Source organism: Nelumbo lutea, chromosome 1 (assembly GCF_056320005.1).
Source record: "Nelumbo lutea isolate HS-2025 chromosome 1, American lotus-T2T, whole genome shotgun sequence".
Lineage (NCBI taxonomy): Eukaryota > Viridiplantae > Streptophyta > Magnoliopsida > Proteales > Nelumbonaceae > Nelumbo > Nelumbo lutea.
The window spans coordinates 134,758,829-134,830,917 of record NC_142684.1 but is presented as its reverse complement, the minus strand read 5'-3'; the positions used below and the strand labels follow the sequence as shown (position 1 = coordinate 134,830,917).

Sequence of the window (72,089 nt, the reverse complement as noted above, 5' to 3'; positions counted from 1 at the left end):
ATGTTGTCAAAGGGGAAGTGTTTACCCCCTATGTCAATTCTAAAGACCAATTTGCAGACATCTTCACAAAAGGGTTACATCACTTGTGGCATCATGATTTATGTAACAAGTTGGGCATGATTGACATTTATGTCCCAACTTGAGGAGTGTAAAAGGTCTTTTAATATTTTAAGTTTATACCGTAGGGGTACTATTGTACTTTCTCCCTCTTTTATTTTGTTTTATGTAGCCCTAGTATAAATACAAAAAGCTGGCACGGCCAGTTTGATTTTTTGGCTCTCAATATCCTTTCTCTCCTCTCTCCTCTCTCCTCTCTCTTCTTTCTTCTTCTCTTCTGAAAATGTTCCAAATCCTATTTACATATCCTATTTTAAAAAATTACTAATTCTATTCATTCAATTGGCCTAGTTTCCTATTTTCAGACGGTTTAATGATGGGAGGAAGAAATTAAGGTTACTGGGCCTTAAGCAAACTCATATTAACAACTCTCTAACGGTGTAGGATCACGAAAGTTAAACAACAAAAGAGATGATCCATCGAATTAAATAAGAAATCAAGAAATGTTGAAAGAGAAACAAAGAGAAAAGGTTTTACCCTGGAGAGGTGACCTTTAGAAACGAGACGTTGAATTGAAGCAGTGATGGTTTTGGTAGCTCTGCTGAGAGCAACGGGGTCGGAGTCGTGAAGCCAAACATCGATGCCGCGGACCGCAGCCAACTGGGCGATCCCTGACCCCATCTGTCCGCTACCGATTACCCCGATCACCTTCGTCTCTGCCATAGCAAGTAATCAAGAACAAGCACCACCAGGTCCTCCACGGCCACCACCGTTGTTATGGGAGATTAAGCTTTTGGCTTTATTTTTTGTTTTTAGTAGCGTTGCAGGGACTGAGAAGTGAGAAGCCGTCTCGACCTAACTTCAACCAGGAAGAAAAATGTCCTACGCTTCTGCTTAAAATTACAATCGTGAAGGACATCAACCGTAAGCATTTTCGTCAGTTATTTGCACTTTGGAGCATGTGGCTATTGGAACATTTAAATTTTCAAAATTACCCTTTTCATTTATGATACCGTGTTACCCCCTTCTTTATTGAATCTCGAAAACCTTAGTCCTTAATCCTTTCATTCCCAGGGTTAAGTAATTTGTATTTTTATTTTTGAGTTCGACTTTAGCGCCGGAAATACATGATATTGAGAAAGTTTACAACCAATCAACAGCATTACAAAAGTAGTAATCAATTTGGTGAATTTTCAGCAAAATTTAGAGGAGTGTAATTGGTCAAAACTTTTCCCTTAATTATCTTTCCAGCATCATAAATTTTCTCTTTTCTTTGGCTTTTCTACAACAATTTAACTGAGCCACCATCATTTGGTAACAATTTGTGCATCAAACCAATGCAGAAAGGTTTATAAAAATATATGCTAATTTATAAATCAATCATGTTCATTTCTACCATTTTGCAATTTTGTTCTTAATTATTCAAATTCAAACATTAAACGGGCACTTTAGTAAATTTGCCATCCACCATAATGTCAGTTGAATGACTTAGGCAATGAAGAAGTGTCACTACCCCTCGTAATACTTTTCCTTGTTTTTAATGGATAAAGTATACGGTTCTCTAGTCTAGGTATCTTGGATAAGCAACACCGGCAAGTAAATAGTCTTCCAAGGAAAAGGCCAAGAGGAGGAAAGCTACATGCGACAAGTATATAAAATCGTTATATCAGTGATTGACATTAGGAATTGGGCCTGCTGGACATACACATACCGGGCTCTAGTAATCACTGATGGAACCATTGAGCTGAGATTCAAGATCCAATTCAATGGTTCTGCATGTGCTACAACAATTCAATACTACATTGACAATAGAGAATAAGGATAAAAGGAGTTAAACCGCGTAATGCATACACAAGTTTTTAATTGGACAGATAACATAAGCTATCTCTCTCTCTCAGATTAATCATCCTTTTTGAGCCTGATTGTATTTTGTAGGATATTCTATTCTCCTAACCCAAAACCCAATACATGACTGACGGCAGAAAAAATTACAATTCAGCAATATGCCAATTTTGCAGCCTTCCCTGCTGGAACATCAACTCACATTGACTTTTTACTACGGCTACGTTTGTTTGGGTGGAAAATCGAATAGGGGTAAACTTTACACCCCGATTCGATTTTACTGGCATTTGATAAACATGTAATTTTACATCGAAAAATTGGTGTAAAATTTCATTTTGTTTTATTTATATCAATAATCAATAAAATACGTACATCAAAATTATCGATGTAAAATTAACCGCTCTTTCTTCCTCTTCTCCTCTCTCGCTCTCTCTCTTCTCCTTCTCTCTTCTTCTTCACTCCTTTTTGTTTCTCTTTTCATCACCGCCACTGCAACTGGTTGCAGCGGCAGATCTGAACCCACCTCTGAAGGGAGAGCCGGAGAGGACCCAGAAGGAAGAAAAAGCGCTAATCAAGTTGGCCCCTCCGGCTGCAGCTGGCATTTTCAAAATCAACCGATTTTGATTTCCACCAATCACTAAATTGGTTCATTTTTTTTACACCTCAAACAAATGCAGCCTACAAAGGAAAAGGGGAGCAAAACAGCCTGAAAAAAAAAAAAAAAGACAACAAAACAAAAGCAGGAAAATTTACACTGTGGTATAACTCATACAAGGAATATAAGAATGAAACAGAGGAATAATTCGCAACCTGTGTAAGGGCTAAGAAGAACACAAGGAAGTTCTTTGCTTCACGAGTAATTGCTTTAGTTTCTTAATTAACTGAGGATTGGAACACATGTAATCCACAAATGACTCCCTCAAGTCTTGCAGCACCCTTCTATTGTCGTCACTCGAACTGTGATTGAGTAATTTAGTGAATAAGCTCCTCCAGAGATCAACGTTCCAGTACCTGAAAGCCAATCGTTTTAAGCAGGATGAAGAGATTAAAAAAAATAAAGTTAGCTAGTGAGCTACAAGACAAGGATGAAAGCACAGTACCGCCTCAAAGACGATTTGGGTTGATAGAGATATGTTCCATCTGGAGAGACCTTCTTTTCTATAGCCATGTATGTCCCATGTAGCATCATATGCACGATGACACAGAGGCCATAAGTGTCAACCTGATGAAAGAAAACAACTAAGAGTCAGACAAACGAAACTGAGATAGATGTGCTTTTATTAACAGAGATATACTAGAAAATGTGGTGACTGGCCTGAAATTTCCATGGCCTATTCTCTTGCATTTCAGCACATCTGAAGCCAGACGTCCGACAGTCTCCCTGGAACTCTGTACCTTCAGGAAAGAGGCTTAAGTCTATTCCTCTTCCCCAGTCTACAAGGCAAAGACCCTACATGAAATGCAATGACCTATCAGACATTCTTAAACAAGATATCAGTCTGTCAATCTCTAATGCAACAAGAATTGACCTGATTACGCCAGGAACCGGTTCGATTGCAGAACCCATCCTCTGTAAGATCATCACTATCAAAGAACAGAAGAATAAGATATCATATTAATTATTTATCGCAAGCAAATAACAGGATGACTGGGGAACTTGAGTATTTCCCCTTCAGGTGGTGTGTAACCAACTTTGTCTTTATTGGGAAGAACGACATAACTACTATTAAGGATGCCAAATTCCAAGAGACAGCATGATTAGAAAGAGTTTATGTTTGGACTTTGGAGTCTCAATATCAGAAGGAAATAGGGATATTTGATCATTAATAGTGGACTGAGGATGATTATACTAGAACTATTATTATTGTTATTTTTTATGAGCATTATATGAAAAGTACTGATGCTAAACTAGGAAAGCTGCGTTTGGAAACGATGCAAACAAGTGTGAATGCAAATATGTAGAGTGTAACACGGTCCATATAAATTGCAAAGTTGGGTTAGTTTTACACTGACAAATTTACCTTCTTACCAAACAGACTTTTAGCTGTAATGGATGCAAACAAAAATTCCAATAAAGCATATGCCTTTTTTTATCAAAACCCCACTTTAATGAAAATTTACTTCTTTTTTTATTGATGTACTTTTACATCTTATTATCAATGTAAATATTGCATTAGAAAATGTGTTTTCTGTCATTTGTCAGTGCATAAATGTAATGTTGCCAAACACAGGCAAAAGTGAACCAGAGTGCAAATTTACCCTGAACCAGGATTTACACTCCATTTGCATCGTTTCCAAACGCAGCCGAAGGGACAGCCACCTTATTACACTTCAAATTTCAATATTATAAAGCTAGGTAACTGATAAATACACTGGAATAAGCAAGAATAGGTAATGTTAATCATAATGAATAATTAAAGGACCCACCAATCTATCTTCTTAAGATTTTATACGGGACCAAGGCATTTGCTAGTAACCTGTAGTCTAGGTCAGTTGGCACCTCACCCGTATTGGGGCCAAAGCCACATTATAATAAATAATATAATATAGTAATAAATATAAGCATCAAGCAATTTGAGAACTAACTAGACCCACACAAGAGTTGACACCTGATACATGTCTAGCATCAGGGACAGTCAGGCTGCAAATTACACCAGCATTTGGTATATTCGAATGGAACACTTCTGTTCCACGAACAAAAATTCCAACTTTTTTTTCAGATTTCAGAACACAAACACTCCAAATGTTCTGTAATGTACAGAAGCACACAGGCACCAGTGCATTCTCGACAACCAGAGAGGTTTGGACCATATGCCAATGAGCTTTAAAAGGAGTAAATAAAGGAAGGCTAAACAGAAGTTAGCCCAAATGGATTAATTTTGAGATCCATTTTAGTTCAAACACATGTAATTTGCAATATATTGATTGTCATTTTTACTCTCTCAAACACAATGCTTTATTCCTCTTTTTTTCTGCTGCAATCAAACACACAACGCTAAACAGCCTAAGATGTTAGCATATGTAAATCAATTCAACAGTGCCAGGAGAACTACATGGTTATAGCATGTCATACAGAAAACTCAATATCAAGAAATAACAAAACAACCAACTGGTTAGGACTTGGGACCAAGGTGCAAAATATCAGAACATACCAGTGTGTATCATACAATACATATCGGTTTTTGAACCCACTGAAATGCAATTTAAAAGGATTGGGGGATCTAGGTTCAATCATTAGATCCTATCTTGCCTTACCTAATTCTGAAATGTTAGGATGAAAAAAGAGAAAAAAAAGAGTATTGAAGCTTTATAATGCACAAAATGCAATTTTTGCATTTCATGTATTGATACTTTGAAACTTGGTTGGGACAAACCAAATGGACACTGTTAAATTGCTTCAAATGAATTATTCAAATTCATACAAGTGGGTGATAGGATATATGCAGCCATACTGCTATAGAGTACTATAGCAGGTGAATGGCATTCTTTCCTGTTTTATTTCACACTATGAACAAATTTTACCCTGGTAAGATCTTCATTACCTGGAATAGCGCATAAGCAAATTATCCGGCTTGAAGTCACCATGAATAATATTGACACTGTGAAGAGTCTCCAGCATGTGAAGCATTTCTATGGTGTAATAAATGCATAACACTTCTTCCATATTCTGGCCAACCACCAGATATGAATTTATAGCATCCTGCACAAGATATTCATGCAAAGATGAGTTCAATTGCAAGATATAACTGATCAAATCAACAAATGTAAAATGGGATTCACCCACCTGAAGTGTTCCATGGGATAAATAGTCACAGACTAATATACTATAGTCAGAATAGATATGCACCTTGTGAGAAAAACCAAAGCTTAATCTCTGAAAAAAAAAATGAGAGGTCATAAATAAACAACATTTTCTAACAATCAAGGTCTTCATGATTAATGAGAATGTCAAAAATTAGGCAATTAGCATACTTCCTCATCAGTGATACGCTTGTCCAGTTGACGATACATGTAGAACTCCAAGGGGAAAGGAGGTTTTTGTATCTGCCACAATTCAAAAGATAATGACAGTTAAACCTGAATTACATGATATCTGGGTGACTGGGTGTAGCCAAGATAAAATGACCATAGAGATCACAATGACCTTCAAAGCAACAACTTCATCAGGATTACTGTTAACATATGCTTTGAATACTTGAGCAAATCCACCTTGACCTGCGCAGCCTTTGATCTGGTACTTCTTTCCACCTTGATCACAACAATGACAAATGAAAATTTGTAATTACACAAGATAAGTATACACATAGATGTGTATATCACTCTTTAGAGAATTAAACATTAAATAACCCAAAGCTCTTACTATTTCAACACAAAATAGAAGAGGAAATTGGGAGAAGTTGCTTGAAGCCTATGGATGTAAGGTGGATGATGTTAACAAAATAACATGAATTCAGTTATATGACTAAACATTGAAACAGGTTACTCCTTTCAATTGAAACAAAATTACAATGATTAGAGATAGTTTGAGGTAGTCAAACCTAAGCAGCTAATGGGAATTACATTAAAACCTTGAAAATCAACTCAAAACTAGAAGTGGACCCTATTCCATACATGGAGAAGAAGGAAACACTACAAGATTGATTCATGAAAATATCCCATACAGAAAGCAAGAGATATTAACACTGAACATTTGATCAGAAAGGTGTATAGTCGATAACTTCACAAAAATGAACTGTGAAAACAAAGAATTCTGCCTTATGCTTTGATCAAAACTGAGAAAAAAAATAGAGGAGAAAAAAGATGCAAAAAGAATTGAAACTAGGTAGACTATAATTAGTGTTGCCAGACTTGGACCTGACTGGGGCCTGACCAGGAACCTGCAGACAAAATGTTTTTTAGGTTGTCTAGTTCTTAGAAATGTTGACTTGATCAAACCTACGCTGAATACATGTGTTTATATCCATTATAACCTATAACTTATTGTTTTAATATTATTTTGATGTAAAATAGCTCTAAAATATAATGTAGGCCAATGTTCTTTTTTTTCTATTTCTTATTTCTAACATTTTCTATTTAAGTGAATCAAACAGTCCAAGTGGACAGTCAGCCAGTTCAACTCATGACATGGTGACCAAAATGGTTTTGTTTTTAGTCCAACTCATGCTCTGGGACAGTTCTAATCTATCTCTCTGTCACTCTCTCAAAGTCCCGGTCTTGTTCAACTTCTTGATGTTCTTCAAGCTTGCAGACAGCAGACTTGGTTGTTCTCTCTGGTTAGTTTTCTTCTAGTGAGGGGTCATTACTTGGTGTAATGGTAAAATCTCAGGTCTGACAAACGTGAGGATACAGATTCAACTCTGAGAGCGCATCCACTTTGTGTGGAAGAAAAAGTGCAAATGTTAGGACTATATCCAGTCTACCCCTCCCAAGACCCCAGATAGCTGGGACCAATATTGAATAATGGCCTTTATTTAGCTTTTAAAAGATATAAAATAATTAAATATTAAAGAATATAATTAGCAATCCAACTTCAGATTCAGCCATTTCCTAATAATGTTTCATCATCATCATCACACATACCTTATCCCAACCGTATGGGGTTGGCTACATGAATCCTGTTTTACCAATCCGTTCTATTCAAATCCATATCCACTGTTAAATTATTAGTGCTTAAATCATTTTTCCTAATAATATATGCTGATATGTATATATAATTAAGGGGGAAAGGGATGTACTGATTAAGAGGCCCTTATGCACATTACACTTACACATGATGAAGACATTCAAGTACCATGAATAGAATCACCCTTCCAAAAAGGAGTACATCACATGTGAATGAAAGAAGAAATGGAAAAAAAAAAGAGCAATACCTATCTCAATGATCTTATTCCTTGAGGAGTTTTGCAAAGAAGATAAGGGCACCTTTCCTGGATATGTTTTAGTACTTAAATGGTATCCCTGAAACAAGTATCAATCAAGGCTAAAAGAACATATAGAGTTATCAAAGTAAACCAACCACTACCATTAACCAAGGAGTCTCACATTGTACTTTGACATTTGAGGATTTATCTTCCTCACTAGATCTTTAATGGTGGAAATCAACCAAGGGTTTATAGAATCCTTTCCAAGCTCAACAGCTGCACTAAGATCACTCTACAAAAGAAAATGCATGACATCAATCATCTAACTCCCAAAAATATGAGCATCAACCAACCAATACTAGATCAAGATCACTCATCAAAAAAAAAAAAAAACGTAACTAATACTAGAAATACAATAAGAAGTTCAGAAAGGCATCAAATAAATTACAATGATTTTCTCGTTTGTATTTCAGCTTAAACCATATATTTCTTAGCTGACAACAAGTTAGGCTTCTCCAGCCAAATAGTTTTACACTATTAGTTCATATGTGTGCTTATGTGTGTGCAAAGGTTCATAAAAGGAGAGTAATAAGATAGTACCAGGATGGGTGACCTCCTGGGAAATCCTCATGTTGCACCCCAACTTTTTTATTTTAAGCATCAAAAAAATGAAAATAAATTAGAAGATGATGATTTGTGAAGTAACTCAACACATGTCTAGGTGTCTTATGTTTTCGAGAATTGGGACACATCTCTCAATGGTAGCAGGTACCAGCACCAATAGGTTTCTGTCTATCCGAGCACCCGGGTTTCTAGGTCCACCAACTTTGGACCTAACGATAATTAGATCCAACTTGGATCCTGTAAAGAGACTAGGCCGAATGGGCCCTAACAGCCTCGTTTGTAATATCTTTTATTTTATGTTGATGGGCCACACTTAATGGGCATGTTATTTATTCTTATTTATTTCCTTTATGTAACTACCAAGCTGGCCGCCCACTTAAGGGCATACTTGTCATCATTAATTTTTAGATCTTAATAAAATAGGGTTAGAGGAGAATGGAGAATTAATTCGACTCCTTCTCTTCACCATCTTCTTCTCTTATATAGTTATTCAGACCTGTTTTATTCTGCTAATCACTGAATTTAAACTTGATATTAGAGGACTGATTTACAACTTGGAATCAAAGCTGCCGTTGGATGGATAACTGTGTGTGTTTGAATGGAATCCGAGGGAGTCAATGTTGGTTCAACGATGGTGGGCCCTTTCCAATCATCACGAAAGAAAGCTGTTTTGGGGAAGAAAAACAGGGTGTCGTCATTGTTTGAAATCCAGCCGAAGATAGTCTTGAGCTGCTCTTAATGGAAGTTACGGGGATTCGATATATTGACACTCATTTGTCCGGTTGACATCTTGGATTCTCGTCAGTTAGAGAGATTGGCCAAGGATAGAGGAGCCGTGGAGTGGTGTGCTCTGTTTCGGTTGTTGCACTGGTGAATAGAGAGGGGAGGCTACACCGAACCGATTCTTGTACAGTGGAATGCTAGGGACGGCCGAAATGAGACGGTGGGAGCAATCTGGATCAGCCAGGGGGATTTTTTGGTGGATCTTCTTCAACCTCTTGATAGCGGCAACTCCCTCTCTCGCTCTCTCTCTCTCTCTCTCTCTTTCCGCCAACACGGGGTTTTCTATTGATCTTCTTCAACCTCTCAACACTCGACACTGAGGACTTAGCGGCGGCAAGCCTCTACACCTCCGTCCAACTTGGTCCCCCACTCTCTCTCTCATTTTCTCTCTTCCTCGTTCTCTGATGTGAGCTAGCAAAGCATTGTAGACATTCCTATTCAATTAGCAATAAAATATCACTTTCTCCTTTCCATATTGTTCACTCTGATGTGTGGGGGCCATATCACATGCCAACCATGGGGGATTACAGGTACTTTATCCTTTTTATTGATGATTATTCACATTACACTTGGATTTATCTCATGAAATCCAATGATGAAGTACCAGCTATTGTGAAAATTTTTCATGAACTCATCCTCACCCAGTTTAATACTCGTATCAAAATATTCCGCTCTAACAATGCTAAGGAGTATTTTGAGAGAACCCTCTCCACCTATCTTGAAACTTTTGGGGTTATTCATCAAAGTTCTTGTTCCTACACTCCACAACAAAATAGGGTGGCGGAAAGAAAGAACAAGCATGTGGTTGAGATTGCCAGGTCCCTCTTGTTTGCATCCCATGTTCCTGTAAAGTTTTGGGGAGATGTTGTTCTTACTGCTACCTTTCTGATCAACCGTATGCCCTCCCGGGTCCTTGGCTTTAAAACTCCTTTTAGTCTTCTCTTCCCGGATGAGGATCTATTTTCTCTTCTTCTCCGTGTGTTTGGGTGTACTTGCTATGTGCATATTCATAGTCACCAAAGGCACAAGTTTGAACCTAAGGCTCATAAGTGTGTGTTTTTTGGATATGCCTCCACACAGAAGGGTTATTGCTGTTTTGATCCAGTTTGTGGCACCCGCTTTGTATCTCGGGATGTCACCTTTGCCGAGTTGACTCCCTTTTTTAGTATTCCTCCTGAGGGGGAGAAATTTGATGAGCCCTTTGTTGTGTCTCCATCCGTTCCTCTTCCCATCCCTTGTGAGTTCGATCATGGGGTGTCCACCTCTTCAAATAGGCCTACATCTGATATCCCAACTCCTTCTCCTCCTTCTGCTCCTGCTCTCCAAAGGTGGTACCAAAGGCAGAGATCCAGACATGTGCAGGTTGTTTCCACTCCTTCAGAAGAGCGTCTTGCCATTTTCATCATTCCTGAGGAAACAGGTCAGCCCTCTACCGACCCATCTCTGACTGTCCCAGACCTTGACCTTCTTATTGCTCTTTGCAAGGGCAAGCGAAAGTGTACAACCCATTGTATCTCCAAACATTTATCTTACAGCCTTCTCTCCCCTTCCTACTACTCCTTTCTTGCCTCTGTGTCCTTCCATGTGATACCAAGGTCTGTACCGGAAGCATTATCTCAAGCTGAATGGAGGGATGCTATGATGACTGAACTTGATGCATTGCATAAGAACCATACCTAGGATATTGTGGACTTTCCAGAAGGGAAGGAACCAGTGGGTTGTAAATGGGTGTTTACCATTAAGTATCACTCTGATGGCTCTGTTGAGAGATTTAAGGCTCGGTTGGTTGCTAAGGGTTACACCCAAATATATGGCATTGACTATCTTGAGACATTTGCTCTTGTTGCTAAGATGACTTCAGTCAGGGTTTTACTTTCTCTAGCAGCTACTTTTGACTGGCTCCTACACCAGTTTGATGTTAAAAATGCCTTCCTAAATGGAGACTTATATGAAGAGGTCTATATGTCTCTACCTCCAGGAGTGTATGAGAAAGAAATGAAAGGCAAATTGTGTAAATTACACAGATCTATTTATGGTCTCAAACAATCTCCTCGGGCTTGGTTTGAGAGATTTCGGGTTGTTCTTGTCTCATTTGGCTACATTCAAACACAATCTGATCATACACTATTCTTGAAGAAAAATGACTCTCTGGTGACCTTCTTGATTGTTTATGTTGATGACATTGTGGTCACGGGTAATGACATTGAAGAGGCCAGCAAACTAAAAGGATTTCTCAACTTTGAATTTGAAATCAAAAACTTAGGAGATCTTCGGTATTTCTTGGGCATTGAAGTTGCTCGATCTAAGGATGGTATCTTCATATCTCAGCGCAAATATGTCCCTGATCTTCTTGTTGAAACTGGTAAACTTGGTGCTAAACCCATCTCCACTCCCATTGATCCTAATCATAAGCTTTCTGCCACAGATGGTGAACCTTTGCCTAATAAGGGAGTGTTTCAGAGACTGTTTGGGAAATTGTTATACCTTTGCATAACTCGGCCAGATATTTCCTATGCAGTAAGTGTTATTAGCCAGTTTATGCATTCTACCAGAGATACTCACCTAGCTGCTTCAGAAAGGGTTCTGTGCTACTTGAAAGGTACTCCAGGGAAAGGTATTCTGTTTGCTAAGCATGGTCACATGAAGCTGGAAGCCTTTACTAATGCAGATTGGGCAGGATGTATTGATGACAGAAGGTCCACCTCTAGTTATTGTGCTCTGGTTGCTGGGAATATTTGTCTTGGAGGAGTAAGAAACAATCAATAGTTGCTAGATCCTCAGCTGAAGCAGAATACAGGGCAATGGCTCATGGTGTGGCAGAATTACTATGGCTACAATCCCTTCTAGAGGAATTGGGGGTGGACTATGAGAAACCAATGATGCTCTATTGTGACAATCAAGTTGCTATCAACATTGCACATAATCCTGTTCAACATGACAGAACTAAGCACATTGAGGTTGATAGGCATTTCAAAAGAAAAAGAGTCTCTTCAGGAGAAGTTTGTTTACCATTCATCACATCAGAAGAGCAACTGGCTGATATCTTGACCAAGGGAGTTCCAAGGGGGAAATTGACACACTATATAAGCAAGTTGGGCATGATTGACATCTATGCTCAGCTTGAGGGAGAGTGTAAAGAGACTGGGCCGAATGGGCCCTAATAGCCTCTCTTGTAATATCTTTTATTTTATGTTGATGGGCCACACTTAATGGGTCTGTTATTTATTCTTTTTTATTTCCTTTATGTAACTGCCAAGCTGGTCGCCCACTTAAGGGCATACTTGTCATCATTAATTTTTAGATCTTAATAAAATAGGGTTAGAGGAGAATGGAGAATTAATTCGACTCCTTCTCTTACCTCTTCTCTTCGCCATCTTCTTCTCTTATACAGTTAGTTATTCAGACCTGTTTTATTCTGCTAATCATTGAATTTAAACTTGATATTAGAGGACTGATTTACATCTGATCCATTTAAATTAGACAAGATAAAAGGAAATAAAATAAATCTACATTTCCCCACTGCACATATTTGAATAATACAAACATGATAACAACACTTAAATGAGAGATGCTTATAAGGCTACAAGCAAGTTAGGATATTGCCCAATATACAACTACCATTCATATTTGTTTACTTATTTATCCTTCTATGGGTTATTGCAATTTGTGTAGATCTGAGGATATTGTCCATGAATTGTCTCTTTTCAAGATTTACAAGAAATGAGCTCATGATAAAAATCTCCCACCTTTTTGTTGTTTTCCTTATTCAAGTCCTGAAAGTACCATTAGTGAGTATTGAAGGTAGCACATTGATCCTTAGGAATACATCAAAATGGTTTTAATACTATTATTTAATTCAAGGTGTACATGTTGATCCTATCACAACAGTTTTATTGTGACTATAGATTAAAATGTTTAGGGAGAAGAAGGGAGATCTTCACATGGTATCTGTTGATCTAGAGAAAACATATTATAAAGTCACAAAAAAGATAATACGGTATGTTTTGGAAAAGGAGTACCGAATAGGTATTTGGACCTAATTAGGACATGTTGAAGCTGCAACAACCAACGTTAAAACACCTGTAAGAGGCATCAAACTTTCTAGTCATAATGGGGCTTCACCAACTCTCAGTACTTGGCCCTTATTTGTTTGTATTAGTTATGGATGAATTGACTAAGCATATTCAGAAGGTTCCATGCTGTATGTTGTTCGTTGATCCGAAGAGGGATTAATTGCAAAATTAGACTTATGCTCGTACAATAACCTAGCAACTATTAGCTTGAAAGTTTTCTGTAATGGCAATTCATTAAAGCAGGGAGGCAGGGAGCAGAAGATGTAGGAAGTGTTTATTTACAAAACCCTAATTCAAATGGTAAATCCTTACCTCTTACCTCTCAACCAATAAAAAGAAAAGAGAGAAAGAAAAACATGAGTTCGAGCATACCTCCTGAATCGAGCAGGTATTCACTATTTCAGACATTCGATTGAGGAATAACTTGTAGGCCTTCTTCAGGCGCTCGATCGGTTTAGCATTCCTAGCACCATAAACAACTTCCTAAGTTATAAAATTAAGGCAAAAAAAACACAAGTGAAAAGGAAAAACAGGGAATTTTGAAGGAAAATTAAAAAAAAAAAAAAAAAAAACCTCGAAATGCCCAGTTTATAAACACCATGCGCCTCTAGCAAGTTTCCCCTTGACTCTAGTAACAGAGCATAGGATTCATAGAGTAGGGAATGAGTGAGACAAATCCTGTATTCCTCCATTGTTCTGAAAACTCTCTCAAGGTCATCAACGGTATCCATCTGTGGCAGAAAAGCGAGTAAATTAACTCGTGATTGAGCACAATTACATGCAAGTTTCCACTAAGAAGTTATTTACGGAGGGAATTTACATATAGAAGCCATATCTTCAGAAATCGAATGTCATTCCGGTATCTATCATCATCCCTGAATTTCACAATGCAGTCCTTTAGAAGATTTTCAGTCTCTGTACCGGAGTTCAAACTATCAAGTCCCTTCTTAACCGACCTGGATCAAACAAACACCAGCTCCAATTAATCAAACAAATGTTAAAGAAAGAATTAAAAGCAGACAATCTCGACCGAGGCAGATTCACAGAGTGCGGAGAAGGAACCGCTACCAAAGCCATGGCAAGAGTGGATCATCGACAGAGGCATTGTCTTCCGAGTTCCTGAAAATGGCTACCATGTTCGTGATCGCTGATTCTGGAGACGCGATATCTACTCACAGTCAACAGAGACAAGCGAGAGCGGGAGGAAAGAGGAGAGAGAGGGGTTTGAATTGGGTGGAGAGGACGAGACGGGATCTCCTGAAAGCAAAAAATCGTGTACACACGTAGAGCACGGCATCCAATTGTACATGGAGAATATCTCCCCATGAATTTAAAATGCAGATATGAAGATATTCTCAATGTGCGGATAGATTCCGTTCTCTCAGGTGCTCGGACCGGACGAGTTGAGTTGCGGCTCGTTCGCTTATTCAAAATTTCAAATAAATGATAGTAAAATGACGAGAATAGCCTTCCGATTACACCATTCTGACATAAATATCGAATACATCGTTGGCTACCAAAGTATGTGGTTAAATGAGTTTCATTGGTGAGTTATTACCGTCGATCTTCTGGAACGGGATTCTGTTCAAACTTAAAGCATGAAAATCCAGCCGCATATTAAGAATATTTACCCATGGATTTAACATAAGGGCTGGATGCTATGCGACCAGAGTTTGAGTTGAGTTTTTATTTGCAGAGATTTAGGCTCCGATTTAGTTGGTTTAAAAGTTAAGGTGATCAGACGGTAGAAACGAAACGTTAGAATTGTCTTTACAAAACAACTAAATTTTTTTTTATGGATATGGACAGTTCCGAATTCCAATTAACATATGATTGATATCATCTAGATGCTTTCCTAGGTTAAGGATCTTATCCAAGACTCGTTGGTTTGTGTGTATTGTCAACTTGGGCCTAGACATGTTCATGGGCTGAGTAGCACGATGGCCTGGCTTGCACCCTGGTCGGGCATGGTCATGTAATTAGGCCCGCGGCCTAACTTCGGGCTTAACACAGTAAGTCTGACTGTGTTTCAGACCAGGCTCGAGATTTGTCAAAAAAACCCGGCCTGACTCAGCATTATATATTTTATATATTATATAAAATATATAAATAATATAATATTTATTGAAATATATATTTATAATTTAATATATACATTTTTTTATTATTTTCTTTATAATCTCTCTCTCTCTCTCTCTCTCTCTCTCTCTCTCTCTCTCTCTCTCTCTCTCTCTCTCTCTCTCTCTCTCTCTCTATTCAGCCGCTTCAATAGTAGTAATAATATGGGCTAAATTTTGGGGCCCGGGCTTCAGGCTTTTTATGAGGATCGGGCTCGGGCCCAAGTTGTAGGCCCGATGGCCGGGCTAGGCTCGGGCTCGTGCCTTAGAAAAATCTGTTAATACAAAGTGAAAGCCCAACCTGGCCCGGCCCATGAATAGGTCTAGGTGGGCCCAACCCAAAGACTTCGACCTCAGGCTCAAATAAGGCTTAAGATTGGTTAGTCATTTCTAGGGGTGATGAAGGGCCTGGCCGAGCTTTGCATCTCTTATAAGGGCTATAGCCTGGGCCGATTCTGAAACATAAGTCTGGGCCCAGGCCAGGCCTGATTACGGGCACATTTTGGCTACCAGCTCCCAAGTTAAATGGTCCAACCGTCCGGTTTGAACAGAAGGCCTATTCTGATTTAAAAAATAAAAAAATAATTAAAATAAAAATCGGCCCAAAACCGTTGTTTGGGTCGACGGTTCGACTGCCTAAGTCAGTGGGTTGTTGACCAAATCAATGGTTTTTGGCCCAAAAACGGTTTTAAGGTGAAACAGAACTAGTTACCTAACTTGTTTCTGGGTCAACCAGCCCAATCATCTGGTTTTCAATATACATATATACAAATACACTATAACATATTTAATTTTATATATTATAACATAAAATAACGTTTATATATTTATACATTACATATAATAAAATGTGCAGGTTGGGCCTGAACACAAAACTTAAGCCCAAGCCTGAAATTTTCAGGCCAGGCTGAAATGATCAACCCTACATATGTTCATTCAGGTTGATAGGGTTTGAAGGTTCTCTTTGTCCATACTTCGAACTACTACATTTCATTGAGATTTAATGATCCAGGTAAGAAATAGAACAAAAGAAATTTCCAATGTTCAGAGAACTGAACCGGGCATCAACTTGGTAAAAGTAGAGGTTCACGGCTCAGAGGTCTGACCGAGGTTAAACCAAATGTCAAACCATGCTGATATAATAATAATATATATAATAATAAATAAAATAAAATAAAAAATTACTGAATATGAATGACAATTAATCCAAAATAGAAATAAATACTTCAAACTTTTTAAGACAATATGTCCCATAATGAAAATAAATACATCAACAATCCAATAAAGTTCAAGACTCAATACTAATTATAACCACCACCATTACAGAGGCATTTCAAAAATTATAATGCATACATGATAAACCAAAATTGATTTCAATTTTCAGCTATTTCAGTATCACTATTCTAAATTTAGTTCCAATTTTCAGCTATTTTAATATCAATATCACCTAAAATTCAAAATATGAAATTAATTTAACTAAGTTTAAATTTCTATTTCAAGATTTCAAGAGGGTTTAAGCTAATCTTCAAGACCGAAAAACTAGTTGTGTATCTTGGCCGAATTTAATGGACTAAAAGCTTGAAGCAAAGATCAAATTCCAAGCCTGAAGCAAAAAATCAAACCCTAACAAAACTACTAGTGATTAATTAATTTCAAGTTCAAGAATTAAAAAAAATAAGTATTAAAAATAAATGACTAAATATTGCAGAAATCATATTCACACTTAAAGAAAAAGAAATCAGATTCAGGCGGTGGGAGGAGGAAGAGGAGAAGGAAAGAAAGAAGAAGACTAGGAGAGGGTGGTGAACAAAGCACCACCGCCGCTGCCAAAGAGAAGAAGAAGAGGACACCAGCCGCCAAAGCTGGAGGGACATACGTGGTGAATAGAATCCACCAACAGGAAGAAGAAGAAGGAAGACTGAGAGAGGAGGGGAGAGACTACCTAGTGTCAGCGGCGAGGTGGTGGTGGTGGTGGTTGGAGTCGCTGAACTTAGGTTAGATTTGAAGAGGAAGAAGAGAAACAAAGATCGATCGAAGAGGGTTTATTTTTGGTTGGGTTTGGGATTTTCTGATTGGACCTTAGGGGCTGTTTGGCCCAATTTTAAGCTTTTTTGTCTTTTTCTACTAAAAATAAGAATGTTAAAAAACTGGCTAGATATGCAAAACCAGGACCGGTTCTCTGGTTGAACAGACTTGGAAAATGGTTTTTTACGATTTTTTGAACATACCAGTTTTAGGGGTATGTTCGAACTCCAGACCGGATAGGGGCCAGTCACAGTTCAACCGGCCGGTCCAGTCCGGTTTTCAGAAGATTGGAAAATCCATAATGTATGTGTAATGTTTGTGTTTATATGTTTACCGCATGTTCACATGAATGTTGGCGTGAGCTGACTGATCACGTAAACATGCTCTAGAGCAATGGCAGTGTAAACATGCTATATATGTTTATGTATGTGTATATACAAACATTTTTTGGAGGTGTAAGTAATTTAGGCTCAGTTTGAAAAGAATATAAATATGAATATGTACAATATAAATACATATAAAATACAAGATTTTGCAATCTATATATTTGTATTTGTATTTGTACTTCTTCCAAACTGAGCTCAATGCAAAACCTTGTATTTGTATGTATTTGTACTATACATATTTGTATTTGTATTCTTTTGGAAGGAGTATAAATACAAATATGTAGAATAAAAAATCTTGTATTTTGCATTATTTTGTATGAATTTGTACTGTACATGTTTGTATTTGTACTCTTTTGCAAGGAGTGCAAATATAAATATGTAGAGTGCAAAACCTTATATTTTATATTATTTCGTATGTATTTGCACTGAATGTATTTGTATTTGTACTCTTTTCAAATTGATAAGGCTCCGTTTAGAAGAGTACAAATACAAATATATAGAGTGCAAAACCTTATATTTTGTATTATTTTATATGTATTTGCATTGTTCATATCTTTATTTGCACTTCAACCAAATGCAACCTTAATCACAAAATGTTGTATATGCAAAATTCAACTTATTATGACTTTTATGTATTTTGGAGTACAACTTATTTATTTTAGGGTAAAATATAAAAACCTCCCATAAGATTTCTGAAAATCTTAAAAACCTCCCTTATGCTTCATTTTAACAAAAACACCCCTATAGTTTTAAAAAATTTTACAGTTACCTCCCTTCCATCATTGTCCCATACAAAAACATTGGCCTAATTCATTGATTTTTTTTTTTTTGAAAATACCCATATTACTCTTATTTCTATCAATTCAGATGAAAACCAAGGTCATGTTTGGCTTCGTTTCATGGGAGTGTTACTCACATTCACAACGTTCTTACAAAAGGGAAACACATTTGGTGTTACATTTTAAGTGGGAACAGGTTCTTTTGGAGTGGGAATGACACATTTTAGAGTGACCATGGCGTTACTCTGCAAGAACGAAAAACTTGGGAACACACAATCCCCCACGTGTTGGTCGAGGCAAATTTGTGATTTTGCATATTTGGACATAAGAAAGCCCTAATTGAAACTGAGTGGGGTTTCTTCACTCTTCCTACCGTCGTAGACTCCCAAGTTTTCTCTCACAAAGGCTAATTCACCTAGATTTTTCTTGCAAACGTTCATTCAGGTTTTTCCACTGTTTTAATAATATTCATTCGATCGCAAGAAAAACCTTTCTTGCAATCATTTCTTCATGTTTAAATAATATTCATGTTATTATGAGCATTCATCAGTTCTCATAGTCATCAGCTTTGTGTGTTCTTAGTGATTGGTTTGAGTTAAAAACCCCATCACCACTATTTTTTTTTCATTTTGTTAAAAATCTACTAGAAACAAAAACAAAACCGTCATATTTGTACGGGTTTCTATCATATAAGGGCAATTTTTGTTCTACTCTCAAGGCTTAATCAGAAAATACAAATAACTGGAAGCTCAAAAGCACACATCTTGAATGAAAGATACTATGGCTTTATACAAGCCTTACAAAACAGAATTGCGAAAACAAAACTACCACGTTTACAAAGCCTAAAGACGTGATCAATCTGTTACAGGAATCTAAGCTAAAGTAAAATCCTTCAAACCATGAAATTATTCCTTAATCTGACCTGCAATTTGCAGTCAATTTACCTTTGGTGCCAAACATACTCCAAGCGGCTCTCTCAATCTTATGAACACCTCGTGACTCAAAGGCTTAGTCATAATATCTGCCAACTGATTCTTTGAACCACAATGCTCCAACTTAACAACCCCATCCTTTGTTAAATCACAAAGGAAATGAAGTCTAACATCAATGTGTTTTCTCCTACCATGCATAATCGGATTCTTTGATAATTTAATCGCAGAGCTATTGTCACAAAAAACATCAGTGCACTTACTTTGTTTATGGCCAAGCTTTTCAAGAATCCTATGCATCCACACGCTTTGGCATGCGCAAGAAGCAGCTGCTATGAATTCAAGTTCAGTGGTGGAGAGAGTGACCACTAGTTGTTTCTTTGAGGACCATGCTACTGCACCTGAACTGAGCAAGAACACTTACCATGAAGTACTCTTTCGGTCTTCAACATCTCCAACATAATCACTATTTGAGTAGGCCACCAGCTTCTCTTCTCCACCTCTTTTGTAGAAAATTCCCAACTCAGTAGTTCCCTTTAAGTAACGCAGAACCCTCTTCACAGCTTGTTGATGCAACTCAATTGGTCTCTCCATAAATCTGATGATTAAGCTCACCACATAAGCTAAGTCGGGTCTAGTGGCAGTCATGTACATGAGACTACCCACCATTTGTTTGTAAGCAGTTGCATCAACACCAGTGCCACCTTCATCCTTTACAATTTTAAAACCTGGAACAATTGGGTTTTTTACTGGATTACTATTTCCCATGCCAAATCTTTCGAGCACTTCATTAGCATATTTCTTTCGGTTGATAAAAATTCCTTCACTGTCTTGCACCACCTCCACACCGAGAAAGTAATTCATTTTTCCAAGATCAGACATGTCAAACTCTTGTTTCATAGAATTCTTGAACTTTTTGAACATTGTTTCATCATTCCCTATGAAGATAAGATCATCAACATACACACTTACTATAAACAATTTTCCTCCTTTTGCCTTTATAAATAAGGTATATTCATTTGGGCACCTTTCAAAACTTTCTTTCATGAAATAGGACTCAATTTTGCTATACCAAGCTCGAGGAGCTTGTTTGAGTCCATATAGGGCCTTCTTGAGTCTATAAACCTTGTCTTCTTCTCCCTTTACTTCATAGCCTTGAGGTTGCTCAATAAATACTGCTTCATTCAAGTCCCCATGCAAGAAAGCGCTCTTCACATCGAGCTGGTACACATTCCAACCTCTGCAAGTAGCAAGGGATAGAATCATTCGAATGGTATCCCAGCGAGTTACAAGTGCAAAAACTTTGGTATAATCTATCCCAAACTACTGTGAGTATCCCTTGGCCATGAGCCTTGCTTTATATTTATCTATTTCCCCATTCTCATTTAGCTTGGTCTTAAATACCCAATTTACTCCTTTTTTTTTTTTTGCTCCAACTAGAAGTGTGGTCAATTCCCAAGTTCCATTCTTCTCAATGGCTTTGATTTCCAAGTCTATTGCCTCTCTCCACTTCTAGCTGTTGACAGTGTCTTTGAAAGACATAGGATCACTAGAGGCAGTAAGCATTAAGAAATTATTTTCTTCTTCTTTAGATAATCCCTCACCGCTTACATAATCTTCCATCCACATTGGTGCCCTTCTAACCCTCCCTTGAACTAGACTTGAAGGGTTGTTTTTAGTTTCTTCACTTGATGAAGAACCAGACCCAGTAGTACCATCAACAACCTACTCTTCTTCTTCATGTACATGTTTTGCGTCATGCTCTTGTGACCCATCTTCATCTCCCCATTCAAGACCCGCATAGCTAGCTCCTTTAGTTGTTTTACTCCATTCCCACTTCTTGTCCTCTTCAAACACCACATCTCTGCTTATAACTATCTTCTTTGACACAGGATCATACATCCTATAGGCTTTAGATTCCTGGCTTAACCCTAAGAAGACACACTGGAGACTTTTATCATCAAGCTTCTGTCTATTGTTGTCGGGGATATGCACATGTCCAATGCATCCGAACACCTTAAAGTGCGCCACTGAAGGTTTGAAGCCAAACCATGCTTCCTCTGGTCTCTTATCTTTTACAGCAAGAGTAGGACCTCATTTGAGCAAGTGAACAGCCCAATTGATAGCTTTCGGCCATAATTCTTTAGGGACAAGCTTCTCCGTCAACATGCATCGTACCATGTTCATTATCGTCCGGTTCTTCCTCTCTGCGACCCCGTTTTGTTGTGGGGTGTAGGCTGCGGTGAGTTGTCTAGCAATACCATTTGAGCTGCAATACTCATTGAATTCAAGTGAGGTGAACTCTCCACCCCAGTCAGTTCAAAGACAACATATAACAATTCCAGTTTCTTTTTCTACTAGATTCTTGAATTTTTTGAATACAATAAATGCTTCTGACTTGAGATTCAAAAAATAAGTCCATAGTTTTTTGCTATAATAATCAATAAACGTGAGTATGTACCTTTTATGGCTATTTGATTCAGGTGTGATGGGACCACAAATGTCGGCATGTACAAGTTGTAGCTTCTCTGTAGCTCTCCACAAACTCCTTGTAGGAATGGTTTCTCGATGTTGCTTGCCTACCATACATACTGTGCATATTGTAGATGAACCATTGAGATGAGGCATGCCCTTCACCATCTGCTTGTAGGATAGGGTTCTTAAGCCCTTGAAATTTAAGTGCCCAAATCTACAGTGCCACAAGTCAGTTTGATCTTCAGATGTGATCTTAAAGCATGCAGGGACAGGAACTTGAGCTTGGTCTACTTGTGTTCCAATTTCAGCAAGAAGAATAAACATCCGATTAACAGACATTTGAGTCTGCATAATCAACCCTCATTCATGATGATAAATCTTACATTCTCCATGTTGTATTAAAATAGATAGATTGCGTTCCTGCAGCTAACCAATACTAAGAAGATTATTTTTAAGCTCAAGACAATAAAATACTTCAGTAATTACCTGACTTGTGCCATTGACTCGTAGCTTGATGCTTCCCTTTCCCATTACTACCATTTTGTTGTTATTGCCGAGTTTTACAACTTGCTTAAAAGACTTATCTAGATGGAGAAACCACTACCTATCTCCAGTCATATGGTTGCTGGAACCGGAGTCCTAGAACCACATCGTTCCTTTCTTAGAGTTGTGAAGATCCATTTGAACCATCAACAACATTTCTTCATCTAACTCGGCATAATGAGCTCCTTTTTCCCAATTAGGACATTCGTATTGGAAGTGTCCTAGGTTGTGGCACTTGTAGCACTCCACAAAAGCTTTATTAAATCCCTGTCTTCCTCAACCTCTTCCATGACCTCGAGATGCACTCCGACCACCTCTGCCTCTGCCTCTTCCTCCTTCATATGAGACATTCAAAGCTTGTTCATCACCTCTATTATGACTGTTCATTCTTTGTTCATGAACAAGTAAGCTACTTTGAAGCTCATCTATGGTAAGCTTGCTCAAATCATTAGACTCCTCCATCGAACATACCACATTATCAAATCTGGAAGTCATTGATCTCAAAAGCTTCTCAATGATTATGATCTGCTCCATCTTCTCTCCATGAACTTTCATCTTATTAACAGTAGTCAGTGTCCGAGCAAAGTACTCGTCCACCGTCTCCCCTTCTTTCATCTACAACACTTCAAATTCTCTTCTCAAAGCTTGCAATTGAGCTCTCTTGACTCGTGTTGACCCTTGGTATTTTTGTTTCATAGAGTCCCATATGCTCTTTGAACTCCCTTTGTCAAGGATTGTCTCCATGATAGTGCGATCAATAGCCTGAAAAAGATAAATTTTCACCTTTAGGTCCGGAATCGCAGCGTCTCCATTGTCTCTTTTTGTGCCTTTGTTTGCACAGCTCCATCTTCTACTGTGGGAATTCCTGATTCTATCAAGTGCCAATACTATTTGGATCAGAGAAGATTCTCCATGCGCATAGCTCAATGGTCGTAGTGACCATCAAACTGAGGAATAGCAGCTTGGACATATTTATCTATTGCCATCGCAAGGTGTTCCACTCGTTCTCACCAAGTGTTTCACTCTTCTCTCTTGTTAGGATACTGCAGTTCCTAACTTCTCTCAACCAGGCCTCTATGTGAGGCTCTGATACCAGATTGTTGTATTCTCAAGCTTTAATAAAAAAATACAAATAACTGGAAGCTCAAAAGCACACATCTTGAATGAAAGATAATGTGGCTTTATACAAGCCTTACAAAACAAAATTGTGAAAACAAAGATACCATGTTTACAAAGCCTAAAGACGTGGTCAATCTATTACATGAATCTAAGCTAAAGTAAAATCCTTCAAACCAAGAAATTATTAACAGAAGCAACAACTAAGATGGACTAAGTCAAATCTACTTTAGTCACCAAATATCCTAACAACTTTTGTGGTTTAATATCAATAAAAGTAATATAATTAAAAATTTTCAAAAATAGGTTAACTTTTTAAAAAGAATATCAATAAAGGGAAAAAACATTGTTCATCTTCTTCTTCTTGCCCCTTGTTCATCAGAGCCACTACCCACTACCACCCGCCACCACCGTCGTCCATCGCTGCCTCCGCCCACCTCTACCTCTGGCAACGTTACTGGAGGTGGCGGCGGCGGCGTTGGTGGTTTTTTTGTCCAACGCTACCACCTCCACCCACCTTCGCCTCCGCCTCTGGCAACATTGCTGGAGATGGGTGGAGATAGAGGTGACAACGGCGGTGGGTAGAGAAATGACCACCAGCGCTACCGCCACCACCTCCGACAACGTTGATGGAGGTGGACGGCGGCTCTGGTGAACAAATGGCAAGAAGAAGAAGATGAACAATGTTTTTGCCCTTTATTGATATTATTTTTAAAAAGTTAACCTATTTTAAATTATTTTTAAATATATTACTTTTATTGATATTAAACCCAAAAAATTTCCCTTATATGCTATTACCCCTATTTGGACTTAAACGTTGGTTTGAATTATTTATAAATGATATGAGGACTCACAATTTGAGAAAGGACATGGTCCTCTATCCTCAATAGAGTGGAATAGCGAATCAGGATCTATGTAGCCAACCATGTGTAGTTGGTATTTGCAGATGTTTTCGATCAGTAATAGAAGCAAAGATGATGTGGGGAACCATATTATTCTCACTGACCTAACAATAGAAGGTACATACATCAATATAGTAAGAGTAGCTGATATGGTCTGACCAATCCCACAAATAAAATTGAACCCTCCCAAATCCCTCTCTCAAAAGCTATTTAAAAGAGAAGTGGCAGGACTGAAAATTGAATTTGGTTGGTAACTTGGTATTACCAATTTATTTTGAACAAATAAAGACTTCTCTGACTTTTGTATTAGGTGGTCATAACTCAAATGGTTGCCAAATTCATGTATATTGCATGTTTGCATTGGAGGTGCTTTGAAGATGTTGCCTTCAATGAACTCATTTGAGATTTGGGATGGTTCGGTTGTATTGTTACCTATGATCAGTTGGCATATTCAGGCCTATAAGTAAGGAAAGATTTAATGGATGGGGTTAATCATTTTAGAGGGAGGAATTAATTTACACATTTTTGTTTTTAGAATTGAAAAAGCTGGTTTTAGGGTTAGTTTGGTCTCTTTGCTTTTATTTCTCAATTAATTCTAGTGTTAGATATTGGGCCTTTTGTCTCAATGAGCTTTCAACCCTATTTTCCAACTTCTCTTCTCCTTCTATCCTAATCCAAATGAGTCTTTCTAACTATTTAGGTCAATATTGGAGTTGCTTTTTTATTTGTTTAGTTGTGAAATGATTAATATAATGTTATTGGAGTTACTTTATGAATTAGAATCCTTTTGTGGTTGTTTCTTTGGGTTATGTATAAGGTTTTCTTATTTTGAAGCAATTAAAACTTAAAAGTTGTTTTTGAGGACTTGTAATAATGCTTTGTATGTGTATGGATTTGAAAAACTAATCTTAAGATTCAACAGTGTATCCAAACATTGTTTCTATTTCTTTAGAATAGAAATTTGCTCCCGAGGAACAAATTGTCAAACTCTATTGTTATTCCCCAAGAACCAAATGGGACCTAAAATACTCCAAAAAAACTTAATCTTTAACTAAAAAAAATTCCCAAGTTAGATTAAAAAGAGTAAAATAATTTCATTTTATAAACTCAGTATGATTAAGTGAAGTCTAAAAGGGCAAATTTGGCATTTTGATCATATTGAAAGATTCCTAATAAGTAATAAGGGCAATTGTGTAACTTCAAAGTCTCTATTATGGAGACAATAATGTTTTTTTATTGGTAATGAATTGAGACAAAAAAAATGGTAGGGAGGTAAGTGCAGGTTTTTTCAAAACTATAGGGGAGGTATTTGTTAAAATGGAATCTCAGGAGAGGTTTTATGATTGTTAGAACCCTCAAGGAGGTTTTTATATTTTATCCTTTATTTTATATCAATTTTATATATAATTTATATATTTTATTTTTATTACACATATGATATCTTTAATATGAATGTTATGTTATAGAATTTTATCTTGTATTCTGTTTTATGTTGATAACTTGTTCTTCCTAGATGAAACAATCTCTATACTTGATTTATATATATATATATTAAGGTTATTTTGGTTTTTCCCCTATACCGTTTTATTTATTAATAAAGAGATATTAAGAGAGATTTTTGAATATAGATTGTTTGGTTTTATTGGCAACTAACCAAATTCTTAAGTTCCCTTGAATTTTAGAAAGTACAATACATTTTTTTTTTCATTTTAGGGGATCTTCACCAATGCTTCTAAAACATAAACAACTTCCCTCTCAGCAAAAATACCACGCTTTACTGATATAGTAATTGTTTTTTACTGAGAAAACAAAATCATTCATATTGACAAACACCCCCTTAATGGGCTATTTATATGAACCATGCACCTCTCCTATTCACAGTAAAAGGTGATTAGGTGCATACTTTACTAAACTCGGGCTTAAGCCTCATACCCAAATTCAGTAAGGTTGCAATTTGGGTGGATTGATGTTGAGCATTTGTCAAATTTTGAATGGACTTGATGCATCTTCAACTTCAAATTGGGTATCCAACTTACACCTCAGCAATTTAGGGGGTGCTCGGTACTTTGGTTGTTCATTTCATTTGGTTACATTTTTTTTACATGGTGATACATTTTAGGCTGAGCTTTATTGGGTCTAAAAACTGAATATATCATTAAAATAATACTTCACTAAAATCAAATGTCATAAAACCCATCAGCCATCACACCCAGGAACACATACATAAAAACATTAGTTTAATTAGAATATTTATTTTTATAAAAATATGTAGTTCAAATTCCAAAGCCTTTGGTGTTCATTTCAAAATGACTACGATGGGGCCCAATTGCATGGAACATACTATGCTACGCATTTTGTGCCATAATACCAAATAAAGCCTTTATAAAGCAATTGAGTTTTTGTTAGACAATGTATGCCCTTAGCTCTAATCATAATGATGTACATTATGACATTTAATGTAAATGAATAAAGTACATATTTGATTCATGTTATTATGGTGTGTTTATGTGTAATACTCTTAAACTGGACACATATGAGACTTGTGTTAGTTTAAAATCTTTATAGCCGTTGGATAGATCTGGGGAGATTTATCCTAACAAGGCTGACACTGATGTGCCGCCAAGTTGGTTGGGGTGGCTTGTCTTAGTTGCCAGGGTGAGACCTGAGGTACATGCAGTGTGGGTTTTCTTGAAACCTTGAACCGGATTAGAATTCTAGTATTGCCTGAACCTTAGAGATAGATGGACAAAACTGGAATGTTACGCCTAACCCCTAGACTCGATTATGATACTATACTAGGTGTTGGATTGGATTGTCTTTGATATGTCAATCAGTGATATCCTTAGAAGGGGTCAAAACTTGGGTATGTTGGAACAGTCCAAGAATTCATCTGAGTGGTTGATCATAGTGACAAGATCACCTTTGTTGGACAAAGTGAATGATCGGGGGTGCACTCTCTCTGATGGAAACCTAAACTACCGACAGTTTTTAATTCTTGGGATCCATGTGAATAGAGAGTGCAATACTGTACCTTGCAACCGAGGGAGATGTCCTCTCTTGTTAGGCAGTGTTTAATCCTTATGGGCTGAGAGGTTAAGTGTAAGACCATTGAGGGTAATATCTGATGGGCTAATCTTGCATCTGCCCACAATCATTGGGTTTTTATAAGGTGGCTTGACTCAATGACCATTTAGTGTAAATGTTGGGCCCATTAAGAGCCCATGGTGATTAACTCAGGGGTTCACTGTCTCCTACACTGAATTTGGCTAGGCCTTGTAACAGAGGTTGGGCCAAACACATGTGGCTGATGTATAGATTAATGTTTGGGTCCCACGCTATACAAGGATATCCAACTAGGCAGTAGTTTGGAGGGTAAGTGAGCAGATAGACTTAATGGGCCTAAAGCCCAATTCGAACTAGCTTAATGAGATTAATTAAAAGAGGGCGGTTCTGGGATTTAGATCAGTAGATAGGATAAGGGATTATCCATATACACTCAAAGAGCCCAGATCCAAATAAAGATTTGGATCAGAAAACTTCTAATTAGATTAGGAGGGTTGATCTTTATCTACAGATAAGATAAGGGATTATCCTTATCTCTTAAAGAGAGTGCAAATCCAAATACAAGATTTGGATTAGGAAACTTTTAATGGGATTAGAAGAACTTCTTTTTAAGGATATAAATAGGAGAGCAGGGCAAAGTTTCAGAGTATAATAGAATTCATCTGACTGACTATTGAATTCCAGAGAAAGACAATACAGTTTGACTGCACTATCTCCTTCTCTCCTGCTCTTGCTACCAAATCAGTTCGATTTTCACCTATGGGAGGGATCAAGAAGGGTTTTTGATATTACCTTTTGGAAGAAAATGTAATCTGAAGTCGTGTTCACTTGCCCTCCATCAGATTATTGCTGAAGAATTTGGTTTTTGCTGAAGAACCACCCTATTGATTCTGCTTCATCCTACACCGTGCCATTTTCGGTGGAAACAGTCTTTGGATTTTTCCTTGGGTGTAAACACCTTCATTTGGAGGTTAATACTATTTCGTATCAGGTATATCCGTCATCTCCCTTTTGGTTTTAGATCTGGTCTGGTTTAGTTTCAAGATTGATAATTGAAAATGCAATTTTCTAAAATAGGGAATGTGATTCTCACATGGGAGAGAGAGAAATTTTTGAAATTTCGCCCAATCTTCCTATAGGGTTCGGCTATCCATATGATGAATTTCTCATCTCTTTAGTTTTGATAGCACCTTAGCAATTTGTAGAGCAAATAAGCCCCCCACAAGATTGTCCCACACAACGTCCCACAACACATTTAAGCCGTGTATTGGGAACATCTCCCCCGATGATGATATCAGAAATGATGATGTCATCATCGGGAAATGTTCACAATACACAGCAGGGATGTGCTGTGAAACGTTGTGGCGGACAATATGGTGGGGGACTGATTTGAACTCAGCAATTTGGGTTTTGAAATCAAGTTGAGTCCAAGGCTCCAAGCCATGGTCAATGTCTGGATTTAGTCTTGGGTTCTAACATCATTTATGGATTAATCGCTTACTACGAATATGGCAATGCTCTTAAAAAAGATTGCTTAACCACCTTAGCTAAGCACTCTATAACTGCTAATTGCTCTAAGGCCAGTCTTGGTTACCATAAGGGGAAGTCCTTACTCCTCTAGGTTAGTGGAGACCTCTGTTGGGCTTTGTCAAAGTTAACGTGGATGGGGCAGTCTCAGGAGACAGGATGGGTGTTGGGGTGATTGTATGCCCCAGGATTTCCTGAAATAAGAAACTTTGTGCATATAATATTTAGTGACACATTGGGAATATCTCTTCTACATCTATGTTATATTCACGGGGAGATGTTCCGAATGTGTATCTGAATTAATATGCTTTTAGAGTATGTGCAGAGTTTTTGTTTACAGGAAATCTCATCACTATTGTACGAGAAGACAGACAGAATTTTATATTTGTCTGTGTAATCCCTTCTCATCAATGCTTACCGGATGTAGCTGAAGCCTGTGCTTTTCTTGAGGGATTTAAGATGACAGAGAGACCTTGATCTTTCACACATGTTGCTGGAAGATGATGCTAAGAACATTGTGTACCTTCTATTGGTGGACACTAGTGACCCACCATGATGCATTGAGGACTACAGATGACTTACAAGCTTTCTCAACATTTGTGTGTTCAGTAAAAACCCAAGAAATTGTAATATTGCTGCTCACAAGTCGGCTAGATTCGCCACGTACCTCATGTACTAGACCAATTTCTTCCTCCTCCCTCCCTTCTTTCGTTGCAAATTCCTTGGGGTGAGGGTTGTAATTTTTTCAATTGATTTTGTTCATGATGTGCAATACCAAAGCCATTTTTAATTCATTTTATTAGTATTTTGATATTTTTTTAGTTAAGTTAATAACAACATTCAACATATGAGTACAATTCAAATATAAACAAAATCCAATTTAAATCGGATGGATGAGATTTGATTCAATTTGAATCTAAATATTAACAAATTAAATTTGGATGCAAGTATATTCGATTCACTGTGATCTTTTTATATCCAAATTTGAGTGTAAGGTTCTGTTTGATAACAGTTAAAGTTGCTGAACTCAAAGACTTATTCCTTGGTCTTTTAGTTATCAAAACAATGGAATTTTCAGTGATATAGTAGTTTCTCCAACTTCAGTTTCAGCCATTAAGGAGCCCAAAACCTCCTTGAAATTTTATTTGCTAAAAGGCAAAGTGGTAAATTTTTCAGTTCATTGTTATCAAATACCCCTAAACATGGTTTCCTCATCTAATCAAATAGGTAATCAACCAAACTAATTTAAAGATCATCATAAAGATCCCAAACAAGACAAAATAACTGTTAGAGACCAGCCTCACATTTACTATTTAGGTAACTAGGTTTGTTTTGTAATAAGTAACATTAGAAGGACTAGAGATCTGTTTTAAAGAATATTAGTCCGGGCTTGTGCAATGCATGGGTTTTATTAAACAAAATTAAGGAAGGAATTCTATGACATTTTCAATTAAGCAGTGCCCACCTTAGTCCAATTCAAGCAATATTTTTAGGTTATGTTTAGTTTATCTAATCATAATCTAAGTTGTGCTTTATTGAGAGTGGCCAATTTCCTATGCTCTAGATAAAATTATAAAAAAAGACCATCTTCTTATAACAATTCTATAAACCATTCTAAAAAAAATTCAAATACCTTCTTTCTATTAGATTTTCAATAATAAATGCATTGAAGTTACGAAAATACCCTTATTATTGTTAAGGCGTTATCATACACAATTTAAAGTTTCTTTACCCTCCACTAATTTATTTTGCTTGACAACTTTCAAAGCATAAATATCTTTACTCTTCTTAGATGAAGTAAGGTTAAAAGGCTGAAGTGAAGGAAATCTTTTTTTTTCCAAGGTATTTTGGTAAGTGTACATCTGAATGAAGTTTGTTAAGGCTAAAATTGGTATTTTAAAAAATTAATGCGTTACATCATCATTTTCTATTTGAAATGTCAACAAAGAAAGGTATTTGCACCTTTTTCCAGAACAATAGGGGAGGATTTTGTTAAGGTCAAAACACAAGGGAGATTCATAGGATTGTTAGAAAACCCAAGGAGGGTTTTATAATTTTCCTTATCTTTAAATTGAATTTAAATTAATTAAATTATATTTAAAATTAACACAAAATTATTATTTTTTGTTTTATTAAACCTTATTAAATTTAATTAATTATATTATGTTTTTAATTTTAGTGGAATTTAAGTTGGTTTTAAATTAGTAAAAATTAATTATAGAACTACTAATTTTTAGATAATTTTGTATTAATTCTAAATGGATGTTGGTTTTAAATTTATCTTAGTGCTTTTTATTAATTAATTTATTTTCATTATGTTAGCAACAATATTATTATCAATAATAGCAATTAATAATTATTTTTGCTTTACTTAAGTAATTTACTAAATTATTTTTGTTATGGTTAATTAATTCTAATTACTTTTAAATGGGACATAAATGGATTATAATTGTTATGATGTTTACATGTCATTGACTTGAACAATTGAATTGTTTAAACAGATGCTCAACCTTATTCCTAATTCTAGGTTTCCTAAAACCCTTTGTTTTGTCAAAAACCATTGATTTCATCAAAATTCGTTCGGCCTGAGCAATTGAACCATTATACCATTGACCCTTTGACCTAATCATTGGATTACATGTTACAATATGCAATGTATTGAAAACTTCTGCAAGACTTAACTTTGTGTTTGATTGTTCGATTAGGGTGATATTTGTTTGTTTGTTTTGTAACTTGTTGGCTGTTGTGACCTTTACAACCCACTGTACAGAAAAACAGTGGATTAATGGAGTGGAAATAGAATTAATGGCATGATTGAAGGAAATAATTAATTGCATAATTAATGAAGAGAGATAATTAAAAGAGTTATAAGAAAGAGTTTATGGTGACTTAATAAGGGGAGATAAAAGTTTTAAAGGCAATTGGCCACTCGATTTATTTTATTAAATTTAAAAATTAGAAAAATTTAAATTCGAAAACAACAGAAAACAGAAAAGCGCCAACTCAGCATATTCAATTTTAATATATAGATATAGATAGATATAAATATTAATTATTATTCTTGACAAGCTAGTGTTGCTAAAAAACTGGCTAAATTGAACAAGGGTGCAACTGGGGCGTTTGGGTTGAGTTTTTGTCAAAATTTGAAAGAACCCGTTGTCCAAAAACCCTAGATCGAATCAGTATAAAATTCTAACTCAGGCCATGTATTTTCTTGAAAAGCTATATATTTAATATGATATCATTATCTATAGTTTTTAGATTTTAGGGGACTGGTTTTGCTAATTTAATGGTCAATTTGGGACATGAAAACAGTTTTTTCATGCTTTAAATATCGAATGATTTGTTGGTGCAAAAGTGCTTTTGCTTTTCAGACAAGCTGAGCTGACCCAGAAAGCATCATTGCCAAACGTCCCAATAAGTGCTTGGAGAACACGGGTTCCATATACTTTTGGGAAGACCACTTTTAACAAAGAAGTTACAGTCTTACAGAAAGCCTAAGCCTTGGTAATCCTTCCTAGTGCTAATATAAACGTAGGAGTAATACAAAAAAAAAGGCAACTTTATTGCCTTCATTTAATCATCAAATAAAAGTATAAAACGTTAATTTTTCCTTAGAAATTAATACAATAACACCTGGTATAAATTTTGCAGTTCATTCAGCTTTGCATCAATTTGTTTGTGTATGATTAATTTGCACTTATCAAAAGTGCAAATTTTGCGTAAAATTTGCATCACCTTCCTTTTATCTTGATTCTCTCTCATAAAAGTGGGGGCTACATCATTTTGGTTGCTGACTTGTTCCAATCTCAAACAAATAACCTTCACCTTGCCTCCCATCTCTTTTATATAAAGTGGAGACCACATCATTTTATTTTCATACCTTTTTTTTTCCTCTCACAAATAAGACAAAGTCAATTATAAAGTAAATCAGAATTTGTACTCGGTTCATTTGCACTCCCCTGCACTTGCCTAATGCAAATGAAATTCGCACTAGAAACAAACTGAGCCAATTTTTTTTTGCAAATACAAGGAATTAAGAGGAGTTACATCTTGTCGTTTTGTGATTTAAGAGACACAACCGTGATTGTTTATTGAAACCCACAATTTTTTTTCTTTATTAGTGCCCTTTGACTTTCAACCATTCAACAATGGAAACTGCTAAGGAAATTCACCTAGAGGCTAGAGCTATTCACCAGAAAATAAAAATAAAAAAAAAAAGCTCACTTTGTGCCACTCATGTGGGCTTTTTGGTCACTTCACATGTAAAAGGACAAAAACACTTTAATAAAAAAATCATAGAATCTTGTCTTTTCCCTCAGTGGTCTTCCCTTAAAAAAAAAAGCTAGCATTTACATTGGGTTTGTTAATTTAGTTAATTGAATTTGTTTTTGTATCAACCATCTTCAACAGAGGCCCCATGACTATAAACTAAATATTTCAGACTAATAACTAAATGTATTGATGAAACAGCAAGAACCATGTTATGGTTCAGAGCCTAGATGATGCTTACACATTATAATATTACATAAAGCAAAGAAAGAGATCAGATCTCCATTCCCTAGAGTGGACTGGTGGTTCCTAATATACTATCTCTTTCAAAGCCCACCCAACTCTTGTGTCTATCTTAAATAGGTCCATTAATATTTAAACACTTATCTTACTATAAGTCAAAGCATTGCATCAAGAGTAGGAAAGTTTGGTTTGGATTCATGAACTAAACCATTATTTATTTATTTTTTAATCCTAGAAGGTTTATTTTATTTATTCAATAAAAAGAGGCACAGCTGGTGCCAAGCAACACATAACATGTCAATGAAGATGGGCTTCCCCTTTTTTGGATATGCCCACTTTACATGATTTAGTTGAATCCCTGAACCATCAATTTTCAATTAGCCAGCTCCTCATTTGGCCTACCTTGTCATCACCCATTAGTTGATAATGGCTGATTAGGCCCATAAGATGCCCAAATAAGCCATTGAATGGTTGTACTTGCAGTCAGCCCCCATTGAGCAGCACTCAATGGATGGGCCACTAACTAGGGCCCACAACCAGCACGCACCAAATGATGGTAACAAGTGGAAGTGGACTTTGTATGATTTCCTTGTTTTAAATTGAATGGCTTGCGACTCTCTTTACACCTTCAGAGCACTACTACTACTTGCACACGGCAACACAACAACAACATCCACTGCCCAAAAGAAGAAACTCAATCAAATGGTTATTATTGATTTCTTCATTTTTCTACTCTGTCATCAATTGATGGATGTGTGCACCATGCACTTATGCACTTATAGTCTGTTTGCAACTTTTGCAGTGAGCTTTTCAATATAGCTAAAAGGGTTATCTGAATTAGTCGATTAGCAAAACAACCCTAAAAATATACAAAATCGGGTAGGGATGGATGGGGGAGACCGGGAGATAATTGTTTTGTAGACTGAGAAGGTGACTTTGCTTAATTTAGTAGCACTTTTTTTGGTTGAAGGCTTTTGATTTAGTTGCATAGAGTCTATAGATAATTAGATATTGGGCTTATCACTGGACTCCATAGATTCTAGGGTGGTTATTTCAGCAAACCCATTATTCAAAAATAGAACCCTAGCTCTTTAGTCAAAGAGTGCTTCTCTAAACAAACTAGACCAACCCTGCCTGAAAGGGGCACTTATTAGGGGAAGGGTACATGGCCTCAACAGACACACAACCATCTAGGTGGAAGCTAAGGATGCCTCTTATCATTGTTTGTCTCCTTCTATTTCTCCTTTTTAGGCAACGGGTTCATCCACATTCCAAAGCATTCAATTAGTAGGGCTGAATGTAAACTAGGCCTGTCAGTCAGGTCATGGGTTTGGCTCAACACAAACCCCATTTTGAAGACACCCCCAACCTAAACACTTAACACTGAATTCCCATCCGACCCGAATACGACCCAAAAAATTGAACCTGATGGGGTCAGGTCAAGGAGGGTCTATTATTTGTCCTTACCCATCAACATTTCTAATTGGGTGTGAACCCTCAAACTTTTAGCAACCAAAGGGCCATTTGTTAATGTCAAGTGGCTGAACTGAATGAGCTTGTGGGTGCTTATTGGATTAATTCATGCTTATTTGAGTGTTTGGTTAAAAATCACTTCTTTTAAATGGGGTAATATAGGTATTTTGAAAATTATGCGGTAGGCCAAGACACATCAGCAACCTAACAAGCACTTTTTCAAAAAGTGATTAAAAAAGCCAAAATTTTTAGCTTATTCAAAAGAGGTTTATTTCCTGAAAAAAAAACACTTTATTCAGCCATATTTCCCTAAGGCAAATAAGTATATATACGTTTGGTTATGGGGTAAAATAAGTATCTATTCCAAGAAGTACTTAAAAGTAATCACTTCCAAGCGGGGTCTTAGTTAATAATCAATTAAGTAGATTGTGAAGACTTTATGGGTTGTTTACTGCAGCCTAAGTATTTTGTTATGTTACGGGACTATTTCACAAGCAATAAGTTATTCAGTTCGGCTACTTCAGTCATTTCTGACAAAGTTTTTCCACAAAAAGACGTTTCAGTTCAGAACTTCAGATTGGTGATTGGACCAAATTCTTACGCTGAAAATTGTGGGATGACAGAGATTATGAGGACCTCTGTGTAAAATTTTGCTGAATTTGATAAGGAAGGTGCGTACACTAGATACTGGAAGAATCGGATGGGAAAAGCAAAAGTGGGGTGGGTGGGATCACATTTCTGGTAATGACTTCACGTGTAAGCAAAGCAGAGTGGTTGACCCGAGAACTGAGGGGATCTCCGGCTTGGATCACCGGCAGAAGCCCGTGACGTCCGCCGACCGCCACTGGATCCTCCGGCTAAATCCGGTCAAATCTCATCCGTCCGATTGAAATGGAACTCCATAACGCTTTGACCTATCGGTGTTCCTTTTTTAGTCTCTATTTATTTATTGCTTTTTTAGACCAGACCCACCATGTCACCTTCATCAAAGCCCCGCAGACCAGACCAGGCCACGACCACGTCGCCCCACTACATTTATTTTAAAGAAAGAAAGCTAGTAAAGTGGAATCGACAAATGTGGGGTACCGGCAGGCAACCTGTGAAGAAGAAAACCAAAATCGTCAAAAGGTCAGCTCATCTGCCCATGTTGCAAATCACTAAGCAGTGTTTAGATGCTGCTAAGCAAAAAGTTACTAAGAAACAGATACTTTCTTTTTAGTTGATGTTGTATTAAATTATTAATGGGTTATGACTACTGTGCTTTGATTTGAAATACCATTCTTCTTCTTGTTCCTCTTTCCTGTCCTGGATTCTGTCCTATTTTGTCAAAAATAAAAGAAAAACCGAAGAAAAAATAAATGGGGTACTATTTTTAATGGAATATAAGGAGACCCATTTGCAGAAGAAAAAGCTGATTCATTCAGTAAGCGTTGATGTTGGGTTTACAGTCAGCGGTACTTATACTTGCGAGTGATGTGAATGCTGGTGAGGTTTTTGTTTGTGGCTTCTGAGGTGCTTTGGGATGTGGGTGGGAAGAAATTTCTTTCATATGGATTGCTTCAATCTCTTTTTCTGTTACCGTGTGTAGGACAATATTGCGTTCAATGGGTTTGTCGGTTTGTGGTCTAGGGATTTGATTTGAGGTTGGGATCTCATTCTTTTTGTTTATTTTCAGGTGACTGTTGCTTCATTTGCAAGTGTTTTCAGTTGGGTGCTTTGTGGTTGCTGAGGCGCTCTAGTAAGTGGATTTCAAGTTTCTCCTCTTGGGCTTCTTCTTTCTCTGAGGAGCATTGGATGTAGCATAGTTTCGGAGTGAAGCTTATGGAGTGGCTGTCTTTACTCTGAGGCAGGCTTTCTCTGGTTTCAGTAATGTCGATGTTGGAGTTTGATCCAATGGCTTTCCCGAAATTGATATTCATGGCCTGTTTTGTTTGCTTATCTTTGGTTCTTGGAACACTTAGTCTGACCTGTGATCCAAGCGATCTGCTGATGCTCAAGGAATTTGCGGGGAACCTCAAGAATGGGTCGATTATCTCGGCATGGGCAGATGAATCTATGTGCTGTCAATGGGACGGTGTTTTATGTGGAAATGCTAGTAACGGTTCATCCAGCAGGAGAGTGATTATGTTGATACTGCCAAGCAGAGGTCTGAAAGGGATGATACCAGGATCATTGGGTCATTTAGATCAACTAAAACGACTTGATCTTTCTCATAATCTGCTGGAAGGAGGCATACCCACAGAGCTCTCAAACTTGCACCAGTTGGAGTTGCTTGATCTCAGCTGCAACATGCTAACAGGTCCGATCTCAGAAGCATTGGGTGGTCTGAAATCAATCCAGACGATTAATATCTCTAGCAATTCATTTGATGGTAATATGCTTGAACTCGGGAGCTTTCAGTATCTTGCTGTCTTCAATGCAAGCAATAATTCTCTTACTGGTCAGGTTGGTAGTAAGATATGCAGTTCTTCTAGTTCCTTTCAGACTCTGGATTTATCAGCAAACCTTTTCTCGGGTAGCCTTTTGGAAGAAGGTTTGAACAATTGCAGTATATATCTCAAACAGTTACATGTCGATTCCAATTCATTCTCAGGTCATCTTCCAGACACACTGTTTTGGTTGTTTTCTTTGGAGCAGCTTTCCATCTCTGACAACAAAATCTCCGGTCAGTTGAGCAAGAGAATAAGTAAGCTTTATAGACTCAAAACCTTACTTATTTTTGGAAATCAATTTTCTGGTCCCCTTCCTGATGTTTTTGGAAACCTTACAGAACTAGAACAGTTTATTGCACATTCTAATAATTTCTCTGGGCCACTGCCTTCCACTCTGTCTCTATGCTCTAAGCTTCGTGTGCTAGACCTCAGGAACAATTCTCTGTCAGGGCATATTGATATTGATTTCGCTAGAATACCCCATTTAAATACACTTGATCTTGCCACCAATCATTTTGTGGGTCATCTTCCCTTTTCCCTGTCCAAATGTCGGGAGTTGAAAACCTTAAGTCTTGCTAAAAATGAACTATCTGGACAGATCCCCAAGGACTTTTCAAACCTCACATCCCTTTCATTTCTTTCCTTGTCGAACAATAGCTTTGATGATTTATCAGGTGCCCTTGGTATACTGCAGCAGTGCAAAAACCTTACCACACTTATCCTTACCAAGAATTTCCATGCAGAAGGGATTCCAAAAAGTGCTTTGGTTTTTGAGAACTTGATGATATTGGCAGTTGGAAACTGTGCCCTTAGAGGCCAAATCCCAATGTGGTTGCTGAGCTGCAGGAAATTACAGGTCCTTGATTTGTCATGGAATCGCTTGAGTGGTGGCATCCCTCCATGGATAGGTCAGATGGAGAGTCTATTTTACTTGGACATCTCAAACAATTCCCTGACTGGAGAAATCCCCAAAAGCTTGACAGAACTTAAGAGCCTAATCTTCACAAACAGTTCTCTACCAGGGCTTACTAGTTCTGTTAGCATCCCACTATATGTAAAGCGTAACCAGAGTGCTAATGGTTTGCAATATAACCAAGCCTCAAGTTTCCCTCCATCACTGTACTTGAGCAATAACAAAATTAACGGGACCATATGGCCTGAAATTGGGCGGCTTAAGATGCTCCATGTCTTGGATTTGAGCAGGAACAACATCACCGGGACCATCCCAAGCACCATTTCTGATATGGTGAACTTGGAAGTCTTGGATCTATCATGCAATGATCTTTATGGATCTATTCCTTGGTCATTTAACAAGCTAACTTTCCTATCAAAGTTCAGTGTTGCAAATAATCACTTGCATGGAGAGATTCCAACTGGAGGACAGTTCCTCAGCTTTCCCAGTGCAAGTTTTGAAGGAAATCCAGGATTATGTGGCGAGGTAGGTCCTCACTGTGATCTACTTAATACTAATGATAGGCAGGAGCCTGAAATGCAACATATTAAAAACAATGGAATTGGTCGATCTAGCATCCTTGGAATAACAATTGGCATAGGAGTGGGGATCGCATTGCTTTTGGCCATTGTCCTGCTAAACATGTCAAGGAAGGATCTACGAGATGCAATTGATGATGTGGAGGAGGAAATCAGCAGGCAACACAGGTTGTCAGATGTACTTGTGTCTTCAAAGTTGGTGCTTCTCTTTTATAATTCAGATTGCAAGGAGCTTACCATTGGTGATCTGATGAAATCTACAAATAATTTTGACCAAGAAAATATAATTGGTTGTGGAGGATTTGGCCTAGTTTACAAAGCCAACCTCCCAAATGGAACAAAGGCTGCAATCAAAAGGCTCTCTGGGGACTGTGGACAGATGGAACGTGAGTTTCGTGCCGAAGTTGAAGCCCTCTCTAGAGCTCAACACAAGAACCTGGTCCCTCTACAAGGGTATTGCAGGCATGGGAATGACAGATTATTGATCTATTCTTACATGGAGAATGGAAGCTTGGATTATTGGCTGCATGAGAGGGTTGATGGAGGGTCGGTGCTGGGATGGGATGCTAGGCTTAAGATAGCTCAGGGTGCAGCTAGAGGATTAGCATACTTGCATAAGGTCTGTGAACCAAATATTGTCCACCGCGATGTAAAATCCAGCAATATTCTATTGGATGAAAACTTTGAAGCTCATCTGGCTGATTTTGGTCTGTCAAGGTTACTTCGACCTTATGATACTCATGTAACAACAGATCTGGTTGGGACCTTGGGATACATCCCTCCTGAGTACAGTCAAACACTGACAGCAACATTCAAAGGTGATGTTTACAGCTTTGGGGTTGTTCTTCTAGAGCTTCTTACAGGTAGGAGACCTGTGGATGTTTGCAAAGCGAAGGGCTGCAGAGATCTGGTCTCATGGGTGCTGAAAATGAAATATGAGAAGAAGGAAGAGCAGATCATTGATTCATCAATTTTGGACAAGCTTCAGGAGAAACAGCAACTGGAAGTACTGGGGATTGCATGTAAATGCATAGACCAGGATCCACGGCTCAGACCCTCCATTGATAAAGTCGTTTTGTGGCTTGATGCTATTGGAGCTGATGGTGGCTAGCAGTTCAGTTCATATATATATGTTTTTTACTCACATACATAGTTCAATTGTCATCAACATTGGCACTGAATCAGACTTTTGGCAAGATGTTCCAAAATGAAGATGTAAAGATAGTAACAAGAAACATATTTGTCTCGCATATGGTTCTGCCATCACAAGTATGCATGGGTGTTGGAGGGAATTGAGATAAGTAAGGTCATAACAAGTAATTTAGTTTCCCATCTTTTCCTGATGTATACTGATAGTATGGTACATATATAGGCACTTTTGGCCCTTCTTCTGGTTGAAATAATAAGAAGTCAATATAGATTTTTTTTTTTGGACAGTGACAGTGTACCATTTTAGCAGTGCACTTTCTGTGACTAGGTCTTCACCAATGACATGTTGTTTTTTAACTTATTTGAAAACATCTATGCAATGATAATATATTGCATTACGTTTCGTGCAGAGGCCACTAGAGTACTGTCTTCCTGTTTAAATACATTATCTTGATTCTGAACCATCCTATGTCACCTGGATATGGCAAGGACATGGCTGGATATGGTATTGGATTCAAAATTTACACTAATTGGAGACTGAACTTCAGGTTTCCAGGTATCATAGCAACCATGTTATGGTTGATATTTGGATACTGAACTCCAGTTTCTTGTAGCCATCTGTTACTGTTTTATCATGCAATTCTCTTCCTGAAGCAACATGTACAGGTTTCCAGGTATAATAGGAACCATGTTATCGTTGATATTTGTTGACTGAACTCCAATTTCTTGTAGTCATCTGTTTCTGTTTTATCATGTAATTCTCTTCCTGAAGCAATGTGTATATGCTACTTGGAATTGGGTTACTGATTGGTCAGTTAAAGGCAGTTTCAGTACCACAAACTGGGGATTACACTTCCAAAATGTGCAAGCATTGTTTTTTCTTTCTTTCTTTTTTTCCTTCTTTTTGGATAGTTAAGTTTTCAGTTCATATGTGGAATTGGACATGAATGGTAATGAGAATTGTTAATATGATTGACCTTTAGCTTGTGATCAGTTTGGCAAAGCCAGGTAGCTCAATGTAAATTTATTGGAGATTTTGAATCTTTACCTGATCTACCACCATGCTTTTGGACTTAGTAATCTATGTCATAATACAAAAAGAGAAGGGCAGGAGGGCCCACTTCACAGCATTTGCATGAACTTCTCTTGCTTCTTGCTCCTCATACATGTCAGTTCTTTTTATTTATTTTTGGGTTAGAAGTGAAGAAAACAGCAAAAACTAGACAAGCCTGGGGAGGGAACTCCCTACAGGTCCATCAAACAGAGATACAGAAGATCTGAAGAAGCAATTGAAGACTCATGAATCTCTGAAACGAAACCTATTTTTGCCGCCCAGTCAGCAGGCCTTTTGCCTTCACGGTGAATATGAATGAAATTCACTTCCAAGCCAGTGTTTCGAACTAGCTTTTGGCAATTTGAATCATATTTTTGATGCTCCAAGGAACTTCATACTTGCCATTTAAGCTGTCTATAACTAATATTTGCATCACCCTCTATTTGAACTGCTCTTAATAGGATTTCTCCCCTCACCAGTCACCATCTTTTCTTCCTGGATCCCTCTTTCTTTCCCTCTTTCATAGCATCCCTCTTTCTCTCACTTCTCTTTATAAAATGGTCAACCAACTACCATATCTTCCTTCACTCCAATCAAATCAGCCAGCTAAACCATCGTTCTCTCAAATGAACTATTCTCCTAAAACAACTCAAATGCCATGACCTTATCTTTGGTTCATGAAGTGTGGAACTGATAAGATCAGGTATGCATGTTCTCCTTTTCATTTTTTTCTTCCTCTTGTTCTCTGAACTTTGTCTGGATATATTATTTTCCTAGGGTTTTCATCTATTCTGTCTTCTTTCTGTTAAGGACTATTGTAATTAAATGTTTCTGTGTTGTTTTTTCCCGTGCTTTGAACTAGTAAAATCAACAAGATCAGAAATGCAAATTAATATTTCTTCTAGATTGATTATAGGACTTCAAATTCATTCATTGTTCATTCTAATTCTATTTCTGGGGTCGGCTGGAACTTGGGCCTACGAAGAGATATCAAGGACACGGAGCTTGATGGTATCTCATTACTGTTATCCATTCTTGAAGGGGTGTTCCTAGAGCCAACACAGGCAGATAGTAGAATTTGGACACTCACCCCCTCTGGATCCTTCACTTGTGCCTCTTTCTTTAGAGCTTTCACACATTCTTCTTCCTCTGGCTTGTCTTTCCCTATTAAAGAGGTGTGGTGTCATCTTATACCTCCTAAGGTTGGGAGTTTCTGTTGGGAAGCCTTTCTGGGAAGAGTTAATACAGCAGATTTACTTCAAAGAAAAAGACCTAATAGTTGTTTTTGTCTTCACTGGTGTGTCCTCTGTAAAACTGATGGTGGGTCTAGATATCATTTACTAATCTCTTGTCGGTTTACTAACATCATTTGGGAATGGTGTATTTCTTTGTTTGGGTGCAGGTGGACTCCCCTTCGAATGTGCAAAGCCTATTCAGATTTGTGCCGATTCGGCCAATAAAAAGGGCCAAGTTTATGTGGAGGTGTATGAGGGCTGCAGTCCGTTGGACTATATGGGAGGAGAGAAATTCACGAATATTTATAGATAAGGAGAGAAGTTTGGAAGCAGTACCGGAGGTCATCTATATCAGGGTTATACACTGGCTGAAAACCTTGGCTCTGTTCGCAGAATTCTCAGTTGATGAGTTGCAAAGAAAGTGGAAGGGGATAGCAGAACTTGTTCCAATGAGGAAGCCCTCAAATGTTTGTTGGATCCCCCCACCCCATGACTTTGCTAAACTGAACTTTGATGGCAGCAGCTTGGGCAATCCAGGGCCATCTGGAGTAGGGGGAGTAATAAGAGATGAACAAGAGAATCTGTTAGCTATGTATTCTGGACCAGTAAGGGTGGGAGATTCTTTGAGAGCTGAGATTCTTGCAGCTCTTGAAGGGATACAAAGAATCAAGGATATGCATATTAACAAGCTGTTCATAGAAGGAGATTCTGAAGTGGTGGTAAACTGGCTGAAAGAGGATGGTCTTAGACTTTGGAATTACAGTAATGAAAAGAAGAAATTCAAGTGGCTGACTAAGGACATGGAAATCCAATACAAATGGGTAAAAAGAAGTGTGGACTCTTTGGCAGATGGTCTAGCTAGACAAAGGTGAACAGACATTCTATATTTTGGTCTGTCTTGTAACTTTTGTTTTTGATGTTTAATGGTTGTTCTTGGGAGCTAAGATTGTTTAGCCCCCATGCCCTGTAACTTTCTCATATTTTTAATATTAATACAATCCACAGTTATTGATCAAAAAAAAAAAAAAATTATAGGACTTCAAATTTTCTTTTCTTTTGGCATTCTTATTTGGGTTATTGAAGTTGTATTTGAAAGTATGATAATATTATCTTTCTCATGGGACTTATTTTTGTTTAATATACCACTATATAAGCATCTGAGCTACTGTATTTGTTCTTATAATTTTCTTAATGTTTCCTTCTTACTATTTTTCTGCTTTTAGTGCAAGAGTTTCAAGGGGATCATAAATAGGTGTCAAATAAGAAACTTGATTTGCTTTCTAACAGGTCTTCTATGCATTTTTCTTCATTTAAACTTTTCCTTTTTACTTAATTTTTAGATAACATTTGAGCTTTTAAGTTGTGTTGTGTTTTTATCTTTCCATGTTATTGGTTACTGGTATTATGGTTATTGGGTATTGATTATGGATTACAAGAAACTTTAGCTTAACTTTTCTTGGCACTTTGCAGTCAACAAACCTGAGTTCAACACTATATCCAATTGTTGATCTGTTACCATTTCTTGGTTGTTTTCTGCTGGAGTTATTTCTTTCCTTTCTTAATAGTCTTTTAATTGGTTTAACTTGATATTCTGAATCCAACAGATTATTTGTTACGTATGTCTTCTGCTCCTACCTTTTTGTTTCCCCTTTCTTGGGATTCAATGCATATTTGTTATGACTATGTTTTTAATGACTTTTTCAAGAAAAATTCACTTGAATTTCAGCCTATTTTACATTTTAGAGTTATTGATGTTTATTACCCAGATTATTTCATTTTAAATGGCTGAGCTTAGGACTGTACCTAATTTAGCTCTCCCAGGATCATTGGGGTTCACATTGAATTCATGGGCTGACTTTTTCTTATTTTTTTGTTTTATTTTAGGGGCCATGACTTGGTGCAATGGTAAATTCTTGGGCCGACATGGGTGGAAAAACAGATTCAAGCCAGAGAGATGTCATTTCATTATAAAGATCATATGAAGAGCACCCATATTATAGACAATTTGTGAAGAATGGATCTCTAGAATACTTCTAAACAAAATCCAACCAAAGGAGCCATTAATTGGGGTGATAAAAACAAGGGTCATTCATTGGATCAACACCATGGAGAAATTCTCTTGTTTCACAATTGATAACATTGTTATAGAATGGATTGTGGTGGCATCATCATCCTCAAAGACGGACAAAAGCAACATTACATGGACACCCCCACCACAATAAAGGATAAAAATGAATTCTGATGGTTGAAGTTTTGGAAATCCAGGTTAATCAGTTATTGGTTCATTGTGATACCACAGGAACAGGGGAGAGATTTTAATGGCTTATTCAGGGCAAATAGGTTGGGGAAACTTAATAAGAGCCGAACTGCATGCTGCACTGCAAGGACTTAAGACCTTGGAAACCTGATTATAAAGGGGACTCATGGGTGATCATTAGCTGGGAAAGAGAAGCGGAAGGACCGTGTCACCTAAGTCATCAAGTCAGGGAAGCAAGACATCTGTCTGGCTTGGATAGAAACAGAAATTTATCGGGTACCTCAATCTGCAAAGTGCAAACCCCCTTGCAGACTCACTAGCTTGAGAGGGAGTAAACAGACAGGCGTCAAGTTGGGGAAATTATCCTTGAAGTAAAGACGACGATACTTTAAGGATGGTCGATGTTCAGTAGGCGTCATTTCTAGAGACCACAGAGGAAGGTTGATAACTGCAAAAGCGAAAGGTATTGGAAGATCTATTATGGTTGCAGAGATGTGGGCTTCAAAGCTAGTCCATGAGGTTGCCGTTCAGCTAGGAGGTCAGTGAATCTGCATTGAAGGAGATTCTCAAGTTGTCATGATCTGCCTTCTTAGGAAGATCACCTTCACCCCTCCATGGAGATGTGGCAGCTTGCTCAAGGATTGCCAAGTTATAGCCAAGGTTCAAAATATCGATAATACCGGTGTATGGGCGAATCGATACTGTTTTTTTTTTAGTTTTTTATTTTTTTATTTTTTTTCTGAAACCGGTTCAGGGGGGATGGTGTAGGGCTCCTCCATCCCCTGAACCAGTCAGACCCCGATACACCCACTATAGGGGCGTATCGGATGGATCCCGGAATGATACGTATCGGCCCCGCCGATACATGTCGATACTCTGAACCTTGGTTATAACCAAACATTCAGGACTCCAGGTGGTATATAGGCACACATGGCGTGAAGGAATCCAAACTGCGGATTGGCTTGCAAATAAAGGATTGGAAGCTGACTGTAACATCTCAGAAGATCCTACGTGGGAGCTTAGTTTGATTTTGTTTATGAACTCTTGGGGTCGTGCTTTGAGTAGGCTTTTTTCTGTTTTGTTTTGTTTTTTCCTTAGGCTGCATTTTGTTGCAGTGCAAAAATGATTTGGGTCTGTTTCTAGTTTTATTTTATCTCGTTTGATTGCAGTACAAATGAAGTAAAATAAGACATGAACCAGAATAAAATAAAACCCAAAATAACAATTAAACCAGATTTTGCATTCTTTTCATTTGCACTCACATACTTGTATTTGTGGTGGTTGGTTTTGATCCTTCGGCTTTAAGCCGAGGAGTGAGCAAGAATGGGCTGGATATTTTGTAAGGAAAATACAGAAATTTTTTTACTTTGATGTTAAGATTATAAATATTTTATATACATTGGTCACATTATGTCTCTATCAATTAATTTGATAATTTTGATCTTGACTTCCTATCTACTTTGGGAGGTGTGACACTTAACCCAGCACTATTTTTTTGTGACACTTGCGCCCTTATACTTTTGTACCATGACATAAACCCTCCCATCACCATTCCATGAAAAGAGGTGATGGTATGTCTTTCTTGTTTTGTTTTAGAGGACACTTTTGTTCTTTACCAGTTTATACTTATTTGATATTACCAAAAAGGCCACGGGCCTAACTTATGGCATTTTTTTTTCACACAAAGTGTGGCTGTTCTTAGACTTTGAACCCACATTTGCACTTGTTAGTTATTCATTCAATCCAATATTTATATAATGTAAAATTTATGTTTAAAATCAACATGAAAAATAATTAAATGAACCACCATTTTGTTTAAGTGTCAAGTAAATAGTTTAATTATTTGTGTCAAATGGGTTAATTAATATTGTCATAGTAAAATAATAAAAATTCAAATATAAATATTACAAAAATTATAAAAATTGTGAAAGAATTAGGCATATTTCTAATATTATCTATTTATCATATCAATCAATTTTATTTTATAGAAATGAAATACAAGATTTAAAATTGATCTAATTATATACATACATTTTATGTCAAATTTTGTCATGGGGCTAATCCAAGTGCATCAAATTTTAATGCAGGTTGGAGATTGGGCTTAAGTTGAACATATTAGGCTTGACTTTGGTTTGAATCTTTAGGTCCAATGCATATGGTAGACCTGCTCACGGGCTGGGTTTTGGGCCCAACTTTACATTGTCTCGGGATTGGGCATCGGGCCAGGCCCATTAGAATTTTGACAAAAGCCAAGCCCGAGCTCGGCCCCTGAAAAGGTCTAACATAGGGTTGGGCCTCGGTTAAGCTTAAATTCAACCTAACTTACTTGACTTTCACCATAATGGTCCAATCATTTAGGTAAATGGATTAAGCAATGATGTTATAATTAAATAATAAAAATTTGAGAAGTGGATAGAAACACAAGAAATAAAAAAAAAAACATAAAAATTATAGAAAATTTTGACATATTATAAACTTATCATATCAAACAAAAATAAGTGTGATAAACAAGAATAATTTTTAGAATTGATTATGTAAATGGAATAAAAATTTAAAGTTGCCAAAAAATGAGATTGTTTTTTTTTTTGAAGTCAAATAGGTCAGCACATGATGCCATAATTATATAATAAAAACTCAAAAATGGATAGTGTTGCCGCTCGAATTAGCCGGGGGGCAACAAGGTAAATTCATTTTCAAGTTTCGAAGGTAGGCCGAAGGCTTTGAGGCCTCGGAAGGGGGAAGCCGAGGCCGAAGACTATAGGCCGAGGCGGGGTGCTCCTTCCTGAGTACGGTAAAATCCGAGGACTATAGGTCGTCGGCTTGGTGGCGAAGAACTCTGATGTTCAAGTTAGTACGGGGTGTAAGGTAGGAGGATGTGCAGACGAGGTCTTGGTGATAGTCATCGGATGCACTGGGTCCCCAGGAGTAAATGCTAAAGAAGCTAGGTAGGCACAGAAAATAAATGAGAGAACTATATTAGAATCATGGGTTCTAGATCCCCCGTCAAGGGAGAGTTACCTCTTATTTATACTTGAGAGGCTGGAGGCAAGTGAAGATGAACACACCAGATGAGGGTCGTACGAGGTCAGGCGGTAGGCCCTGGAGGGTATGCCTAACCGCCCCGCGATTGGCTCCGTACGAAGGCAGCAGGGCTTCCCCCCAGTTGTGGTTGGGAGGTGGGTTCGGCCTGGCTAGCCCACATAAGATAGAAATAAAAAATATAGAACACAAAATTTTGTCTATAAAATTTGTGTACATCTCTAATATTTTATATTGATCATATTAAAAAAAATATATGATAAATAAGAAGTATTTTTAATAACAATGAAAATGAAATATAAAGTCTAAATCTACCAACACACCATGCTTTGATTGCTAGTCCTTTTTAAATGGTTCTAATAAGGATATTGAAATTATTAATGGTATATGAAATTGCCACGTACAATGCACATACATATTTACTAGTATTATTTAAAGAGATATTTCTAATTAGTTTGGACCTCCTACCCACAAGAACCCTATCCATGCCTCACTATAGCTGTACATTAGGAAATTCTCCCCACTACAGCTATAGTGAAGCATGGGTAGGAGATCTGAATTGATTCCTAACCAAAGATTTAGACCATTGAACTTGTAAATAACCTGAGATCAATCTTAGATCAAGTGTAAAATAAAAGGAAAACAGAAGCAAAGTGAAGAGAGGAGAAAAAAGAGAGAAATAGGGCATATCCATCAGTATTCTCCCATCTGCCGCCCACTATTATTTATCATAATAATGTGTACAATTACAGCTTTGTCCCTTCTTAAGAAATTCTAACACTACTAACAGAACCCATGCTTAATATCAGTCAACTAGTCTCAAAATCTAAGTCATGTGTTGAATAATTTAGGCTACGGAAGTGGTGTAGCAAATGTTTTACCAAATTAATCTAAAAACCAGGCCATGAAAGTGATCTCTTGACAGAGTTAGACTATGACGATGGAAAGAGATGATGCCGAAAAAACTTATAGCCAATCAATGGCCTCATAAAAATGGTAACCAATCAGTTGGGTTTTCATCAAAGTTCATCAGGGGGTTTGATTGGTCAAACCCTTTCTGGTATCATGTCTTTCCAGCATCATAAATTTTTCCACCTCTTAAGATCTTTTCATTAGTATCAACCATCCAAGTTATATACCAAACATTCAATGATTCAATTGATATAAGCCATATATAAAAAATGTACCAAATCAACACAAAAATCTCGATTCTCACCTGGTTTTCTAAGAACAAAGAATCAATCTTGACTATCCAATCAATGTGGCAAGATTTTTATATATTCTTGGCCACTCAAGTAAAGCACCAACCTATGCCAAATAAAGTGATGCACCAATAGTAGAAAGCATCAATTGTTTCATGAAGTTTGAAGATGATCGCATGAGATGCCATTTTGAACTCAATCATTCATTCAAGGTCAAGAAGCACAGCTAACCAAATTTTCTTTGTTGAAGTTCATTGTCTTTCATATTTCCTGTTTTCTCTGAACTTTGATGAAACAATACTTAGAGTTGGAGGGGAATTAAATGGCTGATTGTCATCATGGACAAGGTCCTCCTTCATCTTAGCTTTGTATTATTGTCCGCTTTTAAGACTGTTTTTTCAGTTTTTTCCTCTTGAGATTTAGGGTACATTACAATTAGCAATTGTATGATTGTAAGTTCTTTTTTTAATAGTTGTGGGCTAGGGGCCACACTTTGGCTGTGGACCTCACGTGCCATAGTTGGTTGTGGGCCATGGCTCAAATCCATTGGTTACTTGACAATAATTTCAATTTTAAGCACCTAAACAATAAATAACAATTGAAAATTGAATAATTTCTTTATCTTTTCTACATTATCAAATGACAGAAAATGAACATTCCTTCAATTTTCTCAAGGTCAACCAAACAACAGAAAGAGAAAATGATTTCAATCCCTTTCCTTTCCTTCATTTTCTTTCAGACCATATGCAGCCTACAAAACAGAAGAGAATCAAAAGGAACATACTAGGTAGCACCCATGGCATTTGTGGCCTGTTGTACACGGAAAACCAATTTCACTTAAATTGATTTTTAATAAGAAATTGAAACTTCAGTAGATGGTTTACATGGAAAGAGTCTGATATATGGTTGAGGTAGTTCTTTACATTAAGCATGTCACTTGGTATCTTACATACAAATATACAATAGGTTATGTTGTGTGACTTTGCTTCTGCTCAGACTAGCAAACTTCTTGATGATATATCTTGGTTTTCTGTGATGATGTATCTTCTTAGAATGATACATTCAGACTAAATTTCAATAATTTGAGTTAAAAATGAATTTTGAACTGAAATTTTGTAGGTTTATTTATATGAGTTTTATGGGAGTAAGTTTAATCAAAACTCAGATTTTCAAGACCATCCACACCAAGGTTTTCAGATTCCCATTCAAACCTTTGCTGAGGTAGCCCTGGAATGCTGTTTGAGGAGCAATACCTAGGGTCCTTCATATCTAGATGGAAATCTTTAGTCAATAAGATCGTTCGTAGACAGCATATCCCTTTGATCCTACCTAAAAATATATTCTTTGTTGGTGCTAATGCCTGAGGAGAATAAGGTTCCCAAGATATGGATCTTCTTCTTAATGAAACAAGACCGGATTTTCTTCAGTACACTATTGGTTGTTGGAATCTTATCAAGAGGCAAAAGATAGCTCTTAAACTTCAAAGTGGAAATTATGATCTAGAAGATTGATGCATGGATTGACGTCTATTGTCCACTTCGCTTTTGAAGATGTCTTATTGTTAGAGTATCTCAATAGTTATGATAGACTTGTAACTGGGATGGGTATCTCTGATAGCTATCCTAGATAACTGATCATGGTTATTTAGGATAGCTATCCTAGATAATTGATCACCTTATCTCATTATCATGTAATTTCCTAGATAAACTCTAACTCTATAATTGTTATCTTCTGTACATAGTTATCCTCTTGTAACTTCTCTATTTAAATGATTCAAGAGACCAGTCAATAGTCATTCAATTCTCATTGTTTTTAGTATTGCTCTTATATAGTATCGGAGCCACTTTGACAAATGTCATGGCTTCAAAAACAAACACCACTGCTCATGCCATCCAGAGACAAATGCAGCCTGGATCGGTAGATGGTCGAACCATTACGGTGGTCTCTCTTTCTAGTTTTATGAATGTAGTCTTAGTAAAACTGAATCGTACTAACTTCCTGCTTTGGAGCTCTCAAACTACACCAGCTCTTAGAGGGTACCATTTATACGACTATGTGGACGGATCTTTTCCTTGTCCTCCACTCTTCTTGGAAGATGGTAGTAGACAAGGATCCAGCCGCAACAACCCAGATCATGCAACATGGATTGAACAAGACCAATTGATCATAAACTAATTATTATCTTCATTAACAGAGCCAGTTCTGGCTCAAATAGTTGGTTGTAAGACATCTAGAGAGGTATGGGATTGACTTCATGTTCTCTTTTCATCTATCAGTAAAACTCAAATCCATGATTTGAAATTAGAATTAGCTTACTTGAAGAAGGGTACTCTCATTGTCACTGATTATGTTTAGAAAATTAAAAGTTTATTTGATGCTTTAGCTTCTTTTGGACACTTTCTCATTGATGTTGATCAAATTCATTATCTTCTTGGTGGTTTACCTACTGAATATGATACCTTTGTGCTCTCTGTGACTACTAGACTAGATTATATTTCTTTTGCTGAAATTCAAAGTTTGTTACTTACCTTTGAAAAGCGCTTAGAGAATCACCCTTCACAATCTGTATTGGATTCTCCTTTTGCTAATTTGGCCAATAAAAAGAAAACCTTCAATCGCAATCACCCATCTTCTCATAAGCTTCAACAATTTAATAATGATGGTGGTTCTGACAACTCCAAGAAAACTTTCTATAACAACAATAATCACAATAGATCTAATTCCAAGAACGCCACTGTGGTTTGTCAACTCTATGGATATCCTGGCCATACAACAGCTACTTGCCACCATTATCTAGAACTCATTGCCAATAAGCCTACCAAGCAAGCTCATACAGCCTCATCTTCATGATCTGCTCGTGATGAAAATTGGTATCCTGATTCTAGAGCAACCAATCATATGACTTCAGATCTTGGGAATCTCTCTCTTCACAATGGGTATCATGGAATAGATCATATCCTGGTCGGAAATGGTACGGGTCTAGACATTTCTCATATTGGCTCTTTTATTTTGAATACTGATTTTGGGTCAATTGTCTTGAAAAATATTCTCAGAGTTCCTAATATAACTAAGAGCTTGCTCTCTATTAGCCAGTTTTGTAAGGATAATAATGCAACTTTTATTTTTGATTCTACTGGCTTCTCTGTTAAGGACAAAGCCATCGGGAAAACTCTCCTCCAATGACCGATTAAGGGAAGGCTCTATCAACTAAAGATAAATTGCACATCTACAGCTCCGTCAACATTCATTGGTGAGAAAACATCGTTTTCAGTATAGCATTAGCGGCTAGGACATCCCAGCAAGCGAGTAGCTACCCACATCTTATCTTCATTTCAGCTTCCAGTTTCAAATAAGGACATATCTTTTTGTCCATCCTATCCACTAGGCAAGAGTCATACCTTGACGTTTTCTAGTGGTACTTTTGTTGCAAAGTATCCATTAGAACTTTTATTTTCTAATGTTTGGGAACCAGCCCTTGTCTCTATAAGACATGGTTTTTGCTATTATTTGATTTTTGTTGATGCTTACAACAAGTATATATGGATTTTTCGTATGACCTCTAAAACTTAGGTTGTCTCTATTTTTATTATTTTTAAGAAGAATGTGGAGAATTTATTGAACACCTCTATCAAAACCCTACAAACAGATGGAGTTACAGAATACAAACCACTTCTCCCTATTCTCTCTGATTCAGGCATCACTCATCGTCTCTCATGTCCTCATATTTATGAACAAAATAGGGCTGTAGAATGACGCCATCGTCATATTGTTGAAATGGGTCTCACCCTCCTGGCTATGACTTTAATCCCCAAACATTACTTGTATGATGCCTTTGAGACTACAATTTTTTTAATTAATTGGCTCTCTTCTCCAATACTAGACATGAATTCTCCCTTAGAGTGTCTCTTTGGCACTAAACCTGATTACACTATGTTGCGCACTTTCGGATGTGCTTGCTATCTGCATCTCAGACCCTATAACCGTTCTAAGCTGGACTATCGATTCAAGCATTGTTTATTTCTAGGTTACAGTTTACATCACAAAGGGTACAAATGCTTGGACTTAACATCTGAACGTCTATATATTTCCCGTAATGTGGTTTTTGATGAACATACCTTCCATGCACTTTTGGCAGCCCAACTCCACCTCCCAAATCGGCTATCAACACTATGGTTGACCCTCCTATCGTTACATACCCGTGCACCTCTCCTCAGACCATTCCCGTACCCATCGACTCCACCTCCCCTAGCCCACCTATTATATCTACTGGTGTTAGTTCTGCCGAATTGCTACCATCATCATCAACCCCGTCAGATACGCCCTCTTGCTCCACTGCGACCCCACTTAATGCTCACCCCATGATAACACGAAGCAAGAGTGGCATTCGCAAGCCAAACCCTCGTTATGCTTTGGAAGCCTCTGTTGACCCCGATGTTGAACCCTCTTGCTACACTATTGCCAAGAAAGATCCCTGTTGGGTAATGATACCTGGGATCTTGTACCTTCACCTCCTCATAAGAACATTGTGGGAAATAGATGGGTTTATAAGATTAAGAGACGTCCAAATAGGTCCATTGAAAGATACAAGGTGTGATTGGTGGCACAAGGGTTTACTCAACAAGTCGGTATTGACTTTGCTGAGACTTTTAGTCCGGTGGTTAAACCAACCACTATTTGGTTAATAATATATCTCGTAGTTCACTATGGCTGGAATCTTAGACAACTTGATGTGAGCAATGCCTTCCTTCATGGCTATCTCAGTGAAGAAGTATTTATGAAACAACCTATGGTTTCGTTGATCCAGCACAACCTCATTTTGTATGTCGTCTTAAACGTTCCCTTTATGGTTTGAAACAAGCCCCGCGGGCCTGGTTTACTCGATTAAGGGATCATTTGGTTCACCTTGGTTTTCTGGAATCCCGAGCAGATAGTTCTTTATTCAGGTGGTAGACTGACACTTATGTCATTTTTCTTCTTATATATGTGGATAACTTATTTATCACTAGCTCTTCTACTTCTTCACTTACTCAGCTCATCTCTCAGCTCTCTACCACCTTTGCTCTTCAAGATCTTGGGGAAGCTCATTACTTTTGGGGTTTGGAACTGCATTGCAGTTCAGATGGGGTGCACTTATTCCAACGTAAATATATTCATGATCTTCTCATCAAGACCAAGATGCATGAGGCTAAACCCGTTCATACACCGATAGCAGCATCTACCAGACTTGATGTGAGCAATGGTTCTCCTCTTCCAGATGCCATCGAATATCATAGTATGGTGGGGGCACTGCATTATGTTACCCTTACTCGGCCAGACATCAACTTCTTAGTTAACAAAGTTTTTAAGTTTATGAAAGAACCCACTGATGTTCATTGGAGTGCAGTCAAGCAGATCCTTCGTTATCTCAAGTCCACAATTGATCATGTCATTACTTTTTGTGCTTCTCCAGAATTGGCTCTCAAAGCCTTTTCTGATGCTGACTGGGCTAGTTGCCCTGTTGATCGTCGCTCTCAAGGTGGTTTCTGTGTTTATTTGGGTTGTAATCTGATTTCATGGAGCTCTCATAAACAGTCCATGGTTTCTCGCTCCAGCACAAAATTAGAATACCGTAGTCTTGCCTTTACTGCCACTGAAATTCTTTGGCTCCAGATGTTACTCACGGAGCTTGGGTTGAAGCTCCCTTGCCCACCTGTCATTTGGTGCAACAATTTGAGTGCCAAGTTTCTCTCCTCCAGTCCTATCCACCATTCTCGCATCAAGTACATAGAATTGAATGTTCACTTTATATGGGAAAAAGTTGCAGACGACCTTCTGCTGATCAATCACATTCTCAGCCATGATCAGATTGCAGACATTCTTACTAAATCGCTGCCGCCAACACGGTTTCATGACCTTACAACCAAGCTTACCGTCTCCAAGAGACCGCTAAGTATGCGGGGGGATGTTAGAGTATCTCAATAGTTATGATAGACTTGTAACTGGGATGTATATCTTTGATAGCTATCCAAGATAACTGATCATGGTTATCTAGGACAGTTATCCTAGATAACTGATCACCTTATTTCATTATTGTGTAATTTCCTAGATAAACTCTAACTCTAATTGTTATCTTCCGTACATAGTTATCCTCTTGTAACTTCTCTATTTAAATGATTCAAGAGACCAGTCATCATTGACTCAGTCATTCCATTCTCATTATTTTTAGTATTGCTCTTATACTTATTATTCAAGGAATATATTCTTTCAAATTTGTTTTCTTGATTGAAGAAACCAACTTGATGCTCAACCAAAAGGAAAGGTTCTGGCATTCGATCTGTTTGTAGCTAGTCGGCCATGTGAATGAATGGATGACTGCATCTTTTTCCAAGTCGGAGACAACCAAATATTTGGAACCTGGAAAATTAATTAATCTTCTTTTCAAAAGACAAGAAAATAAATGGATCAAACAGCAGCTAAACAGTGAAAAGTAGAGCCACAGTTCACATGTGTGAGAACAATACGAGGTACAGACTTGGTACTTGAAACTGGGTGGCAAAGCTTTCTGGCACTACGCCTACCTCATGAATATTGAGAAGAAACTACGGATGGGCTTTCAAATATGCTTCTCACGTCCTCTTCAACATGCAGCAGATTCTCCAAAAACAATAATAGAAGTGCATATACTTGGTTACTGAACTCAATAACCAACAAACTAGTTCTTGGAAAGAGGCCAAGTTGTTGAACTCATTCTTCTTTGGGAAACCCATTGAACGTTTGAAACCTCAATCTCATAAAAACATTTTTCAGGAATCTGGGTCTAAGTTTCAAATGATCCACCTCAGAAGGCACGTTGATAATTAAACTTTTTTTATGGGCAAAATTGTATTTTAATACCTGGTTTGTATTTTGGAGTTAGTACCTGAACTTCAAAACGTGCCACTAAACTACCTGAACTCCTGAAAACTACAAATTTATTTCCTGTCATTAGTAGTCCATTAGTTATTTATATCATGTGACATGTGTGGCTTAATTTTTTATAAATACCAAAGGTTATCCTTTTTAATATTTTTGAGACCATTTTTATTTGATTGTCTTCCTTGTGAGGACGAGAAGAATTACACATCTTCTTCGGCAATCATGGCGGTTTAAATCTCTCTTCTTCGGTAGAAAGGATAGGGCATAAATTGAACAGTGGTGGCCCAATATCAGCTGAAAGGGATTTAAACACGGCTATTTGGTCATTTGAAAGGGTATTTGTGTCCTTTCACATGCCATCTTATATCAGTTAACAATTTTGGACTAAACTGTCATATTTCAAAAGTTCAGGTACTACGTGGCATGTTTTGAAGTTTTTTGTGCCAAAGTGAGATTAGCCCGAAAGTACAGAGTACTAAACTGCAATTAATTTAACCTTATTATTATTATTATTATTGTTATTATTGTTATTATTATTATTATTCCTAGGATAATCTTGAAAGAGGTAAAAGCCCAAGGTTTTATATAGTTGCGTTCAAATTTAGTTTTCTCAACTAAGAATTACAGGTTCAACAAATCAACCACTTGAGTTCTTCTGTAGGAAATGAACCATGTTAAGCTTAGAGTCAAACGTCTTACAAGTGAAGCTAAATACTAGTACACTGCTTCCTTTTAGTTGTAGCAATCAATTCCCAGCAGATTTGACCAGATTGTTGTATGACCCAGGAAATGGTTTAATCGATCAGGAGTTGCCACTAAACTTCTAATGCCTAATCTGAACACTGCTTCTTACTTAGATTTACCTCTCATCTCTCCGTTTACTAAAAAGTAATAAAGCAAAAGAGCATGTATACAGTGATAAGCAAACCAATAACATTTTGATGTGTACACAGCTGCTGTTGGGCCAATGTAGGCTCTCAAATCTCAAAAAACACTGTTTGATTCTGCTGAGTAAAACTGAATTCACAAGTGGATGACAAAGGCCTAGTTTAGTTGTTAAGGGTACAGAAGTCAGTGTTTCAGGATAGAAGATGAGATGGACTTGGGCCATGGTTGGTAAGGTAGCAGAGTAGCAGCCATCAGCTCAGGGCCCAGAAATTAGTAGTCCTTGAAAGTAGAGGCCATGGTCATGGTGAATAAGCTTTTCTCAGTTCTCTCATGCATATATGCCACCTTGTTTTTTTAGATGATTCTCTTACCTTACGGGTAGCTGCTTCCTCAGTGGAAAAAGATTCCTTCCATTTTCGTAGTCTTGTGCTTTTGGTAATTTGGAATTATTCTCAGGAACTTCTGGCTGAGGCCTGAGTGGTAGAAATTACAGGGTCTGTTGTTTAATCACGCTCACCACCTTCCTGTAAGCACTAAGCAGTAAGATTCCACCATCTATTCGAATTATCCAGAGTCATTCTGTAAAGCATAAACAATGAAATTCTGGCGTAAGCATAACTTCAAATCACGCTCCAGTATAAACCCAGTACAAGTCCCATGAAATTCAAATTTCTTAGCTTAATTTCTTTCCCTCTGAGTTCTGGTGAGAGTCACAAGTGAACAATACAGGCTTGTTTTTCTGCATTGGCTATTTAGGGGGCGTTTCTATCACATGAATGTTTTTTGTTTTCATTTGTTTTTTTGAATCTTACATCACCAAAAAATAAAACATGTTTTTTCAAGTTCGTTTTTGTTTTCAAAGGAAAAAACAAGTTGGTATTGTTTTAAAAAACAGTACAAATTTTTAGAACCGACAAAATATTGGTTTTTAAAACGAAAACAAAATTGTTAATATAGAAATTTTATGATTTATAGAACATGATGTTGAATAATAAGCTGAAAGCATACTTTTGAAACTAGATTCAAGAACATGTTTTTATGTTTTTGGTTTCAATTTTGAAAACACACACAACCGAGACATGTTTTTTATATATTTGTTTTTAGAAACAATCTGTTTTCACATAAGACCGGAGTCCACCTTGATTACACTTTGTGAAAGTACTTTCTTCAAACAAGGGTGAAAAAGAATAAAAAAAGTAAAAAAACTCTAAATAAACCTTTTTGCTAGGTGGGCTGAAAAATCAACATCATCGGTAGAATTATTTTGGGTTTTAAAATCTTATCAATGAAATTCCTTTTTGATTTATTAATGGAGATCAACCTCATACCCCAGCGAAATTATTTTGGCTTTTGATCTCTCACCAGTCACCTCTCACCAATGGATAAAAAGCCTCTTTTTTTTTTTTTCTTTTACTCACTGTCTCACTTGGTTCATCAATCTCAATGAAGATGAAATATCTTGCTTTTCTGTCAACATGTCATACATTGATTTCCGATGACGAAACGTCCTGTTTCAGTCTCCTTTGCATCATCATAGGCGGATAGGTGGAGAAATCCACTTCTGGTGCTGTAAAGCTCGCCTAAAAATCCAAGATAGAGATCAAGCTCAAGGTTGGAGATCAGGCTGTCAAACCATCAAAATTTACCACAAGCACTGGCATCAAGGGAAAACCGTATATGCAGGGTTTGAAACGAGGGATTCAGCTTTGGAGGTGACATAAGTCCACGATCAGGCCCAAGCCCTTGCCGATGATCCTGCCAGAACAAAGAATTGTCCACCATTATTTCACTTGGTTCATCGATGTAAATGGAGTTGAAGAAGAAACATCCCATTTTTCTCTTGATACATCAATTTTCCGACGAAACCAAGACAGTCCTCCATCAGTTAAGACAGACAGACGACCTGCAGAAACGGTGCAGGATAGAGAATGCAGGAGATCCGGACTCTCTAAGAGGTTAAGAGGGAGGCCATTACCCAATACAAGTCCTCACTTTAGAGGGTCCAGAATTTTTGTCAAGTTGACCACTATCGGACTCAAGTCTCTGTTCTCACGCCTGTCGGCCCGAGATTTCACCATTGCACCAGGCAATGGCCCCTTGAGAGCTAATGAATGGGATAATCTGCTTTGTACAAGTACAAGAGATGAATCAGATTTAATGTGGTCAGAAATGGATATTTCCACCAGACACAAGTGTATTGTGTCATCAATATGACCATTACATGTATCACATCTCTACGGTTCCCCAAAACACTTACCACCACTACCACAAAAGAAAAGCAACCATTTGGATGCTAAAGACTATATTATAGTAGTCAGAACAAGTGGCCTAGGACTGACGGATCAAATTTTTATATCATTAAGTCCAGATGGTTGAATAAACAAGAAAATTATCTTAAAATACAACCAATGAAGGCGACTGTTGAAAAGCTTATTGGCATGTATAGTTGTCCTCCGTCTTATTTGGGTATGACTAAAATATCCTTGATCAGTTGCATGAGTACATGGACCAGTTCTACAAAATAATTTTAAGGGGAAATGCCGAATTTCTTCACAGCAGAAACCTCTTTAGGAAGTTTTCAGAATTGTGATGTACAGTCTAATTCCTGCAATATAAAGTTCGAAAAATCAGTCAAATTCACACATAACATCTTTAAATGAAAATGTGCTAATAGATCACCATGTAATGAGATATGAAACTTGTGATCAATGCTTTAACACTTGATCATAGCAATCAGACGGATAACGTTTTGGAACATTATCATTTATCTGAGTATTCCAAATGACTACTACAGATAATTTAATAGGTACAACCATATGAATCTGAATGGATTGGTTTTGTTGCATGAAATCTCCTTAATGGAACCACATGCAAGGGTGATTCTACTACCTACATATATGCTGCTTGTGTTATACACACACACACACACACATACAGCAGTTTACACAATATGGGTCTCTTTATGTCCTTAGACCTGATGTGCAGACTTCAGATTATAATGTTCACTCTCAAACAAAATGTATAGTAGTTTCTGCCACTTACTGTTTCAAGAAGAGAATTAGCTAAGGAAACAGAGCCTGGTAGAGAAGCCCGGTGTTCTCTGGAAATCCCATCATCAGATTAAGATTCTGCAAGGCCTGACCAGAAGCTCCCTTCACTAAATTATCAATCTGCATCAAAATTTCCAGAGTCAAGTTCAACCCAGAATGAGAGCATGGGTTGCCCTCATTGCTACAACTAGAGAGAATTTTCAACAGAACATGTGAGGGAGTTCAACATACAACAGATATGATTATTGCTCTTCCAGGAATTCGATCCGGAAAAACATTCATGAAGCAATAGTTAGATCCTCGAACATTTCGAGTGTGAGGAACTGTTCCTTTCTCCAACAAGACAACAAACTCCTCATCCTGAAACAGACATTTAACAAAGAATTAGTAAATACAACTTAAAACCACAGTTTTGGAGGACCCAGTAAGATATCCTGTTATCCTGCACGCTTTTCAACAAGTATATGGAAGTGTGGAAGCCACAACCGCAGTCCATTTAATGGATGTCACATGTAGGAGCAGGTAGAATGTAGATTCTTCCTGCCTACCCAAAAATGTTCCTTTATCCATATTTTTGGTTGTCAATATTGAAACTTTTACTCCAGAAAAAGCATTCTCACAGAAACCCATAAAATGCTTTATCATATTTGGTATATATACCTCATAGAAGATCCTAAGTTGGTGGTACAGATCCTCATATGTAACTCCTGGAGCCATTTCAACATATATTGTTGATTGCATTCCACGACTCTAATAAGCATCAAAAGTTATTAACAAGTTAATTATTTCTCTAAAAATATCATAAATAATCAGAGAAGAGTTAATGTGTAAGATGTTAATTCAGGCAGAACTTTTACCATAGGCATTAGATGAGGAGTGAAGCTGACTGTTACTTTTGAATTTGAAGCATCAGAAAGTCCCTGCTCAATTTCCGGAACTGAAAAAAATAAAAAAAAAATGATTGCAGATTAACATCTATTGTCATCTAGCACTTCATACTTCTCTTTATCTTCAGAATTTTCCTTAATTAATATATAATACTAAAATTAAAATAACTGGCAGTTGGCACAAATCCACAATAATCTACCATCCATGCAGAGTATCTAATATATGGATGTTTAAACAATTTTAAATGTTATGGGGCAACCACCAAATTCAGGTATTGTCATATTGGGCGCACCAAATTCTCTCTTTTTTTTCAAGAAGAAAAAAAAACAAAAAAAAATAGAATTGAGTAATGAAGAGGGCTATATTGATAGGTAAGGGTGAAATGATGATGCTCCTTTAAGTTTGGTTTCATTCATCATCCATCCCAGCTGAGAGATTGTCCTCACCAAATATTGACATGATCAAATTGTTCTATCTGCTCTTTTAAAGTGTTCTTAGCATGTAAATAACACAGTTAACATGCATTTGTGATCATCTGAAGTCCAAAAATATTTATTTTTGGATGTGTGGCATATGTACAGCCCAACTTTAGAAAACCTCTTAAAAATTGTCATGCCGCTACTAGGTCTAACATGGTAGACAATTGATTAGCTTAAGCAATGCCTAATACCCAAGCCAAACACCCATGTTTTCAATCTTATGCTTGAAGAATATAACAACACTGGATTATGTCAACAGAATGGACATTAGTTTTAATAATAGCTAAGAGCTTGTATACTAAAACAGATAAAAAGAGACATTTACCCATGTTGGTCCCAACTATCTGGGGTCCTGGGATGGGAAGACTTGATATGGACCCAACCTTTGGCATTTTTTGCACAAGGTGGCCTCCCTAGATTTGAACCCAGGCTGTGAGCCCAATATTTTAGCATTGCACCATGCAATGGACCCTTTGCATACTAAGACAGATGTTAAACTTAAATGCTTACAAGTGAGGATAGCTTTTTAATGTACTGTGGGAGAATCCAGTCTCTGAAAATACCATGACGGTGCTTTGTGATGCCATAAGAATTAATGCCTTCAGCTATTTCAGTGTATAAATTTGACTCCTTAGCTCCACGCCCTGAAATATGTACCTAATATCAGAAGCTGCTCAGAAATGTCACAAGTAGCTTCTCACATTTACTTCAAGAAATTGTAGCATAGATACAAGGGAGAAAGTGAAAGATGAAATATAATATTGACCTGCTCCACTCACACCAGATTTTGAGTCAATAATAATATTTGTCAGTTTCACAAGATTAGCCTGCATCCAAAGGCAAATTACAGACTGTAAGGCATAAAAACACTAAAAACCATGTTTCTAGACCTTAATTGTGGATTTATGCACTAAACTGCCAACTTTTTTTCACTTTCAAGTTGGCAATACAAACTGGCAACCTTATATTATCAACAGGCATTTTACATTTAAAGAAAGGAAATGCTACACAACCATCAAAAAGGTTCCAGAGGAAAAAATAAACGGTTCTCAAATTCTTCAGAATCCAAAAATTAAAAGAGAGAGAGAGAGAGAGAGAGAGAGAGAGAACCTTAGTATAAGAGACTGCATTGAAGATTTCAATTGCCTATACAGTTTGGTATTCTTTTCTTTTTCATTTTGGCATTATACATTTTGAAAGAGGTCATTGCTTGATGCAATGGTGAAATTTCAGGCTGGCAAGAATGCAGATTCAATTCTGAGAGAAGCTACTTTGTGCAAAAAATGCCAAGATTAGGCCCATATCCAGTCCAGCCCTCCCAAGATCCTGGAAAGTGGACCGACATTGAGTTTTGGCATCTTTTCAAAATAGTAACCAACTTACTGCACAAATTGTGAAGTATCACCAAACATTTCTCATCTAGCCTCTGATTTTTTAGTTGATTCATAGTAGCAAAGGTCCTTTTCCCATCTATTTTCAGTTGGATTCAGAACCTAGAGTTTCTTGTATTTTCAGTTCGATTCAGCACCTAGAGCTTCTTGTATTTTCAGTTGGATTCAACACCTAGAGCTTCTTGTATCCTACTATAAGTATAATATAATGATATTCCCTCCTGCTTAGACACTCTTATCAAATATTGGAAAATATGTTATGGAAAACAAAGGCTCAACAATAGACCCGTATAACCAACTAGAAGTACATAGAAATAATGAATTTCAAGTATAACATAGTAGATACAAAACCTTGATCAAAGGAACAAGAGGAAGTTGAATGGATGTAGGATAGCAACCAGGATTGGCAACTAGCCGTGCATTCTGAATTTCTTCTCTTAAAACTTCTGTCAAACCATAAATTGCTTCTTTCTGCATCCAGATAAGCAAAATAGACTAGTTAAATTCATACCTCTTCACAAAAAAAAAGGCATAGAAAAAAGAAAACAAGAAAGTAGTTAAGCATATCCTAAATTAATACATGTCAAGCATGAAGAGATCAAATATACATATCAATCAACTCTGCCCAAGGTACATATCTGATGTGCAAATCATGAGAGAATTAAGAAATATGAATTACATACATAGCCTGAGGAAATTCATTTTTTTTCTGCAAAGCCCATGTAATCTTTTATTATCAATTAAATCACTTTTAACCTATCTACATTAATAAATGATTGCAAATTTATCCAAAAAAAAGGTTGCCTAGAAGATGCAAATACCTATAGGGAAAATGAAGAGTTAGTAACCAAAACTAGGAAAAAATAATCATAGTGAAAACCCAAAAAAAAAAATCTAGTTGATCACATTCTCAGAATTCCTTCTATGAACAACTTTTCCAGCTACATTGAACTATTTTGGATCACTATAGTGTAAAAGTAGTTCAATAGCATTTAATTAAATTAAGACAATAATTCCTGAACAATGAAAATATGCAATTTTTTTTTGAAAAAATATGTATTGAAACTTTCAAAGAAATGAACCAATTATCATTTTCTAACAGAAATATTGAAAAACTTAAGCAGATTTGATTACTGCTTGTAGTTGTGATAAAGAATAGGAGAGAATTTTTAGAAAACAATGAGCACCTGCAACTCTGGAGCCCTATGAGGCTGACCATACCATTCCTCATACTCATCAATATTTCTTAGCCGGAAATCCTGCAAAATCATCTCATTTTATTTTCTATACTAAGTACACTGAAACTAAAGAGGACTTCTTTGAAATGCATTTAACAAGATCATGAAATTAGACAAACTAATTGTACTACGAAGTGCAACCAAAGCATACAGCAGAAAGATCAACAATCTTCAGCTCCTTGGGAAGGCCCTTGATGATTTCCTGTCACAATAAGGAAACAGCAGGCTTAGTATGTTAAAGTTAGGTGGTCTCGTCATGAAAATAAAGTTACTATATGTCATATGTGCTCCGGAAAGGTAGGCTTCATCAGACCACAAAAACCCTCTCTCTGATTGAGCAAAAAGGATATGATAGAGACAGAGAACCTGGGTTGTTCCATGTGGCAGACAGCAAAATACAGCATCTACATTAGAAAAATCTGCATCTTTGATTGCAACCATATCTGGCAGGTTCTGAAATCCAATAAGAATTCAAGCAACATATCTGTATTAGGAAAATTTGACAATATGCCAACGGTAACAATTACCTTGCAGGATAAGAAACAAAAAGTGGCTTATTTCAGGCAACAATTAAAAAGATTTGCAGACCAAAAATAAATAACAGTGATACCAAAAAGCTGCAACTTGCCAAAGCTTGGCTAAAAGGGGCATCTAATTGCTATAACCTTTTTATAGTTAAAGAAAGACCTAATTAATAAAAAGCAACACAAGGGTGAAGGAAGCTGTGCAGCCCAAGCAAAAAACAAAGAGCTTCCAAAAGATGTATGTCTACTTGGTGTAGTTTGATTACTTATTGGTTGTTTGCAGGATTAATATTATAATGCAATGTGTGTTTGCTAATCTTCTACATAGAATGAGTAAACCATTTGCTCAGATTGCTTATTAATGTGCTTATTATTTATTTAGCATTTTCAGCATAATCAACAAAGGATAGTGGGATCACAAATACAAAAAGATATTAATTTGTAATTGACTTGAAGATTTCTATTTTCAGAAGAACTAGAGAGCCAGTGGCCATTGCTTGCTTCAATGGTAAAATCTTGGGCTGACAATCATGAGAATGTGGATTTAGGCTTTAGAGTGATCACTTCATGCCAACAAAAGCTGGAGGGATAGGTCCAGTCCAGACCTCCCAAGACCCCAGATAGCTGGGTGCCTGGGACCAATATGTGCAATGGCCTTGGAATGTGCTTCTATATTTTAATCCCAAGAGCAACCCAACATATCCTGACCCTGAGATGGGCTTTGGCAGGGATCTACAACCAGCTTAGTTTGGAGCTTGGGTTGGGTTATGCATGGGTTAACCCTTCTACATCTGGTATTGGGCTTAGGTTGGACCTAAACCTACCCCAACCCTGCGCATGGGAGCAATTTATCTTTTAATAAATAAGCTCCCAGAACATCCATTTTCGTAACCACAAAGAAAGGAGAGTACTTAAAGTCTGATTAACCATACCTGTGTAACCAAATGAGGAAATACTGATCCTATTGATTGCCCTGCTTTTCTATCGGCAGTCATCAGTGTAATATCAAAGTTTGGATGATTGGCAATGAGTCGAACAATCTGCAAATAGGAGATAAGCTCATTAAAACTTGAAAGTTGAAAATAATTTAGAAAAAAATAGAAAATATCATTAAAAAATTTACATTCACAAAGAAATCATAGGCAAAAGCAAATTTATCATGTAGAAGTAAGTTAGTGAAAGTTGTAGCAAGAAAAAAGGAAACTTTTGATAGGTCTAACCACATATTGTTGCAAATTATTCTCAGAATAGATATAACAACCCAAATCTGGATATCTTGCATATGGGGAACTCTTTTATCTTGTAAGTGAAGCATTAAGTATCTTCGTCAATTCATTGTTGAAGATTTTGATAAGGAAAGAATTTCGAAAAATTTACCTCTGAACCAGTATATCCACTTGCTCCAAGAACGCCAACGCGAACAATATCTTCAGATTTCTGTGCCTTTTTCTTTGCAAACTGCAGGCTCCGTGGAGATGACGCCACAGAACCTTTAATGCAAAACCTCCGTCCATCTAACTTTCTAACTGTCGAAATCTTCACTTCGTCCTATCGGTAGAAATGAACTTTCAGTGTCGGTACGTTCTCAAACATTTATATTAAAAAAATAGCACTCATGGGGAAAATAAAGAAAATAAATAAAACCTAAATCCAAAAAGCCAACTTTCTCTTTATGAACTTAACAATGCATAAAGATTACGAACCTTCCAAAAGCATCCTCTGTCTAAAGAAATCGAACTGAACGCCGCCGAACTCATTTCGGAGGAAGTAAAGTGACAGTTTCCACACGGGAAAGCGTCGAATAAGCACAGAGAACTGCGAAATGCTTGCTGCTTAAATAAGGATGTTTCTGGGGATCGCAGAATGTGATTCGAGTAAAATCGGAGAAAGTTTCAAATAATCAGATGCTCGGGAATACTTTATTAGAGATATGTTGAGCTTCTGGTACAAGTGAAATGACTTCTCCAGAGCTGCAATGCCGCAACCGTTGTATCAGATAAGCTTCTGTCGGATTAGGGTTTCCTGTGAGGAGAATCGAAGGTTTTTTAGGAGTGAAAAAAAAAAAGTATCAGCATCACCCACACGAATGTGCAATGCTCATTTGCCTTAGATGAACAGCAGGGACCCGTACGAATGTGCAATGCACGGATATTTTATGGCAACAAAGTGGATTCGGCGAGGTGTTTATAAATTGGGAAATTGTTTTAAAACTCCATATGAGTTTTCAGTATTTTTCTTAAATTCATCGTAACTTTTTAAAATGTCTTAATTTACCGAATCATTAACTACGTTAAACAGATTAACCGGTCTTAATATATTATTATTTTAACCTTTATAAAAAATATAAAATTTATACAAAATAAATTAATGGGTATTAATATATTACCATTTTAATATTTAGACATCAAAAAAATGAAAATTTTCAAAAAATATTTTCAAATATAAAATAAATAAAAACATAAAAATTACAAAAAATATAAAAATTTATAGAAATTGCAAACAAAATAAAAAATTATTTTCAAATTATATAAACTATACAAATTGGAAAATATAAAAATTGTAGAAAAACACCAAAAATTATAGAAAAACACAGAAGTTGTAAATAAATAACAAAAATACAGGAAAGTTTATAGATTGTAGAAAATAGAAAAATGTAAAAAAATGGAAATTATAATAACATTGGAAATTATAATAAAACACTAAAATGCAAAAAAAAAACAAGAAAATTAAAAACTAAAAAGACCATTTTCCTCTAACTCACCATTCAAGGGTAATTTGGTCATGAAAGTTGTTATTTATGCTGACATGGGCACCTCTGTTAAGCATTAACATTGCACAAATGGGAAGTAAGTTTTAGAAAATAAAAACTTACTAACATAGTGAGTTTTAGACATTTTGAAAAGTTGTGATGAGTTTAAGAGAAATGTTGAAAACTCATTGTGAGTTTTAGACAATTTCCCTTATAGTTTTTATACTCTATTTGCGTAGCGGGTTGGATTTTGAGAATCCAAACCTTTCCTATACATAAAAATGCAAAACCGACCTCATATTCAAAGTAGGGGTGGGTTGGGTTTAAAATCCACATCTAAATTTTTATTATTTTTTGTTATATAAAAGCAATAAATAAGTAAAATAACATAATTAAACAACACAAATTCCAATTAGTTGATTAAAATTATAAAAAAAACACATAAACTATCAATTATTCTTTACATCTAATTCAAAATATTATTAAAATCAACACCTAGTACATAAAGTTTATATGCTTTCCAATAATGTGCAAGTTGAGGGGTTAGGTTTACCCTAATATCATACCCTACTCGTAACGTATGGGTTGTAGAATCCCAAAACCCATCGTTTAGACAAAAAAAAGCTTGCCCCGTCAAGGTGGGTAGGGGTGGATACCCACTAGGTAAGGTGGAAATTGCCATCCCTAAGCCTAAGATGCTTAGTTAAGGTTAAGTTGAGCCTAGGTTGATAAACTCAAGCTTAACCTTGAATTAGATCAAGCTTGAGCTTAAGGTTTGAGACTTGGGATTGGATTGACCCTCAACCCGACTCAATCCACTCAACTTGTACCTAGCAGGGACCTGTGCGACGCGCAGGCTTTGTTAAGTGAAAGCTAAACAATAAAAACACATAAGAGTAGACAATTGTTTTATATTTTAACCTTTTATATAATTAATAATTAGTTACATTTTATATACTACTTTTAATAAATTTTTAAAATACAAAAATAACAATAATTAATTTCATCTAGGTTGTTCATCAAACTGGTGAAACCGACCAACATGACCCAACTCGACTCGAGTTGGTCAATTTTCTAGTATTTTTGGTGGGTTTCGGTTTAGCAATTTCCCAACCTAACCAGGTTGGGTCAATTTCGATTTGGCCATTTGTAAATCGACAAAAGACAAATCGACCCAACCACACACACACACACACACACACACACACACACACACACACACACACACACACATATATATATATATATATATATATATATATATATATATATTGTAAATTTAATATATATTAAAATTATATCAAATATTGATATAATTTTTAATATGTAAAAGTGAGAAAATTGCCATATTCCTTAGTCTAAAATATTTTAAATTGTAAATTTAATTTTTTTTAATAATACCACATTACCACTATAATTTTTAAATTTAATTTTTTAAGTTTAAATCTATTGAACCCACCAACCAAATCGAAATTTGACCCAAACCAATATAACCCAAGTTTTGATTTTCACTAATGGTTGGTTGGTTTTGGGTGACCAACTCCCCAACCCGGCCAGATCAATTTGGTTGGCCAAACAACCTACAACTGAACTGAATCAACCTATAAACACTCCTAATTTTATCTAAACTAATAGTTTAATCTCTAATAATTATTGAAAAAATTTTTATATATAATAAATATTGATTAAGATTTTAAAATTATTATTATTAATAAATATCAATTTTTTGAAAGTTATTTTCTAGAATTATTAATTGATATAAGTGAACTAACGTTTTTATTATTTGTACATTAACAATTGCAATTCTTATTTTATTTTTTAATATCTATTAAAATTTTTTTTTGAAAGTTATTACCTATTTTTGTTATTTGAAAGCTTCAATGCCTCTAAATTATTTAATCTTTTTTTCATTATTTCAATAATATTTTAAAAAATAAATTATTTATGTTTTATATTCTTATTATCGAATATTATAAATCTATTATAATTATTTTTGTGTTTTTGATACAATTTTTAAGGTTGTTACATAATTTCTTTATTTAATCTGCTTTATTTTTAAATAATATTTAAAAAATGATTTAGTTATTAATTTTTAATATTTAAAATTAGTTATTTACACTATTATTTATCTATTTAAATAATATCATTATTTAGTTATTTCAATATTACTTATTTACTGAATTTCATAATCCATAAAATTATAAGTTATACCATTACAATATTATTACATAATTTCGTTATTAACTTCGTAAAATATACTTTTATTAATTCAAATATTATGAAATTTATTATAAAAATTTTCTACTTTTAATAAAATTTTTAAGTTTATTACATAATTTTTCTATTTTAACTATTTAAAATTTAGTTATGTTAAATATTTTGTTATTTAATTATTTAAATAAAATGTAAAATATTTAAAATTTTTCCTTAATTAAATTTTATTTATTTTAAAGTGATTACTTAATATTAAATATTTTGTTATGTAATATTTATCTATTTTTAGTATTTTGTAAATTTATTGTTAGTACATGATTTCTTTATGAATTTCATAACAGTATAAAATTGCTAATAAAAGTAAGAGTATAAAATTATTAATAAAAGTATAAAATCTATGATAATCTTTTGTGCTTTTAATAAATATTTTAAAGTTATTACATAATTTCATTATAATATTTAAATAATTCTTTAATTTTTTAATTCAAACTTTCTTTTGATAGATATAGATGAAAAGTGGGGAATAGGATAAATAGGAATTAAAGATAATTTAGGAGAGAAACTCTCTACTAAATTAGAGATAATTAGGATTTATATATAATTTAGTAGATAAATAATATTTATAGATAATTTAGGAGAAAGTGGGGGATAGTGGTGCCACTTGGCTAGATTAGATTAGATATTGGTAAAGAGAAATTTTAGGAATAGTTTTAGGAAGGGATATCCAAAGGGATAAACATAAAGGAAAGAGGGATGGGCTGGACATGCTGAGATATCAAAATAAGAGAGGGAGAAGTGAGTGATGAGGTGGCTTTATTGAGGGAGCAATGAAGGTTAAAATGAGGGGGGCTGAGAGTTCTCCATTGGAGTAATGGAGAAAGCTCAAGCCATGATGTTGTTTCATTCTACTTTAGTATAGGAACCGGATTCGCTCCTCACATAGGGGTGCCTCATAGGCACATCCACTATGCATTGGGAACCATCTCCCGTGAATAATAACTTATACGTATGGGAGATGTTCCCAATGCATGATAGGATGTGCGTGTGAGGTTGGTATGAGGCACCTTGTGTGAGGAGCAGATCCGGTCTCTTTAGTATATATATATATATATATATATATATATATATATATATATATATATATATATATATATATATATATATATATATATATATATATAGATTTGACATTCATCCATTAAATTTAAGCATATTAAAAATTATAAAATATATTATATAGTATTTATATAATTTACAATATGCCACATTACTATAGTTCAACCTTCCATTCGACTCTGATTGAACCTCTAACCCATGAAGCCCTCTCTTTTTCAGTTCTATGATCGGTCTAATTATCTAATCATTAGATAAGATCTAACCCTAAATAACTTTGCCATCACATGTGCATACAAAGTGTTAGAACTATTTTTGTACAAAGAGTACAATTTAGAAAAGGTTTGAGATATATTCAGAATTCTGTCTATCCAAAACAATATTTACCAGTTAATGCCACATAAATCTCAATTGCAACCATTCGTGAGAAGCTGGGAATCAGAAACTATGGTGATTGACATCTAGCTTTGGGCTTTCACAAAAGTGCAGAGCTTCCCAAATTGCCATACATTCAACTTCATAAGAGTCCAAAATAGGAGTTAAACTTTCTCAAACAATCATTAATAATTTAAATTCATGAGAAAAAGCACAAAGACCAAATGTAGCAATGGGATTCCTATCCCTCCCACGAGATAAGGAGTATACTATTATTATCCATAGAGTTAATCCAAAAACATGTTTGATCTAGAGTACAAAACAATTTATTTTTCTTAGTTTGCCAAACAAAATACCAAGTTACAACTAACAAACTCAATAAACTATTTCGTTCACTAATCAAAATATTCAAATTCAGAACAAAGTCTAGAATACAAGGGATGCCTTGAAACAAATTGGAGTGGAAAATGAGGGCCCATGTACTAGCAAAGAATATAGCCCTTATAAAAGGACAAGAAAAGGCGCAAGTGACTCAAGGTCTCTCTATTATTTCCACAAAAGGTACACACATCTTTAGAGATTATGCTCCAATCAGATAAATCACTCTTAGTAATGGCAAATCCTCTAAAGAGTATCCACAAAAACAATTTATATTTGGGAGGAATCTTCAACTTCCAAACCTTCTTATTAGTGGAGATCAATCTATTATCAGGTGGTGCCTATCCAAATGTAGTTATAAAACTCCATTTACTGTGAATTTTCCTTTAATATTGCCTAGGGGTGCAATTTGGGCGGGCTCAGCCCGAGCCTAAACCGGCCTAACCCAAAATTTTACATAGGTTAGGCTTAGATTTTCGGTCATTGGGCCCAAGAAGTCAAGCTTTTTTATTTTTCAGGCCAGGCTCAGGCCTAGCCCTTAGGTAACCTGAGCCCGGTCCAATTATATACATTTATACATATGTATGTGTATATATGTAAATGTTGCATGTGTATATATATATACATACATATATAGATACACACATACATACATACATATTTGTATATATAACATTTGTATAAATATTTTGCATATATATTTACATGTATACATAAATATATGTATATATATTTGCATAAATACATTTATGTATGTATAACTTTAGAGTGGGTTCATTGACCAACCCAAGCCCGGCCCACGCCTGAGCCTAACCTGAGTGCATCAAATAGGGCGGGCTGGGCTCGGGTTGGAAAAATCGTGCTTGACCTCGGGCTCGGGCTGGGCTCGAGCCTTAAGCCCAAATTTTAGGGTTGGGCTTGGGTTGATCATAAACCCGGTCCAACCCGCCCAACTTGCA

The 72,089-nt window shown here is 36.4% G+C and overlaps 4 protein-coding genes and 1 long non-coding RNA gene across 8 annotated transcripts in view; 1 reads left to right on the top strand and 4 right to left on the bottom strand.

Annotated features, from left to right (window-relative positions):
• Positions 1 to 1,032, bottom strand: part of LOC148877725 (3-hydroxyacyl-CoA dehydrogenase family protein) — an 18,073-nt gene extending 17,041 nt beyond the window's left edge. The window contains exon 1 of the mRNA XM_088942947.1: positions 595 to 1,032. Within this exon, the coding sequence (XP_088799073.1) occupies positions 595 to 780 (186 nt within the window). The 5' untranslated portion in view covers positions 781 to 1,032. The remainder of the gene's footprint in view (positions 1 to 594) is intronic.
• Positions 1,033 to 2,216: 1,184 nt separating this feature from the next.
• LOC148877724 (protein kinase and Mad3-BUB1-I domain-containing protein) lies at positions 2,217 to 15,690 on the bottom strand. 2 transcript variants are annotated; one of them, XM_088942940.1, is made up of 15 exons: positions 14,309 to 15,690; positions 14,061 to 14,196; positions 13,814 to 13,971; positions 13,613 to 13,703; positions 7,942 to 8,052; positions 7,770 to 7,857; positions 6,044 to 6,147; positions 5,872 to 5,943; positions 5,684 to 5,773; positions 5,442 to 5,599; positions 3,429 to 3,483; positions 3,215 to 3,349; positions 3,000 to 3,121; positions 2,710 to 2,910; positions 2,217 to 2,605 (listed from the first exon to the last, which is right to left on the bottom strand). In XM_088942940.1, exons 1-14 carry the CDS (start codon positions 14,374 to 14,376, stop codon positions 2,721 to 2,723), a joined length of 1,578 nt encoding a protein of 525 aa, XP_088799066.1. In that variant the 5' UTR covers positions 14,377 to 15,690; the 3' UTR covers positions 2,217 to 2,605; positions 2,710 to 2,720. The 2 variants fall into 2 exon arrangements, with proteins under 2 accessions (XP_088799066.1, XP_088799058.1); XM_088942932.1 differs by having other exon boundaries at positions 2,217 to 2,910.
• A 20,250-nt stretch (positions 15,691 to 35,940) lies between these two features.
• Positions 35,941 to 46,123, top strand: LOC148877723 (phytosulfokine receptor 2-like). 3 transcript variants are annotated; one of them, XR_016098759.1, is made up of 4 exons: positions 36,322 to 36,575; positions 36,766 to 40,314; positions 42,619 to 43,319; positions 44,336 to 46,123. XR_016098759.1 is itself a non-coding variant. In XM_088942868.1 (2 exons), exon 2 carries the CDS (start codon positions 36,960 to 36,962, stop codon positions 40,122 to 40,124), a length of 3,165 nt encoding a protein of 1,054 aa, XP_088798994.1. In that variant the 5' UTR covers positions 35,941 to 36,218; positions 36,766 to 36,959; the 3' UTR covers positions 40,125 to 40,560. The 3 variants fall into 3 exon arrangements, 2 of the variants coding, with proteins under 2 accessions (XP_088798994.1, XP_088798985.1); XM_088942868.1 differs by lacking the exons at positions 36,322 to 36,575; positions 42,619 to 43,319; positions 44,336 to 46,123 and adding an exon at positions 35,941 to 36,218 and having other exon boundaries at positions 36,766 to 40,560; XM_088942859.1 differs by lacking the exons at positions 42,619 to 43,319; positions 44,336 to 46,123 and having other exon boundaries at positions 36,766 to 40,560.
• An 11,047-nt stretch (positions 46,124 to 57,170) lies between these two features.
• On the bottom strand, positions 57,171 to 58,510 carry LOC148877722 (uncharacterized). The gene is made up of 3 exons (XR_016098750.1): positions 58,378 to 58,510; positions 58,216 to 58,311; positions 57,171 to 57,310 (listed from the first exon to the last, which is right to left on the bottom strand). It is a non-coding gene; the product is annotated as an uncharacterized LOC148877722 (long non-coding RNA).
• Positions 58,511 to 59,066: 556 nt separating this feature from the next.
• LOC148877721 (Putative N-acetyl-gamma-glutamyl-phosphate reductase) lies at positions 59,067 to 66,527 on the bottom strand. The gene is made up of 14 exons (XM_088942843.1): positions 66,005 to 66,527; positions 65,679 to 65,849; positions 65,234 to 65,341; positions 64,144 to 64,230; positions 63,929 to 63,979; positions 63,727 to 63,798; positions 62,891 to 63,010; positions 61,915 to 61,975; positions 61,712 to 61,792; positions 60,639 to 60,718; positions 60,442 to 60,531; positions 60,013 to 60,141; positions 59,774 to 59,901; positions 59,067 to 59,336 (listed from the first exon to the last, which is right to left on the bottom strand). Exons 1-13 carry the CDS (start codon positions 66,056 to 66,058, stop codon positions 59,794 to 59,796), a joined length of 1,212 nt encoding a protein of 403 aa, XP_088798969.1. The 5' UTR covers positions 66,059 to 66,527; the 3' UTR covers positions 59,067 to 59,336; positions 59,774 to 59,793.
• Between the last annotated feature and the right edge of the window lie 5,562 nt (positions 66,528 to 72,089).

What these genes read in the sequence shown, in the direction of transcription:
- LOC148877724 (XM_088942932.1), bottom strand. Translation starts at nt 14,376, where the DNA reads ATGGTAGCCATTTTCAGGAACTCGGAAGACAATGCCTCTGTCGATGAT. An exon ending in CTCAAATGTCAAAGTACAAT is followed by an intron (nt 7,858 to 7,941) that starts GTGAGACTCCTT and finishes TACTTGTTTCAG; the next exon opens with GGATACCATTTAAGTACTAA. An exon ending in AGCGTATCACTGATGAGGAA is followed by an intron (nt 5,774 to 5,871) that starts GTATGCTAATTG and finishes TTTTTTTTTCAG; the next exon opens with AGATTAAGCTTTGGTTTTTC.
- LOC148877723 (XM_088942868.1), top strand. Translation starts at nt 36,960, where the DNA reads ATGTCGATGTTGGAGTTTGATCCAATGGCTTTCCCGAAATTGATATTC.
- LOC148877721 (XM_088942843.1), bottom strand. Translation starts at nt 66,058, where the DNA reads ATGAGTTCGGCGGCGTTCAGTTCGATTTCTTTAGACAGAGGATGCTTT. An exon ending in GTGGATATACTGGTTCAGAG is followed by an intron (nt 65,342 to 65,678) that starts GTAAATTTTTCG and finishes TCCTATTTGCAG; the next exon opens with ATTGTTCGACTCATTGCCAA. An exon ending in ATCTGGTGTGAGTGGAGCAG is followed by an intron (nt 61,793 to 61,914) that starts GTCAATATTATA and finishes TACATATTTCAG; the next exon opens with GGCGTGGAGCTAAGGAGTCA.